We start from the raw sequence: 70737 nt of genomic DNA, 5'->3' as shown, positions 1-70737 counted from the left end.
TAGCCTCTCTGTCTCTGCTTGGGCTCCTGGACCATGCTTTTCAGGATGGCAGTGCTGCTTCTAGGATGCCCCTAAAAATGCTGCTCCAAGCAACTTCTCCTGTGCCTGGGGCAACATGACCACATCCTCAGAAATTTCCTCGCACTGTCACATGCCACCAGATGACCTTGTCCATTCTTGCCTTCCTGTTGCTCAACACCCTCTCTGTTCTTGGCCTGTTCATGAGCAGGGCTTTGTGACATTCGAAACCATATTCTAGCTTAAATGATTGAGTTGCTCCTCCCTCCCCATTGCTGTGGGGCATTTTCTGGTGTGGTATCATTGTATGAATTGCCCCATGTAAACCCTTCCCGGGGAGCAGGGGCAAGGAAAGTCTATATGAGCTACCCGAAAATGCACCAGGTAATTAACACTGGGTTGCCAATATTTTTTCTGGTAGGACTCTTGTGCTTTTTATGATGCTTTCCCTATAATTTTTTGGCCAGAAAATGTTTAATCGGCTACATTTCTACCTTTGAGGCAGTGCTTAAAAGCACAGGACCTCTCTCAGAAAACAAATGCTGGCAGCCTAGTTCTCATTTTAATTTTTGCATACAATAGAAGTGATTTTCTAACTTTTTTTAAGGTTGAGAAACAAACAAATCTGAGTTTGTACCATTTTAGTTGCCATTAATATCCAGTTTGCATGTTCAGTATAAGCAGGGGGCCATGTAAGGCCTATGAGCCACACTTCTGATTACCTAGTTTTAAAGTAACATCTGGAATGAGGTTCTTCAGATCTCACATGTGCTGAGATCTGCTGAATGCTAGAGGTTACCAACAGTTCCTGGACCGCTTTTCACATGAGAGTCCCCACTTTGGCCAAAAGAGAGAGAGTGCTGAATCAGTAAGCTACTTACTTTCCTGCAGCCCCTGTGTTTAATGAACATACAAAGTGGTTCTTAACTTGGCAGAAAAATGCCTCTGAGTGCACGGGAGGTCAGAATGTAGCCTATTGCATTACATTTAATATTGCTCAGGGAACTAATGTAAGAAACCAACATTACCTCTCAGTGTTCTAAGGGCTAATGCACTGACTTGAACCAGCCAGCATCTATTTCTTCCTCTTTGCCTTGCATCACAACGGTCTTCCTTCCTGGGCCTGGGAGGAGGGCTTCTTGCAAAACATGGGCCTTTTTGATTGGCCTTCCTGCTGTTGACTGACACTGTGAACGTCTACTTTGACAGACTTAGGTTGCAGGTGAGCAAAAGTTTTTCAGAGAGCTGAAAGTGGGGGCAATGGGGGTGTCACTTCCCATGGTGTTCACACACAGCCATAGAACCCTGGCAGAACTTGGGAGCAGAGGCGGTAATCAGATGAGTATGCAAACCACAGGCAACATTAGCTCTCTCTTGCCACTTGCAATTCTCCTGCCTCAGACTGGGTTAGCAGTCACAATTTCTTCCTAAGACTCTCTAGGATTTGTAGTTCTGCAAGAAGGCTGAGAATTCTCAGCACCTTCCTGATGCAACTTGTTTCCAGGGTTCGTTTTAAGGGAACCATGTTAGTTAAACTTCTGCTTGAGTTAAGATGTGGCCTCTGGTGTATATTGGTGACAGCCCCACCTGTATCATTGGCTTCTGCCTATTCTGTAGTTGAAGTCAGCAGGAACCCCAAGTTCAGCCAGGTGGCGGATGTGAAGCAGAATGCTACACATCCATCCTTGGCCACTTCTGTGTACCATTGGCTCTCTCCATCATTGGAGATGGGTTTCTCCTTGTCTATGCCAATAGCTGTGAGCATGGTATGGATCAGGTAGAGGGACTTGCTTTATGCAGGGAGCTGCCTAGCCAACACCCTGTGCTTTGCAAGTCAGAGCCAAACAGGAAGCACAACAGTCTGCCACTACTCAGATGCTCCCTTAGAGCAAATTTATCCAATCCGTTGAATTGAGGTAAAGCTTTTCTTGGCCCGGATCTCTTCAGGTGGCACCTGTGGGGAGGGCTACATGTTTGAAAGGTGTCCTGTATAAAAAGGCAACGTTCCTGCAGGTAGAAAAAGAGCATGACAAGGAGAAGGGTTCTCCTTCTGTCCAATGTGCTCATTTTCTACAACCCGGAAGGTTTTTATACGAAGGGAAGCATTCAAATATATGACTTTCCCACGTGCAGCCAGGAAAAGGTTTACTCCCTGGTTATGCTGATGTGAATTGGGTTTGGAGACAGTCGATTGTTTTGAAGAGAGTTGAAGGAGGCTTAAGAGGCACTGCTCTTTTGTCCTATTGCTGCCTCTGCTCAAAAGGATTTGGCAAGGTTATTAAACGGTATAACAAGTTTATGGACAAAAGCTGTTTTAGCAAAGGCAAAAGTGGGATGGACGTACTCGCTGTGAGCACTGATCCCTCTTTCAGGCTTCAACTGTCTGAAAAGAGCCACGTTTATTGAACTTGCAAAAGAAAGGTGTTGCATCTCAGCTGTAAAAGAAAATCAAAATCCAGAGCTACATTTTGTTCAGATCTTCAGTGAATCTTTGTAGTGGATGTCCCATTTCAATTTATTATATTTCTATACTGCCCAACAGCCAAAGCCACCTCACAGGGTTGTTGTTGTGAGGATAAAATGGAGAGGAGGAGGATAATGTAAGCCGCCTTGGGTTCCTTGCAAGAGGAAGAAAGGCGGGGTATAAATGCAATAAATAAATAAATAAATAAATAAATAAATAAATGCTCTCTGGGTAGCTTACAGGGATTAAAGCCATAGAGATACAATATAGTAGAGCTTGGCCTCCAATTAGCTCTATTATTGGTTAATTTGCAGTCTGGGAGCACCTCGTGAACTTTCCTCTGCTCGTGTCGCCTCCTGTGGCAGACCCAAGGGGAAGTATTTGTGATTTCAACAATTCAGCTTTCCAACTTAGCCTGGCTAGGCTTGGCTGTTCTTATGCCACCTGTGTAAATATGTATCTGATCAATATAATAATAATGTTTAAAACCTTGGAGATAAAGCGTTTGTTTGTGATATGTTATTGAAATGTGATAAATTGGTTGTAAGAGTGCAGTGACTTGGGGAAATTCATTGCTTTGCATCAGGAAGTGGCCACTTTGTGACACCCGAGTTCACTCTGGAAACATCTTCCAAACTGCAGTGGTGTTGTGAAGCTCTAGGCAGCTGACCATGGGGAGAGATGTTGAAAATCCTAGCCTGTTTAGGCTTCAGCAGTGGGGCAGATCCGATAGGAGGCCTAATCGAGGTGGAGTCCATCACTGACCAAGTGTTACAGATTTGGCCTTTGTTAAGTGTTTTCAAACAATAGTTCCAGTATTTAGGAAGCCTCTGGCTGCCAGTTTTTCTAGGTGGATTCAATTTTGGTTTTGTACTAACAAGAATCCCCTTCATGGATCGCTGCCTTGTTGTGGCGAAGGGGCTTGCGTAACTCAGTGAAGCCATAAGCTGTGCCGTGCGGGGCCACCCAAGACGGACAGGTCATGGCGGAGAGTTCTGAAAAAATGTGGTCCACTGGAGAAGGAAATGGCAACCCACTCCAATATGCTTGCCAAGAAAACCCCATGGAATGTATCACAAGGCTAAAAGATATGACGCCGGAAGATGAGCCCCTCAGGTTGGAAGGTGTCCAATATACTACTGGGGAAGAGCAGAGGGTATTTCCAAGTAGTGCCAGAAAGAGTGAAGCGGCTGGGCCAAAGCCGAAAGGACACTCAGCTGTGGATGTGTCTGGGGGTGAAAAGAAAATCCGATGCTGTAAAGAATAATACTGTTTAGGAACCTGGAATGTAAGATCTATGAATCAAGGTAAGCTGGAGGTGGTCAAACATGAGATGGCAAGACTGAACATTGACATCTTGGGAATTGGCGAACTAAAATGGACAAGCATGGGCGAATTTAATTCAGGTGACCATCATATCTACCACTGTGGGCAAGAATCCCTTAGAAGAAATGGAGTAGCACTCATAGTCAATAAAAGGGTGGGAAAAGCAGTACTGGGGTACAATCCCAAAAACGATAGAATGATCTCAGTACGAATCCAAGGCAAACCATTCAACATCACAGTAATTCAAGTCTATCCCCCAACCACTGAGGCCGAAGAAGCTGAGGTTGATCGGTTCTATGAAGACCTACAACACCTTGTAGAACTAACACCCAAAAAAGATGTCCTCTTCATCATAGGGGATTGGAATGGTAAAGTAGGAAGTCAAGAAATCAGCGGGATAACAGGCAAGCATGGCCTTGGTGTACAAAATGAAGCAGGACAAAGGCTAATAGAGTTTTGCCAAGAGAACACGTTGATCATAGCAAACACTCTTTTCCAACAGCACAAGAGGCGACTCTACACATGGACATCACCACATGGTCAATATCGAAATCAGATTGATTATGTCCTTTGCAGCCAAAGATGGAGAAGCTCTATACAGTCAGTCAAAACAAGACCGGGAGCTGACTGTGGCTCAGATCATGAGCTTCTTGTTGCAAAATTTCGGCTGAAATTGAAGAACGTAGGGAAAACCACTAAACCATTCAGGTATGACCTAAATCATATCCCTTATGAATATACAGTGGAGGTGAGGAATAGATTTAAGGGATTAGACCTGATAGTCAGAGTGCCTGAGGAACTATGGACGGAGGTCCGTAACATTGTTCAGGAGGCAGCAAGTAAATCCATCCCAAAGAAAAAGAAATGCAAGAAAGCAAAGTGGCTGTCTGATGAGGCTTTACAAGTAGCTGAGGAAAGAAGGGAAGCGAAAAGCAAAGGAGAAAGGGGAAGATATACCCAACTGAATGCAGAGTTCCAGAGAATAGCAAGGAGAGTGCTATGGTCCATAGCACGCCAGGCCTTCCTGTCCTTTGCTGTCTCCCGGAGTGTGCTCAAGTTCATACGCATTGCATCGGTGATGCTATCTAGCTATCTCATCCTCTGCTGTCCCCTTCTCCTTTTGCCTTCCATCTTTCCCAGCATCAGGGTCTTTTCCAGTGAGTTTTCCCTTCACATTAGGTGGCCAAAATATTTGAGCTTCATCTTCAGTATCTGTCCTTCCAATGAGCAGTCAGGGTTGATTTCCTTTTACTTCTGACAAGACAGTAATGGGTTTGTTGTGGGAAAGAGAGCGAAACCAGCCCCCATTTTAACGTGCAGGATCTCTATATGGAAGCTGTGAATGAGTTACGTCCTAAGGCAATGGACCAAAGCCTCGAGATCGCGCTTAATCGCATTTAAGGAAGTGGGCTTAAAAGTGCGTCATTTCAATTGAGGGGGAATCTCTGTAAGTTCCGATGTAGGCATTCAAAGGCAAGCCTCATTCAGCACAATGGGAGGCACTTCTGAGGAGACGCTAATGGGTTTGTTGTGGGAAAGAGAGTAGTAAAGACAAAGACAGAATCCAGCCCCCATTATAACCTGCAGGATAGCTATAACGAAGCTGCGAAGTACTTTGTTCCTAAGGCAATTCATCTGAGCCTTGCTTGATCACTTAAATGCATTTAAGGAATTGGGCTTTAATGTGTGCCATTTCAACTGAGGGGGAATCTCAGCCTCATCCACCTCAATGGGAGTTACTTCTGAGGAGACACTTAATGGGTTTGTTGTGGGAAAGAGAGCGAAACCAGCCCCCATTTTAATGCACAATATATCTATATGGAAGCTGTGAAGGAGTTACGTCCTAAGGCAATGGACCGAAGCCTCGAGATCATGCTTAATCGCATTTAAGGAATTGGGCTGTGATATGTGCCGTGTCAATTGAGGGGCTTCTCTGTTATTTCTGTGGTCATTGAGAGGGCAAGCCTCTTTCAGCACAATGGGAGAAAACACCCCTTGACTGGGGTCATGGGCTGTGTTCTAGTGCTTATTTTCAGTGATATTTTAAAAGTTGGTCCCTCTGCATCCTGCTCCAAAACAGCGATGAAACTTCTGGAAAACAGGGAGGGAAAGGGTTCAGTCACTGGGGTCAGAGGGACACACCCAGAAAGGCTGGTCTACACGCCCCATGGGCAGGACTACGATACTGGACCCAGTGTGACTGTGGAAACAGGTCAGTAATGGAGCCATGGTAAGCTGGAAAAGTCAGACTATAAGCAGTCTCAGAAGAAGCAGTTTTTCAGCGATAAAATGCAGGGCTGGTGCCGAATGGCCACGATGTCATGTAAACACAGAGACCTGTCGGGTTCTCCACTCAATGAGGAATGAGGCTGGAGGTTGAGGTTGAGTTAAACACTCCTTTATCCATGCACAAAGGTTGATCGCCAACAGGTGGGAACAACAACCTTCTTCTAACAAACTTACACTTATATACCTTAGATATGAGATGGCCTAAAGGTCCATATAATCATACTGTAGCCTAATGGCCAATCACAATACAGCATACTATTAGCATATATCATTACTCAAGATTTTTCCTTATCATATGACAACTTCTCAATTAGTACAGACTTTGTAACATTCACAAAAACCATTGGTTAGCAAGCAGCAACTTCTAACTGCAGGAACAGCAATTTCTAACGGGAAAAACGGGAAACATTGCTCAACTTTCTGAACAGCCTTACTAAGCTCCTTTCTCGAAAAGAGCTCAAGACCTGGAGACTTTGACCCTCAATTTAGGTGAAAGTGAACCAGGCCAAAATGCCTTTAGGATAATCAAATCCTGCTAATATATGGAATAAGCAAAATTCCCCTCAGACCTTACCGCACAGCCAAGTTGAAGTAAATTGCTGGTGGAAACGCAGCCCAGGTGTGAAGAGAGCCCTGGATTGCACTGCTAGATACTGGTTTTATTTTAAGAAATAACCTACATTCAGGGAATATATCGCTATTGGACTCCCCTCCATTTTATTTTATTGTTTAGAGACTTTATTTTTACCTTTTTTGCTTCCTCCCCCTTTCCCCTTCCCTGTTAAATAAATCCTAGATCTAATTATGAAATATAAGCTGTGTTCTGGTTTTTTTGCGACCCCCTTTCAGGGGATGGGGCCTGGTGGGCTGGAGGCATGGCAGGCTAGTTTGGGGTCAGCGTCTTTGTCCCTCATCCACTGCTGAATGTATGAACGCAGGTCCCATGGTTCTCACCACCCCGCAGAGTTGCTGGTAGGGAAAGTGGGGTTACATTCAGAATCATCACTGGGACCTGGGTTCATAGATATAGTGGTGGATGAAGGAGATAGATTTGGCCCCCAAAGTAGCATGCCGTGGCTCCAGCCCACTAGAATTCCTGTTCCCTGAAAGGAGGTGGGAAAAAACCAGTACGAAATAGGATTTAATTAACAAGGAAATGTGGGGAGGAAGCCAAACAAACATCCAAATGTATAAATGACTGAAAGTAGAATTCCCCAGCCTGGTGCCCTCCAGATCTGTTGGACTGCAACCCACATAATTCCCAGCCAATGGCCATGCAGTCCAACACCACTCCAGCTCTGTCATTCTACATGGGTGGTATTGGCGGCTTGCACTGCCCCATCTCAGCAGCAGCACACTCCCCCATCCCCCCCCAGCAGCAATGTGCATTGGCTCACGCTCCCCACCAACACCACCCCAGCGGTGGCAGCTCACGCTCCTCTATCCCCCAGCAGCGGCACAAGCATGTCCTCTCTTGCGCCAGTGTGGAACCTCATAGAATAGTAGGGTTGGAAGGGGCCTATAAGACCATCGAGTCCAACCCCCTTGGGTTAACAAGCTTGCTAATCAGAATATCATGGAGGACTTCACCAAATGCCTTGCTGAAGTCAATATCTTATGTCCACAGCATTTCCATGCTCTACTAAGGAAGTTATTCAATCACAAAATGAAATAAGATTAGCTTGGCTGTGTAGCTTACATACATAGCTCTGTTTCCTTACACTTCACTGCAGCTCTCCGCCTCCCAGGATCTCTGCCTAATGGTAGGGCCAGCCATGAGGAGAAGAGAGGCTATAATAGGTGATATAAGATGGGCATAGGTCCAGAGTGATTGGTCCCCCTCCATATATATCATGTCGCAAGCAATGTTCCCATAAAATGAGGCTGATTCTGTCAGGTATCAGGTACCTGATTCCATTGGGTAAAAAAAGTCCACGCTCTGGGTACAGAGACAGACAGTTTCCCATGGAAAGAGACTCCTCCTCCCTGCCTTTAATAACATTATAGTTCTTGGAATATTATCATCTCTTCTGTATAGTGCATTAAATAGACATGACATCATAGCAGGAGTAGTGGCTAAAAGCTTTCTCATTTTCTTTTTGTTCTTTCTTTGGGTTCTTTCTTTCTCCTCCTAGATTTAGTTTTCTTTCAGAGAGCTAGATGTACACAAATGAATAACGAAGAGAGTTATTCCAAGTTCTTCTCCGTGGTCTCTGTGCATCACACATATGGGCTCTGTGCCTGCACTGAGTCTCATTTGGATAGCTTCTATAGCTGAGGAACGTTTTGGCGGGAACTCTTCCCCCACCGTCCACTGCGCATGTCCCAGCGGGTTCCTGCCCGTTCCCTCAGTTCCTTGAGACCGCCATAGTGAATAGTCCTTTCAGAGCTTCCTCTCTGTTAGAAAACAAATTGCTGAGGTTCTTTCTTTCTGTGTTATATTTCTTGTTCTTTGTCCTTGTTTTTCTTTGTCATCTCCCTCGTCATCGTTGTCCACCAAAAAAAAAATTCCTTCGTCATCTTTGTCATTCATCCATCTCTCAACCATCTTTATGAGTTTATCTAGTGGCTCTTTCTTGTTACAGAGGGCCAGTTCAAGGTTTTTCCCTCTTCACCCACCCTACTACTCGACAGTTCCTGTGGGGGCTAAATAACTTGGCCCCTCCAGTTTGAACTTTGGTTCCTCAATGGAGGGTTTTGGTGGTCTTACATGCTGTCCTCTCAAAGCCCTTTGAACCCTTGGCCACGACAGACCTTCACCTACTCTCGTGGAAAGTTGCCTTTTTCGCCATCACATCCTCTAGATGTGTCAGTGAACTCTGTGCCTTGCGGGTGGACCACCCATACATGATTTTTCATAAGAACAAAGTTGACCTTAGGCCGGTTATTGACTTTCTACCAAAAGTAGTCTCTGACTTCTTCTGATCTGGAAAGGAAATTGCATGCTCTCGATGTCAGGAAGGCATTGGCTTTCTACAAATCCAGGACAGCATTGTTTCGTACCACACAACACCTTTTTGTTTGCTATGGCGGTCCCAAGAGGGGCTCTCCTGTCTTCTCCCAAAGACTGGCTTCCTGGATTGTGCAGTCCATTGGCTTGGCCTATGATTTGTTGGGACTGGAATACCCTCATCACCTCAGAGCGCATTCCACTCGAGCAGTAGCCACGTCTACAGCTTTCACCAGAGGCTTACCACTGTTGGACTTACGCAAGGCAGCGACATGGTCGAAACCGCCGACGTTTGTGAAGCACTACAAACTCAACGTTCAAGCATGTTTGTACTGTGCTTTTGGGTGAGCCCTGCTTTCATCAGTCTTGGCTTAAGACACCTACCCCCCTCCGGTAAGTGAGCTTGTTAATCGCCCATATGTGTGATGCACAGAGACCATGAAGAAGAAATGCAGGTTGCTTACCTGTAACTGTTGTACTTCCAGTGGTCATCTGCATTCAGACAACCCTCCCACCATCCCCGCTTCGGTGTCAGTGTCGCATTTGATGTTGGTACCGAGGCGTGATAGTTTCCTTCGGGTCCGAGGCCACATTAGGCGGTCTCAAGGAACTGAGGGAACAGGCAGGAACCCGCTGGGACATGTGCAGTAGACGTAAGGAAGGGGAAGGGTTCCTGCCAAAACGTTCCTCAGGTATAGAAGCTTCCCGAATTAGGCTCAGCGCAGGTGCAGAGCCCATATGTGTGAATGCACAGATGACCACTCGAAGGACTACAGTTACAGGTAAGCAACCTGCATTTATTGAGGCACTTTATAATTTGGATGTAGTATTTGCTCAGATGCTTTGGGAAAGAATTGAAAAAGAATGGCCCAAGTATTATGGGATGGAACTCTTCCTTCCTCCTTGACCATCTACTTTTAGTTTAATTTGTCACAACTTTTAAGTCTCCACTTTATTTTGTCAATAAACACTGCAGGGGGAACAGGGACTGGTCCCATACAGTGTTTGCCACTCCCAAATTGGTGCCTTCAGGAGGCTCTAAATGAAAAATGTGAAGTCAGAGGGAAATGGTGGCATCACGTATCCTGTGTTGAGGGAAAATCTGTGTGCAGGTTACTAGATCCCTGCTGGCTGCTGCTCAAGGAATAATAAACCATAAATTCATGTGGATGACACTAATTGCACTGTTTCCCCCATATGGATACCTTCATGAGAACTGCTCCAAAAATACTATGCAGAGGCAAATAGTGCTGTTGTCAAAAGGCTAAATGTTTATGGCAAAATATTCATCTCCGAGTTGGATTTTACAGCCCTGGCACTTCATGATGAACAATGATGTTCATCATGATGAACATGATGTTCTGATACATAAGAACATAAGAGCCCTGCTGAATCAGACCAAGGGTCCATCTAGTCCAGCATTTTGTTCACACAGTGGCCAACCAGCTGTTGACCGGGAACCCATAAGCAGGGCATGAGCGCAACAGCACCCTCTCGCCCATGTTCCCCAGCAACTGGTGTGCATAGGGTCACTGCCTCTGGTTCTGGAGGTAACACATCGCCAGCAGGACTAGTAGCCATTGATCGCCTTCTCCTCCATGAATTTGTCCAACCCCCTTTTAAAGCCATCCAAATGGATGGCCATCACTACATCCTGTGGTAGCGAATTCCATAGTTTAACTATGTGCTGCGTGAAGAAGTACTTCCTTTTATCTGTCCTGAATCTCCGAACAATCAGATTCATAGGATGACCCTGGGTTCTAGTAATTGAGAGAGGGAGAAAAATGTCTCCCTATCCACATTCTCCACACCACACATAATTTTGTACACCACAATCGTGTCTCCCCTTACCCTCTTTTTTTCCAAGCTAAACAATCCTAGCTGTTGCAACCTTCTCTTATAGGGGAGATGTTCCATCCCCTTGATCATTTTTGCTGCCCCTTTCTGCACTTTTTCCAGGTCTACAATATATTTTTTTTAGGTGTGGTGACCAGAACTGGACACAGTATTCCAAGTGTGGCCGCACCATCGATTTGTATAGGGGCAGTGTGATATTGGCAGTTTTATTCTCAATTCCTTTTCTAATTATGCCTAACATGGAGTTTGCCTTTTTTACAGTGGCCACACACTGGGTTGACATCTTCATTGAGCTGTCCATCACAACCCCAAGATCTTTTTCCTGGTTGGTCAGTGCTAGCTCAGATCCCATCAGGCTATACTTGAAGTTGGGATTGTTTGCCCCAACGTGCATCACTTTACACTTGCTTACACTGAACCACATTTGCTATTTAGATGCCCATTCTCCCAGTTTGGAGAGATTCTTTTGGAGCTCTTCACCATCCCTTTCTGTTTTAACCACCCTAAATTATTTGGTGTCATCTGCAAACTTGGCCACTTCACTGATGGCCTTTAATGGCTGGTGGTTGTTCCAACTCATTGGAATATGTGCCACTTCTCACCTGCTTAGGTGAAGTCTGAAAGCAACCATCTTGATTTGGCCAGAGAGAAGAAAGAAAACAGGCTGCGTTTGGAGGTGACTGGTGAAGAAGGATGCTAAATACTTTCTGGCTGACAGAAGCAGCTGACTGGGATATTGGGATGCTGGACTGACACTGCTTTAAGATGGGTGTCGTCTGTAAGCATGCTTACTTCCCCTTGGTCAACCTCTACACAGCCATGCCCAGTGATAAACCAGCAGCTAATTCATTGCCTATGTAAATGCATGTATATTTTGGTTCCCTGTGACCTCATTCTATACTGAAACTAAAGGTGTCATCAAAAAGACTCGGGTAGTTCTTGACGTTGTTGACATGTCCGGGAGGTGGGGATGCTTCAGGATTGAACCAAATTTCCCCCAAGGCTCTGTACTGCCCAGTTCAGAGGTTCTCTGCTGGGTTAGTTGGCTGGATGGTGTCATGGCAGTCAGGCAGACATTTGCATGTTTCTGTCATTACAGGGAGCAACTCCCTTGAACCTAATTAGGGAGAGGAAGCAGGTACACGCTATGGCTCCTTCCCTTTGCGGCCATTCAAAGCCTTACTGATGCCTTCTCATGCTGCTTCTTCCAGAACCAAAATGGATCCTTGAGCCAAGGTGTCAGGATAATACCAATTAAATATATCACACACAATATACGTGTCCAGAGAGCCAGCACATCTGCAGCTCCCGACCCACCCCTTATTCCTTCTGGGCCCGGGGATAAGCAAGTAGCCATATAAATATAATCCTTTAAGAAATGACAGGATGAAGAATACTGCCATCGTGGACCATGCAGGGAGCCTTTGTGAAGTGTTGGTTAGCAACAGGGGAGGAGGAGGCCTGGCCTGCCCCGCTGTGGCCCTGAGAGGACTGAGTTTTTGCATGGACACTTACGGATGATTGCAGCGATCTCATTAATGGGTGATCCCATAACTGATCTCAGCCAGTTTTTGCATGAACATTTATGGATGATCTCTCTAATATAATATTCCATTTGTCTGTATTTGCAAAGGCATCATGATATTCATGCTTCAATCAACATTTTGCTTGAATGCAAAACACCCACGTACCCAGCCTCCTTACAGGACTGCTGGACTCTAAGCTATAACGTGAGACCAGCAAGAATCATGTTTTTTCAGTTTTAAACAACAAAAGAGTTTGGAATTTAATTCTTTTTATTTTTACAGAACATTGACATGCAACAGCTACGGCATTCTAGGAATCGTTAACAATTTCACCATAAATTAAGCCCTCTAATGACATTATTTTAGTTCTCTCGTTTTTTAAATTATGTTATATGCAAACCCCATTCCTAAACAATCGGGTTTAGGAATATTTCCCAAGGCCCTTTCAGGAATCTGTTATCAATCTGACAAGCTTAACAGCACTTGCTATGCACTGCTGCTTTAAACAGGCACTGCAAAGTACAGCCCACCAGGCAAATTACATGTAGAATGGATTCTATGCAGTTTGGAACATACTTACTTCAGCTTCTGCTCATAAAATGTCTAGATTGTACATGAGACCCCTGACAACTTGTGTCAATGGTGTATGTAAAACAGCTTTTCCCAGTAGTAAAAATTACGTCATGCTTTGTTGTGAGCTGCTTTGAACATAATGAATAAAGAAAAGTGGTATGCAAATAAAATGACTATGACTAGAATGCTGTCTCACTGGAAAAGACCCTGATGCTGGGAAAGACTGAAGGCAAAAGGAGAAGGGGACGGCAGAGGACGAGATGGCCGGACAGCATCGCCGATGCCATGCACATGGGCTTGAGCGCGCTCCGGGAGAGAGCGGAGGACAGGAAGACCTGGCGTGCTGTGGTCCACGGGGTCACGAAGAGTCGGACACGACTTAATGACTGAACAACAAAGAATGCTGTAAACAGTAGGGCTGTGCACCGCCTTGGTCCGAAGCCTGACTGCTTTGGAGGTGCCTCCATGTGAAATGAGGTGGAGCAGAATAGCAACGAGACACCCCAGAGTGAAGCAGCTTATTTATTTATTTGTTGGTTTGTTTATTATTTGCATTTATATACAGCCATATTTGCTAAAAAGCCATCAAGGCGGTGCACAGCAATTTAAAACAAGAAAACCTTAAAAATAGAAGAATGTTAAAACAGTAAAACATTTTAAAAAACCTCTACATAACTGAAAAGACTAAATTTTAAAAATGCATCTTCACACCATTTCCCAAAGCCAAGAGGCTGGGGACTAATCGTAGTTCTTGAGGAACTGTATTCCATAGTTTGAGAGCAACACATGAACAAGCCCTGTGTGCCTGGGAAATGGACCTCCGTGGGTAATGGTGGCCTCAAAAGGGCTTCTTATGCAGATCATAATACCAGCAAGACAAGTGGTCTCTTAGATGTTTGTTTGTTTATTTAGGGCTATAAAGGTTAAAACCAATACCTTGTATTGAGCCCTGAAAGCAATTGACAGCTAGTGCTTGTCTTTCAACCCAACTCGGTGATTTGTTCTGAGCAACCCAGACAGCCTGCCGCCAAAAGTATCAACTCAATAAAGTTCAGCGAGGGGATGAGGAGGGAGGGAGGAGGAGGAGGAGGGAGGGAGCTTTGGTAAATGGAAACTCTAGTTGCCAAATCAGGGCCGAATGTAACCCAGCAATCTCCAGTCAGAGACAGTGGTGGAGGAGGGGGGAAGACTGACTAACTGGAGAAAAACAGCTACATTTCAGAGACAGATCATTCTAGTGGTGTTACTTAGGGATGTGAGAACCCACCCCCGTTCCGGTTCTCTGAATGCCCCAGCCCCTGCTCCACTCGCTGGTCCCTCCGCCTCCGCTGCGGTCGCCATGTTTTTAAAAAACATGGCAATTGGAAGTCTATATGCACATAGACTTATATGCAAAAAGCGCCATGAATCTTGAGTATATGGGCGATTCACAGCACTTGTGCAAAAAGCACTGTTAATCGCCCAGGCAGGAGGAGGAAGAGGCGAGGCACACGTCCCCACCGCTCACTAGCTGTCTCCTCCTCGTGAGCAGGAGAAGGCTAGCGTGGGGGCGGGGGCATGCGACGTACCTCTTCATCCTCCTACCTGGTTGGCTGTCAAAGAAAGTAAAACAAAGATCCATGAAATCAAAAAGGGATCCTCTTGATTTCATATGATTTTTACAGCGCAAATCCCCCAAGCCACCATCATATCACAGAGCATATCTGCCTCCATGGGCTGAACCAGAAAAATCACGGATGCGCCACTCGTGGATGCAGCCATGGTGCAGAAACAGGGATCTAAGGCAGGGATCCCCAGGGATCCTCATGATTTTCACAAGAAACATATCCCAAAACACCATCATATCACAGAACACATCTGCCTCCGTGGACTGAACCAGAAAAACCACGGATCTGCCACTTGCGGGTGCAGCCACGGCACAAAAACAGGGATCTGAGGCAGGGATCTTCTTGATTTCATATGATTTTTCACACCATTTGAGGTGAAGTAGAAGATCTGGGATCTGCTGGGAAGCAGCAGATCTGGGATTTTTAATGTGCATACTAGGACAAAGATGAGTTCTGTGCTTTGATTGGGGGGGGTTGGGCAGGGGGGACCCAGTGTAAAAATTCAGAGGATCCATATTGAATTGGGCATCGCTTTATAACAAGATGATGCTATGAAGCCCCAAAATCTATGTTTTTTGTCACTCACTCCATGGGCATAGATGTGCTCTGTGAAATGACGGTGTTTGGGGGTATCTTTCTTGTAAAATCATGAGGAACCCTAAGAATCCCTGCCTCAAATCCAATTCTTTCCACTGTGGCTGCACTCACGATTGGCAGATTTGTGATTTTTCTGGTTCAATCCATGGAGGCTGATGTGCTCTGTGATATGATGGGGGGTTGGGGGATTTGCTCTGCAAAAATCATATGAAATCAGGAGGATCCCTGCCAAGGAGCCACATTTTTGAGCTATGGCTGTGCCCACGAGTGGCAAATCTGTGATTTTTCTGGTTCAGTCCATGGAGGCAGATGTGCTTTGTGATTGGATGGTGGTTTTGTGGGTCTCCATTTTAAAAATCATATGAAATCATGAGGTTCCCTTTTTGATTTTATGGATCCTCGTTTTACCCAGTCCCCTTTGTGTTTGCTGCTGTCTTTCCTAGCAGAAGCATATGTGTGTCTGCTCGGAAGTAACTCCCATTGTGCTCAGTGAGGCTTGCTCCTGAAATGCAGGTGCATCTGAACTTTCAGGGGAAAGGAGAAAGGGGAAGAGAGAGGGGGAAAGCCTCTCTTATTGGTTGAGCACACCTGCCAGTCAGATGACGTTCACTCCAACCCCCACCCCCACCAGGAAGTATGTTCTGTGAAGTGATTTTTACTGCTCCGGAGTACCTGCTCATGGAGCCCTGCGTGGACCACATCGCAGCAAAGCTGATTCCTTTAAAAAAATACGGTACTCTTCCGTTAGCTTCGGCTTCCATTGTCATGGAAACATGGCCATAGACCACCGAGCAGGCAGGAGGCGGAGGTGGCGTGGCGCTGAGAGGTATAGCTCTTTGCTTTGAGAGTTTTTGTGGAAAACCTCAAATTTCAGCTGCACCTAGCACAAAATGTACTGGGCCAAACTGCCTGAAATTTGGCAGGTGGGATCTCCTCCATGTCAGCAGAGAGGCCACCAAGTTTCATGTATTGATCTAGAAAACTGAAAAAGTCATGGCCATTTGTGTTTTCCCATGCAAGGCACAGGGGAAACGCCCAAACCAAGTGGTCCGGATATCCGAATCTCACTTTGGATCTGGAACCAAGTCGAAGCAGAGGGGGTGTGAATCAGTCCGAGCTGAAGCGGGGCTGCTTAGGAGAGTCCATAGTGGCATTCGAAGTGAAGTGCAAGGTCTGTGCACAGCCCTAGTAAACAGGGGCCTTTGCAAGGTAATTCGTTGCTCCTTTTTCATAGATCACTATAGTTTCATAGTGCATGAGATGGTGCAGTCACCGCCAGAATTCTCAACACAATCCTCTACATGTCTACTCAGAAGTAAGTGTCAGTGAGTTCAATGGGGCTTACTCCCAGGTAAGAAAGATTTACAGACAGCCAATTTAGTGCAGAGCAAGAGCACTTCAGGGTCGTTTGCAACAGATGATGCTGTTGCCAATCTGCAGCCACCCCACAGCTTCTTTCTGGAAAAGGCACATTTTCGGAAAGGCCTTTTAGTATGTCTTTTTTCCTTAAATGCAGCTCCCACATGGTTCCCTGCAGTGTGCCTCATCCCCCCACCTTAAATCCTGGGCATGTCTCTGTGATCTGGCTGTGACCTGGCCAAGGCGTGGGGCCATCCCTTCCCCCCTTCCTTCTTTTTCCCCATTCACAGTAGGGAGCTTTTGGACACAGGTTTTCTTTCCCACTTAGCACTACTTTGCACTGTTTCAACCTTTCACGATATCACAGTAGTGCTGTTTTCCCACTGACAATGTGTAGTCTAGCACAGTAGCCGCTTTACCCAGTCACAGTATCCCGCTTGTTTTTCCCATTGCTAATAGCGCAGTAGCGCTGTTTCAACCATTCAGAATAGCGCAGTAGCTGCTTTACCCATTAACAGTATGTAGCTTGTTTTTCCGATTCACAATAGTGCAGCAGCTGCTTCACCCATTCAGAGTATGTAATCTGTTTTTCCCAATCACAATAGTGCAGTATCTTTTAATCTTTCACAATATCCCAATGGTGGATGAGAGGGGAGAGGTGTGGGGTAAAGTACAGGGGCTTAATCCAGTGCCTCCAGTAAACTTCCCTGAGCAGGGGAATGTGGACATGGTTGGGGAAGACGCCTCTCTCATTTGCTGAGCAGCACCTAAAGGGCTGATGACGTTCAGTTCTACTATGCCCACCCAAGCCCAAAGTATGGGGGTTTCAAGTGCTGTCTGACCTGTGAAAGCGGGTTTTTTTGTAGTGTATACTCCGCTTTTCTTGTTTCATGTGCCCCTGACAGACCAAAGTGATTTCATGAAAATCTGGATATAACCACTTCTCATTCTGTTTCCATGTAGATTGGACCTGTGGATTTTGGAACTTTCCTTATGGACCAACACGGCTTACTTTGTTTTATGTGTAACTTGGAAGGAGCAAAATTTTGCAATTTTCCACTACAGCATTTGGATGGTCCCCATGAGGGGACTTCAGCTGTGCAATTTCACCCTACTCCAACAAACCGTCAAGGAGCTCCCACCTCCTTTTTTCTGTTCTGACCATCTGCACTACAGTACAGCCTTCCCTTCTGGCAATGACAGCTTCCCCTGATCTTGCTGTCGTGCTACCACACTACAGTGAAGTCATGCAATGGCAGACCTCCCTGATCGCTACTGTGAAAATGTGCAAATGCTAATTTGCGCATTTCTGACTAGGAGAAAGAAAAAGTAGAGGAAAAGTTCCCTGATTGCTACCGTGCCAATCTGTGAATGTGCAAAAGTGGAAAGGAGGAAAAAAAGAGGCAACTGCAAAATAAGGGAAAATAGGTGAATAGGGGGGAAAACTGCTCACTCTTCCATGAACAAGCAAAATTGTGCAGTTATCCAGTACAGCATGTGGAGGCTCCCCATGAGGGACTGTGGAATTTCGCCCCAATCCAGCAAACTGTCAGGGAGTTACAACTCCCACCCCCCTTTTTACTTTTATACGTACTTTCCATGAACAAAGAAGATTGCACAGTTATCCACTACAGCTTTTGGAAGCTCCACATGGGCGCACCCCACCAGTTCTGTTTTGCCCCATTCCAGCAAACTGCCAAGGAGTTATAGCCCTCACCCGTTTCCCTTTTCTGGCCACTTCTCCATGAAAAAGCAAAGACGGCCAGTAGAGTACAGGCTTCCCCAGTACAATGACAGCCTTCTCTGAACGCGCTATCGTGGGGCTGTGCTACAGCTAAGTCACACAATGACAGACCTCCCTGATCACTACAGTGAAAAATGGAAAAAGAAGAGGCAACTGCGGAACAGGGGAACATAGGTGCGTGGTACAGCACAGCCTCCTCTGATCGCCTGATCCCGCTACTGCGAAGTGTTGCATTTATAGCCCTCCGTGATGAGACAGACACTGCTCACTTTTCCATGAAAACTGCAACAGAAGGGAAGCTGGGATACTATCTGGCAGAGCGGGAGGACTGGAGAAGGAGCAGGGAAGAGGGTGGGGAAAATAAGCTACTCCCAGTAGCTTATTTGGCCGATTGTATGGGGCATAACAGTAACTTATTTTCTAAATAAGAATGGTGAGTAGCTTATTAAGCCACCATGGCTTAAAGGGACATATGAACGCAGCCTATGTACACAAATATGTTTCCAGGAGACATGGAAAGCTCGACATACATTCTGCCTCTTGAACAACGTGTGAGAGGGTGTTCTAGAGGTGGGTGGCCCTACTTATGTGGGCCTTATGTGCTGTTACTCGGTGACACTCTGTGGACCAACACAGCTTACACTCTTTAGATCAAAACAGTTGCTATATATGAGATATTTACCCTTTTCATCATCATCCCCTGCTGGTTCCCAGGGAATCGCAATAATGTTTAAAAAGGCAGTTTTAAATATTCATTTATATTTTAAAAGCTCCCAAGACAGCAGACTGCACGCAGCGTGCTGTCCGACTTCACACAGTCGAAATAAATTCAATTAAGATCACAACAGGAGCAACAGCAAATCAAATAACAACATCACACCGTCAAAAACAAGGACAGGTACAAAAAGCAGCCAAATATAGCAGCAGAACCAGATACAGTACATAGAGACCAACAATTCCATTTGAACTTGGGGGGAATAATACAGTCCTGCTATACAGGGGTGTTGTGTCATTTTAGACTCAAGAAAGCTATCCTCTTGTGGGGGGAGAGGGGAAGGAAGAGAGTGTTTGTGGAGGGTCTGTGAGACATTGCCTAGCAACAGGGGAGTAGGAGACCAAACCTTAAAGCTGTAACCCTATGCCCACTTAGGGAGTAGGCCCCATTGAACTCAATGGGGCTTACTTCTGAATAGCTACTTCCCCGAGTGGTGGGAAATTCCTAGGGGCGCAGCAGTTGACCTGGGTTTGGTTTCCTTTAAAAGGAGGCCACTGGAGGCTTAGTGGCATTTTGTAATATTTGAGTTTATTTACCAATATACAGCTTGAGCATTGGCTGAGGCAAACAGCTTAAACAAGCCTTCCCCAAGCTGGTACCCTCAAAATGTTTTGGATTACAACTCCTAGCATTCCTGACCATTGGCCGTGCAGGCTGGGGCTGATGGGAGTTGTAGTAAAAATGTAACCTAAAAGCCATTGTATGTGTCTTAAGCAGCACATAGTACTGTAAGAGCTGCGCATGCCTGGAATGAGTGAGCAGTAACCCTAAGATAAGGTTGCCAAGCAAACTGCTAGCAACCAATCAAAGTGACACGCCGGCTGAGGAATGCAAACTGAGGTGACAAAACTGCAGCGCGGGGGTCGCCCAGGGTCGACTCTGCTTTGAGCGTGAGCTCCTTTGTCGAACTGTTTGCAAACAATAAAATCGAGTTGGACCCAGCCTGCAGTTGACTCTCCTCTTTGGGGCAAATTGGACTAGCCTCCGGGGGGCGAAACTAGCATTTTGTGCAACAAACTGGCGAGCAGCCAGGAGTCCCTTGGACCACCCTGGGGTCAAACGACAGAACCGGCAAAGGTGCCTGTGGGGCGCGCCGGACCGCCTTTGAGGTCTGCCACGGCACCAGAGAACGGGGGTCGGGACACCCAGGAGGTTAAAGGCGTGGACTCCATTGATTGAGTCAACCAGGCTGAACGGGTCTGAAGAGACGGCACTAGGGTGCTGGGCAGAGTAAGTACTTGATTTCCCTTCTGTCTTTCTGTTTGAGTTGCCTTCGGAGCGTCTGAGGTTTGTCAGACTCTGTGTGAACGTCTGAGGTTTGTCAGTCTCCGTGTCAGCGTCGGAGGTTTGTCAGGCTCCGTGTATGGTTTCAAATAGAGGTAGGCACAATGGGGGCGGGTAGCTCCCGTTCAGAAAGCTCTGCCACTCCCTTGGGATGCATGCTAAAGAACTTTAGCAAAGTCAAGCGTCTGAGGTTTGTCAGACTCCGTGTACTAAGATGTCGAAAGGCAAGCTGGTTACACTCTGTCAATTGGAATGGACAGCATTTGGAATTAGTGGGCCAGACATAGGATCCTTTGGTGTAAATCTTGTAAATGCTGTATATAAAAATGTGGTGAATAATGGGCAATGGGATCAATTCGCCTATATTGATGGTTGGTTGAATTGGTGCGGAAAGAATCCCCCTTAGTTACAGAAGTGTAAATGTGTAAATGTGTTACTGGCAAAGGACCACAGGGGCAGGAGACCCCGGGTGGTGTCTGAATCAAGCAGTAAGAGATAAATTTGCCTCAGGGAAAGTGAGGTTATCAGCATTTGGATGAGTGCAGACCAAAATCCACTGAAGGCGAGAAAAGGTTGAATATAAAGTTCAATATTGTAAAGTCATGATGGTATGCTCCGAGGTGAAGCCCAAAGCCCCTGTTCTCCCTGATTCAAGCCCCACGGAAGGAGCTTGAAGACTGGGAGACCCTGCCCAAGGTGCCCTGAGCTCCCCCCGGTCTGATTCGGCCTGTTAGGTTGGGAGGAGAGGTTGTTGGGGGGAGGGAGGGGGCCCTCCAGAGACAGTTTGTCTGCCACCGTATCCAAGTTTGTTAGAAGAAACAAAAGCAGTTGAAAAAGTTGCAACTTCTGAAGAAAGAGATTTGTTTGACGACTTAAAGACTGTGGCAAAATCCAAGAAACAAAGACAGAGCAAGTTCTTAAAATATCAGGGTCTGTGTAAGCTTATCTCTGTCAGCCTGCTCAGAGCAGAGCCAAGGGGGACTTGCCTAACCCCCCTTCGCCGCGGCTGGTTTAGCCTTAGCAAGCAGAGAGGCTGGAAGGTGTCTGTGAGGACCTGACAAAAGAGTGAGATTTGCAAAAAAAAACAAGAAAAGCATCACAGCTGGAAAGCTGAGCAGCACTGCTCTGTTCTTATCTGTGGAGGAATCTAGAAGAGGTGTAAGGTTACACCTTCCCCATTCGAACTGATGAAGAGACACAGAGCTTTTGTTAAAACGCATCCCTTCTTTATGGCCCAAAGCCTTCTTTGTTAGAGGCACTCTGCACATGGACTGGAACTTTGGCCAGTTAAAGACTTGCCGTAAAAAGTACTGTGAGGCTTGTCATAGCCTTAAACTCCCGTTGTTGTAGATTGTGTGTTTGTTTGTGATCAGCTCAGTGTACAGTTTGATTTGTGATTTCAACACTCAGATAAAAAGCTGCATTTGACTGAAAGAACTGGGTATATTTAGCCTTGAAAAGAGAAGACTGAGAGGAGATCTGATAGCACTCTTCAAGTACTTAAAAGGTTGTCCCAGAGAGGAAGGCCAGGATCTCTTCTCAGTAATCCCAGAGTGCAGGACACGGAATAATGGGCTCAAGTGACAGGAAGCTGGATTCCGGCTGAACATCAGGAGAAACGTCCTAACTGTTAGAGCAATACGACAATGGAACCAATTACCTGGGGAGGTGGTGGGCTCTCTCCCACCCTGGAGGCATTCAAGACGAGGCTAGACAGCCATCTGTCAGGGATGCTCTGATTTGGATTCCTGCAGTAAGCAAGGGGTTGGACTCGATGGCCTTGTAAGCCCCTTCCAACCCTACTATTCTATGATTCTATGATTTCCAAGGCTTTGATTTCATTTACCCTAATGAAGCATACAGACACAAATTTCTAGAGATTCATAGACTACAAAGGAAACAGCCTTCAAAAAGTTCAAAGAGAAACTACGAAAGTTAGTTTCCCTTTAAAAAGGGGGTAGCAAATTCTCTTAACTTAAGAGGTGAGAGAGAGAGAGTCCCCCACTCTCCCGTGATACTTCTAAGCCCAGCTGTGTTTCTGAAGCCTAAGAAAGTTCCTGCCCCATGTGTTCCAGCTCTTTCTCAAAATCTGAACTGTTCTGACGTTCCATTTGCTCAGAGGCAAACCTGACACTCTGCCAAAACTCATGCAGTGTGGAGTTGCCGATGCAAAAATGGTGGCTTGGAACTCTTTCCACATATGAGAACGCCCTTCCCTTAATTTTGATGGGCCCTGACCATGCAGTCAGAGGAGCAGTATAATGGTTTGATCTGCTCCACCATGCCCTACTATACAAAACAAATGTTTTCCAGTCATGGTGTTAGATTTTAATGATATGAAAAAGGTATAAAAGAAGGCAGAAGAAAGTAGCAGACAAAAAGGCTTAAAAAAAAGAAAGAAAGCTTATTCCAAATTTGTGTCGTTGAAATTAGTAAGATCTAAGCAAGCAAGTCTCTGTCGAAGCAATGGCAAACAGCCTAACTTGCAGAGAAAACAAAGAGTTAAAACTGGTGCATGGCACAGAGAATTTAAAACATGATTTGCAGAACAGGCAAGCCAAAAGATAAGTGTGCCTGTTACAAGAGGGAGGCTATAGTAGCCATAAAAAGGGGTGAAGCCCCCGTATGAAGCTTTAACAAAAATATTACCCACTAGAAGTGGACAATTAAAATAAAAAAAGGCTTTTCTTAAATTGAAGCAAGCCTTAATATCACCGCCTGCTTTAGCCTTATCAGACCCCAGATCATAAAGTTTTTAGAGCTATGGTGCACATGAGAGCACATAAAAAAGTGCCATTCCTGGAAAAAGGAAAAGGCAATGCTGGCAGCCACCATGGGCGGAGATATAAACAGCAGCTTGAGAGCACAGAAGCGACCAGAGGGGGCGGGGGCAGAAAAGGAAAGGGCCGACCGAGGCTCAATAAATGTGCGTATTGCCGAGAGAAGAGACATTAAAAGAAAGATTGTCCAGAGCTGAAAGAAAAAAGAAAAGAGACTCACCCTGAAGGCTGCCAAATGCTGGCAGGGTCCTCCAGTGGGGGGGAGTCTAGCTGAAGGGCCACCACCCTACGAACAAATGCTCGGGAGAATCCCAAGGTAAAAGTAAGGGTTGGTGGCGAGGACTATAAAGCCCTAGTAGATACTGGAGCCACATTTTCTATGATCCCTGTGTAAGCCCCTCCTCACAAAGACTGGAAATAACATACTGGAACATGCCTTTGTAGTTTCATCTGCATACCTGGTTGCCCTCATGGAGCGGGACTTGTTAACAAAACTGCAAGCTAAAATCTTCTTCAGTGATAATCAGATTGTAGTACAGCTGCCAGCAATGCAGGGCTCAAATTATCAAATGGCCTTTCAAGCAATCAAGATTGTGTCAGAGGCCAAAGAGACTGAGATTTTAGAGAATGTTGATCCATGTGTGTGGGCAGACAGAACCCCTGCCCAAGCAAATGCATGACACCAGTTAAAATCTTCTTTAAAAAGGGAGAGCCCTGTGTGCGTGAGGCAGTATCCTCTGAAAAAAGCCACCTGTGCAGGCTTGAAGCCGCTCATTGAAAAGTTCAAAAATTATGGTTAGCTAATAAAGGGATCGTCCCCCTTTAACACCCCAATTTTAGGTGCGCCCGAGGCAAATAGCACCTCCTTCAGGTTAGACCAAGACCTGAGAACAGTGGCTGATTGCCCTTTGTGCCTCAAAAATGATTCAAAGATGTTTGAGCCCCCAGCTCAAATGAGAAGTCGCCCATGTGCTTACTATCCTTTTCAGAGATTTCAAATTGACTTTTCAGAGTTGCCCCAGACTCATGGCTATCGGTACCTGCTAGTAATGATAAAAGCAATTGACTGCACTGCTCAGACAGTAGCCAAGATCCTGTTAAAAAGTAATCCCTAAGCTCTTGTTACCTAAAGAGAGTGAATCAAATCAGGGGCCCCATTTTGTTGGACAAGTGACGCAAGTAGTGGCCCAGGCATAACAAACTAACTAGAAGCTACACCCCCCTTAGAAACCTCAATCTACAAGTCAAGTTGAGAAGATGAACCGCACCTTAAAGACAATGCTCATTAAAATTTGTTAAAAGATTAAGTTGAAAGGCCACAGGCCTTGCCAATCACCTTGACTCGAGTATGGTGCGCCCCCAAGGGAAGTATTAAATTGACACCTTTTAAACGTTCCATAAGTGCCCACCTCGAATATTACCTATGGCTAATAGCTTAAATGTGAATTTAAAAGTAAAAGTTTTAAGATTCAAGGTTATGTTACTGCTTTGCAGTCTGTTTTGTTTTCACAGGTTTGCGACACCGCACCAATCCTGGCCTTTAGATGCTCCAGTGCATAATCTCAATCCCAGCGATTGGGTGCTAATCCAGTCCTAGAAAGATGAACCACCTACCAAGAAGCAGAAGGGTCTGTTTCAGATCCTACTTACCACTCCCATTGCTATGAAAGTCGCCAAAGAAAAGAAGTGGATCCATCACACTGAATAAAGGCATCACCTGCACCAGAGAGGGTCACACCGGAAGCTGACCCACCTGAAGGTCACCGTTGGAATAATGAACCCCTGAAAGGACTCAAGTAGCTCTACAGAAAGAGGGTGCTCTCGTCTCAAGGGTTCCTGATGAACGGAACAATACTGAGTTCCAAAAGTTCAAAAAATAAAGTGTTTTTGTTGTCAGCATTCTAGTAGCTAGAACAAAGGCGTCCCAGGCCTCACTTGCTGTTTAGAGAAAACCGTCAATGCCACAGCAATAATAGTTTGCGCCTTTAAGTGCGTAGTCCACCGCTGGACCAAAGAGAGTATAAATTTGAGAAAAGCCTTTTGAGGGGGGAATTGTAATAAAAATGTAACCTAAAAGCCATTGTATGTGTCTTAAGCAGCACATAGTACTGTAAGAGCTGCGCATGCCTGGAATGAGCAGACAGTAACCCTAAGATAAGGTTGCTAAGCAAACCGCTGGCAACCAATCAAAAGTAACACGCTGGCTGAGGAATGCAAGCTAAGTGATAAAACTGTAGCGCGGAGGTTGCCCAGGGTCGACTCTGCTTTGAGCGTGAGCTCCTCTGTCGAACTGTTTGCAAACAATAAAATCGAGTTGGACCCAGCCTGAAGTTGACTCTCCTCTTTGGGGCAAATTGGACTAGCCTCCAGGGGGCGACACTAGCATTTTGTGCAACACGCTTCCGGACAGGGCTTCCGTGGGGCCAAGGCCCTGCCGCCTTCACGGGCACCTCGCGCAGGGCCCAGACCCGGCCGTTCTCCGCGCGGATCCCGAGGAGCAGGAGCCGCCGGCGACAAGGCCGCAGGTGCCCCGAGGTCTTGCCCGAGGCCCCCGAGAGCCTGGAGCCGCCGCTGGCCACAGTTCTTCTCTCCCCAAGGCGCCTTCCAGATTTCTGACTGCGACTCCCATCTTCCCCACCTAGCAGGACCGTGGCCGCTGGTCCTGTGGCCGGGGCGATGGGAGTTGTAGTCCAACACCACCGGAGCGCACCTTGGGGAACGCTTCTCAGCGGCCCCCAGCAGGCTACCCTGAAGCACGCCCGTTTTTTCATAGGGCCCGAGTAAGAAAGACAGTCGCCCCCGTTTAATTTCATTTATCTATTTACGGCACGTGTAAAGCACCCCCGGGCCGCGCACAAGCCATTAAAAACACGCAGGGCGAACATCCACACGAGACGCCCCGTGTCTTGTTTCTGAGGTGAGGTGGGGTGGGGGCGATGCTGTCGCCCGGCCCACAGACCGCTGCTCTGAACCCCCGCTCCCTCCGAGGGCTTCGAGGGGCGGCTCGGCCTCCTTCTGCCCCGGGGACCCCCGCCCAGCCCCCCAAGACAGGAGTCCGAGGCCAACCCGGAAGCGCGCTCTCCCCAAGGAGGTGCGTCACTCTGCTTTTCTTACCTCTGCGCCTCATCCTCGCAGACCGCAGAGCTGGGAGTGGCGCGGGGCGCGCCCGGAAGTGACGCTGCTTGGAACGCTTGGCGCGGGAATCGAAGCCGCGGAAGGTGGTTGGAAGCGGGCGGCGGCGGCGGCGGCGGCGGCGGCGGCGGCGGCGGGAGGCCGAACGGGGGGGGGGGAGACGAGGGGGGGCCTCTTGCTCGCTGATTGGGTAAGGCTGTGCAGAAGGGGAGGGGAATAAGAAAGGGGGCGAGGCGGCCCCTCGCTCGGCGGGGCTAGGGAGTGGCGGGCAGAAGGTGAGTGGGTCGCACGGTCCTGAATCCGTCTGTCTGTGGGGTGGGGAGAGGAAGGGGGTAAGCGAGGAGCCTGCAGCCTTTCCCCACCTGGCGTCCTCTAGATCCTCTGGACTACCACTCCCATCCTCCCCGGCTATTGGCCGTGCTGGCTGTGGCTGGTGGGAGCTGTAGTGCAAAGCATCTCGGTTGGGAAAGGCCGCCTGTAAGGGTTGCCTCTTGGACAGGCTTTCAGAGGAGGGCGGCGAAGATGACCACGGGACTGGAAGCAAAGCCCCGTGAGGAGAGGCCGAAAGAACTGGGCGTGTTTAGCCTTGAGAAGAGAAGGCTGAGGGGAGATAGGATTTAATAGGGATCAATGCCAAGTTCTGCACCCAGGAAAAAGAAGCCAAATGCGCAGTTACAAGATGGGGGATACGTGGCTCAACCACACTACAAGCGAGAAGGATCTTGGAATTGTTGTCGATCGCAAGCTGAATATGAGGCAACAATGTGATGTGGCTGCAAAAAAGGCCAGTGCTATTTTGGGCTGCATTCATAGAAGCATAGCTTCCAAATCCCGGGAAGTACTAGTTCCCCTCTACTCAGTACTGGTTAGGCCTCATCTGGAGTACTGTGTCCAGTTCCGGGCACCGCACTTTAAGAAGGATGCAGACAAACTGGAGAGGGTTCAGAGGAGGGCAGCAAAGATGATCAGGGGACTGGAAACAAAGCCCTGTGAGGAGAGACTGAAAGAACGGGGCATGTTTTGCCTCAAGAAGACAGAGGGGAGATAGGATAGCACTCTTCAAGTACTTGAAAGGTTGTCCCAGAGAGGAAGGCCAGGATTTCTTCTCCATCATCCCAGAGTGCAGGACACGGAATCATGGGCTCAAGTGATGGGCAGCCAGATTCTGGCTGAACATCAGGAGAAACGTCCTGACTGTTAAAGCAATAGTACAATGGAACCAATTCCCTAGGGAGGCAGTGGGCTCTCCCACACTGGAGGCATTTAACATGAGGCTGGATAGCCATCTGTCAGGAATGGGCTGACTTGGATTCCTGCACTGAGCAGGGGGTTGGACTCGATGGTCTTGTAGGCCCCTCCCAACCCTACTATTCTATGATCCATGATTCCGTGGTTCTGTGAATGAAAACTGGCCTTCTGAGGATTGGGAATTCGGCACCCAATCCCCCCCCTTGCAGTCTCGGGGAGTAGAAGCATGGGTTACACCCCCCCCCCCCAACTTCATTGTCTAATTTGCTCCTTGTATGTGTTCTTCATGTTTCCCTTTGTATGTTCGCAGTTCTCTCAGACATGGTGGCTAAGTAACTGGTCAAAACTGGGCTGGTCAGTTTTACTGTGGAGGCAGAAAATCAATGGCAGTGCCTTTAGTTTTCTTCTCACTTTCTCTTTCCAGCATTTGACCCTGAAGCTTTGACCGCCGGGAGCCCAGTGGTCATGGGGTCCACCGAAGGAGAGGAGAGTGTCATCCTGATTACCAGTGACAAAGCTGAGAACGCTTTGGAGAGTTCCATTTTGTTGGTTGAGTGTTCAGGTAACTGCTGTGGCTCCCCCACCCCGACCCCAAATATAATGCTGCACGCAGAGTTCTTGGGATCTTCCTTGATAACTTTGCACTTTCAAAATACGTATGTGTATTGGGTATTGCTCCCAAGTAAAGTGCATGAGGTGAAACAAAACAAAATGGAAGTGTGGAGTAGTGGTTAGAGTTTTGGATGGGGATTCAGGAGATCACGGTTTAGTCTCCAGTTGGCCATGAAGCTCAGTGGTTGACTTTGGGTGAGTCGCTAACCCACCTCACATGGTTGTTGTGAGGACCTTTATTTTCATGCATATCTAATCGCTAGCATATTTTGTATGTAGTACAGATGCATAAGAGTCGTTAACAGAAAGGCACTTTTACTTATATGTTTTTTACATATTGGGCTTACTTCTATAATTTCCAATGCATTCCTCAGCCTGTTTTGGATTGGGCCTATTTTCTGCCAAACTGAAAGAGGCTTTTTAATTTAGTCCTGACTCCCAGCCTTTTTAAAGGCTGAGCAAATCGTGTCTTTTAAATTGCAACTTTAGTCTTCTTACAGTGAAATGATCCCCTGTGTTTGCCTTTCCAGAAGAGTTTTCCTTGGAAGAGAAGAAAACGGATGAAATTGTGGATGATGAATGCGAGCTGATAGTTACTTTCTGCAAGCAAGCAAAAGTGATGCCCCATGCAAGATATGACTGCACTGCCCACCCATTTGAGTATGTATCTTGTCTCGGAGGAGAACAAAAGGGAATTCCCCAGCTTTCCATTGTGAGAAATAATGTGGTGTCATAGAGAAACCATATTGGCTGAGGCCGGTGGTCTCTCCCCTAGTGGCCTGTTCCACCGCACTGTTAATAGTCTAGTAAACTGAACGTTCTCTGTTCCCTGTTGTTCATTCTGTCTATGCGTATCTATAGAGTTGGAAGGAACCTTAAAGCTCATCTAACCTAATCCTCTGCTCAGTGCAGGATGCATCCCTGACAGATGGCCATCTACCCTCTGCTTAAATACCTTCAGTGAGCTGGCTCTGTGGTGGTCGTTTTCACTTCCCTGCTCTTGTGAGACTATTTTGACATTGAGTTGTCTGCCAAGGAACCCCTGCATGTTGCCAAGGATTCTGGGGTACAATCTAGAGCACACACCATGTGCATCACAAAGCCTCTTGGGATTAACTGTCACTTAGCTCGAGCTGAGTGCGCCTTAATAAGACTTCCTGTGGATGTGGAAAGCAGAGGGAAGACCAGTAATGGTGGATCAAGCAAGCAGCATGTCCACTGTTACTAATCATTGAGGAACCCAAATAAGCTGCTGAGAAACTCCGGAATTTGTAGAAACACAGTTCAAAAGATTTTGAACAAAGGCATTAGATATGCCTTAAGGATAAAGATAGAGAGCTCAGGACATCTATCTCATCACTATAAATATTCCTGAATTCCTCTAAGGAACATGGAGTTGGAAGGGGATTTGGACATCTTCTAGTCCAATCATCTGCTCCATGCAGACATCTTGCAGCAACAACATCCCTGACAGATGGCTGTCCAGCCTCTGCTTAAGTACCTCCAGAGAGCAAAGGCATATTTGCAATGATAATCTAGAAGGGATGTGTGTATCATCACTTGTGTAACACGTTAAGTGTTCAAAGTGCTTCACATGCATTTTCTAGCTGTAATTCTTCGAACAACCTTATAACGTAAGTCAGCATTATTATCCCACATGTTAGAGATAGAATGCCTTGCTTATTGTTGTCTTTATTGCTGTTTTTATTGTATTCTTACTGTTTTTGTTCTTAATATCATACTGGTTTTATGTGTTTTATTGCTGTACGCTGCCATAGAAGGGCTTCTGTCATGAAAGGCAGCCAAGAAATATTTTAAATAAATAAGAGTGCAATCCTATGCATGTTAAGACTTATTTCTGTCTAACAACTCTCAGTATTCCCCAGCCAGCATGGCAGGCTGGGGGATACTGGGAATTGTAGGGCTGATTTCTGTCTTAACATGCAAGGGATTGCACCCTAAATAAATTAAGGCCACCTACTGAGTTCAGCACAGAGGTGAGATTCAAACCAGGGGCTTCCTATTTCATAGCTCAGTCTATGCACCCAGGTATGAGAGAGATGCACCCAGTGCACAAGACATAAAGCACTTCATATAAAGTTGCTTTACATGGGGGCAGTCTGTCTAGCCCTGCAGTGTCCACTCTTGACTGGCAGTGGCTTTCCAGAACAGTGAAGTATTTCACAGTCCTTCCATTTTATATCTTTTAAGTGGCAATGCCTGGGATTGACCCTGGCTCTTCCTCCACTCCACCTTTCCTGGCTTTTAATTGAATGTGTTTCAAATGCTGTTTTTCAATTGAATGTTTTTAGTCATTTATTATGGTCATTCTTCCCATTTTCTTTTTATCACATCCGTAATGCATATCATGCCATGTGGCCCATGGCTACTGCCATATTGCGACCTCCTACCTGCCATAACACACCGAATTTCTGTACTCTATCTTGTCCCCAGATAGTGACTTTTCCTGTCAGAAGCCAGGGGATCTGGGAACTGTAGCTGTGGTTAGTGCTTTTACTACCCCTCTTGCCATACTGTGGTTCCCAGGATCCTTGCAGGGAGAAGCAAGATAACATAGTTGAAGTTTATAGTGAGGACATGGCTGAAGTGGAAGAACAGGGAAATTGCTGATGGCTCATGCTTAACAATTTAGGGCTACGTCTTACTTCTAGGCGTGCAGAATGCGAGACATCGTGTCCCCTTGGGAGAAACGCGGAGACGTGTGGCCAGTGCTACTGCTACATTTGCGACGAGCTTGCTGCAGAGGTATGGAGGGATTCTGGGATGTGGACAGCAATGGGCGATTCCTGCTTTTTCAGTGTCCTTTGTCTCCCTCCAGTGGTTGGGTTACACAAACGTAGTCCTCTGTTTCAGAGTTGGGAGTCATTGGGCACTGCTACAGCTATTGGGCTAAGGGCTGTGTTTGTTTTTTGTAATAGGTTTTGCTCCAGTTTTGGGCTCTGAATTATTGAATCAACCTGAGCCTTTGGAACAGAGCGGGATGGGATAAAAATCTTAATAAACTGCAGGCTGTAAAATACGTTTTGGGAAAGTTGAACCTCTCTTTTCTGTCCCAGTGTAAAGATTGGGTGACCTCTTCATTTTGCCACTGTAACGCACACAACAAAAGCAAGTACTGGAAGGATCAGTGGAATTTTGCCCGCACTGGTGGTCTTGCCATGTTCAACTTGAAACTCTCAGAAATAGATGTGGACATTCAACATGGGGGTGAGTGGCTCACAATGGAAGTGCATCAGTGCTGCCAGGCATTCATTGAGTTAAAAGCAAAGGCAATTTGTTGCATTTATACCCTGTCTTTCTGTCAGGTTGCTCAGGGAAGTGTAGATCAGATTCCTGGGTATCCTCCCATCCAGGCAATGATTAGGCTAGACCCAGAGGCCCATAACTACAGCACTTGCAGAAGGAGGTGGAGGCCAAGAGGGGAAGGCAGCTATGCCTCCTGAAGTTAAAAAGAGAGCCTTAATTAAGAAGCAAATGTTTACTTAATTGCTTAATATACAAAATGTCTTACTTTTTAAGAAGATCTGAAGGTGCATAAACAGTTTTTCCCTTTCCTAAACTAAAGTCAATCCAAGGGATAGAGGAGGAGCAGGATCTGGAAAAAACATATTTTCAGTTTTGGGACCACTTCTTTAAGTCAGGGGAGTGATAACTCCCCCATAGCCTATACCATTAGAGAGCAGGGCTTCCCAGATTTTGAATGGCTGAGAACTGTCTTTTCCCTGAATTAAAATTGGAGCACCACTTGATTCGTAGACCTGAAAAGATTTACTTTCAGTGTATGTAAGAACTACCTGCCCATAGAGGAACACACCTACTTTGACTCTGCATTAGTCCCTGTTGTGGGTAGGTATCCTCTATAATTGTGCAGTGTCTCTGTATCAGGACAACTGAATGATCCAACCTACTTGATTCAGCAGCTGCTTAGAGGCAAGGCCAGAGCAGCAGACCAGTCAGATAAGCACAGGACAGCTTCGTCTGTGTGTGCATACTTCTAGCACCCAGGAGCTTTTGATTATTTTATTAGCTTTTCATGGTCCATGATTTGGAAATTGCTGCATTAGCATTTTGAGATTGCTGTGGATGGGGCGGTTAGCAGCAGCCCCACATCTGTGATCGTGGAGCTCCAGCATTGTTGGAACAGCACAGGATAGAGTCACAGGGAAGCAGCACATTTTTAAGTGGAATAAATGTGAAGTATTTATTTTTGCCTTTTCCCTATTTTCTGCCATAGGAGTCCTCCTGCAGAAATTCTTGCATGATATTTCTGTGGAATATAATAAATACCTGTCCGGTGAGAGAATTCCTTCAGATTGCTACAGATGTTTTTGTCATCAGAATTTGGGTCCTGGGCAGTGTGATGCATGTGGCCTCCGCCAGGTGTGTGTCATATACAGGTAATGCCCTGGGCGACTTCCTAGGAAACCCTGTCAATGCATTTGAACATAATAAGCCTCAGAATCTGCTGTGAACATTGCAGCTGCCATCCTGTGGATGGACAGGAGAACAAGTTCCATTGGACATCGTGCATAGAACTTCCTCCTTTCCCTCCCCTAACCAAGCTCTAATAATCACTCCCCATGGTAAGTGTGCAGACCATCTCACGCACTGTTGCGTGCAGTTTGAGGGCTGGGTTCATAATACAACACTGGCATCAGAAGAGCAGTGGGAGTGGACCTCTCTGACCCCCCCCCCCCCAAAAAAAAACAGATGCAGAGGAAAACATACGGACAGCACATCAGCTTTGGTGGGGAAGAAGAAGACTCCACATTTGTTTGTTGGTTTAAAGTATTTTTATCCTGCTCCTCAACCCAAAAAAGTCTCCTGTAGACAGTCCTGCCTGCAGGCTTACAATCTAAAAAAGGCACAACACTCAAGGAAAAAGGGATGGGGCGGGAAGAGGGAAAAAAATTAAGTAGACTTTCAGCAGGGCTGGTGGAATGGGTGGGGACAGGCAGTCCAACTGGAACAGGTCCTGATGTTCCCTTCTCCTGCTTCTGTCTCCCTCACTCCTTCTGGGAGTGGTTCTGGATCTTCTTCCTGCCTAGAAGTTTGTGCACAGCTCTTCTCCATGCACAGTGCACATGAGAGCACACCCCAAAAGCGTCCTGCCTGATAGTTGGTGAAGCTCTGTTCTGTGTTGATTTTACATGGTGTGGGATCCCAAGTGGCATTCAGAGGTGGGATTCACTCTGCCCCCCACTCGGTGGCGGAGAGATCCATGAATACCTAATAGGCGGGTAACCCCACACTTAAACTGCAGGCTAATTCAATTTGGGGAGGTGTTTCTATCTTAAAAATAAAAACCTGTCAGGATGCATTTCTGCGTAGGTAGCCAAGAATCTTGATGATATGTAGCAAGAAAAGCATGTGTTCGTCTTCTGCATCAAAGCCACCTTGATCATATCAAATGCAGTTGGAAATGGGGAGGGGATAGATTTCTGCACCAAAATTTGAGTTGGGGAGTTTGGTGTGGAAGCCGGCTGTTCTTGCAGCCTGGGATGAAGTACAGCTGAGTCAAGAGGCCCTAATTATTCAGGGTCTCTTTCTACCATTCTTTTAACTCTCTTTGACCTCAGGGACAAATTGAAACTTTAACCTTTCCCCTCCCCACGTTTCCTTGACTATTTCCCACCCCAGCATCCCTTGCCAGAAAAGACAGGTTCAGTATGAGTCTCTTTAACCTTAAAACAAAAACACAAGAACAGATTTCCCTCCTTGACTAATGGCAAGTCTGGGGGCCAGTGAGCAATTTATATAGGTAAAACAATGTGGGGGAAAGGACAACCCCCTTCTTAGCACCATGGCCCCAATGCTAATCCCTCCTGCAAATATCTGCCTTAAAGAAATGTTTTATTTGGCCCTCTGGGTATTGATCTCTTGGATTTCTTCTCTAATCATTGCAGTTAATTTAGCAAGAGCTGCCTGTAGAAGTATGTTGATTCATCAACTTTTGGTTTCCACTGGCAATATTTTTCTAATCTCACTGTGCTGAATGTTGCAAAAGCTGCTCCATGACTCTGAAACTTTTTGATTTTCTAGGTATACACCTGTTTTTGATCTTGTAATGGCCTTTCTAAATCAGGCTGAAAAAGAAAAGCCCAAAACAGGGGCCATCATGCTTTTGGGAGCAGCCAGCGAGATTATGCTCCACAAGGACCTTTCTTCGTGAGTATCCCAACTGATTAGCTTGGCCTAGTAACCTTTGCTGGTGTTCTCAAAGTTTCTGCGTGACCTTTATCCTAAAATATGCCTAGGATTGTCAGCCGAAGAGGCAGAAATGTTAGCAAAAGAGGAAGAAAATGGCTCTACTCTTGAGGTTCAGGACATGTGATGATCTTACCTTTGGGCATCTTTACAGCATGGCAGAAGGCTAGGCTATTATAATTATTGCTTTTCTATACCGCCTCATAGCTGAAGCTCTTTGGACGGTTCGATAAAGGTTAAAAACATCAAAAATACAATATGCAAAATTTAAGAACATAAACACACAAACAGACTGCATACACGAAGACAACATATATCTAAAAACAACTTTGAGCAATCAGCCAGACCATAAAACAAGTCCCAGATAAATTAAAACTCATCACATGCTGCCAAATGCCTGGGAAAAAGAGAAGTCTTGACCTAGCACCGAAACGATAACAATGTTGGCACCAGGCAGGCCTCATCAGGGAGATCATTCCACAATTGGGGGTCCACCACTGAGAAGGCCCTCCCTTGTTGCTGTCTTCCGAGTCTCCCTTGGAAGAGGCACCTGGAGGAGCGCCTTAGATGTTGAGCGTAGTGTATGGGTAGGTTTGAGCTGAGAGAGGCTCCGTCAGGTATTGCGGTCCTGAGCCATGTTAAACTTTATAGGTTAAAATCAGTACCTTGAATTGGGTTCTTTAGCTGAATCTCGCCTGTGAAGTAATCTTTCCTAGTTCCTTGCAGTTCAGTTGGATTTTAAATACTGTGTAAGGGAGCAATCCTATGGCCGCTAGACAGCGGCTAGATGGCCATAGGATATGTTGTTTTCCAGGAACCAGAGCCCATGCTCTGAGGCCGGTTCCCGGAGAACTGACCTTCCCCCACTTCCGCGTTGCCTCCGAGGCAGTGCGGAACAGCCCTGTCCTCTGCGCTTGCAAGGGGAGTGTGGAGCGGCCGAAAGGGGGCGTGTCTGTGGGCGTTCTGGGGCAGGGAGGGCTGGAACTGCCTGTCCGACACATCCCCAGCAGCAGCCGCCGCCTCCCCCGCTCCGCCCTCCTGCGGCTAGACGGGAAAAAGCGGCCGAAAAAGCAGGGCAGGAGAATTGTGGTGGGAACAATCCCCTCCGTGCTTCTCCTGCCCTGCTTTGGATAGGCGGTCGCCTCCCAAGTTCAGAGGAGGCCACCTGTCTGGATAGGATTGCTCCCTAAGTGATTTAAATAACGTGTAATTTTAAATAATGTGTTCACTTGTAAGTGAAATGCACTTGTATGTAATCTTTCTCTGGATGAATTCATACAAACCAAAATGGGCAGAACGGGATGCTTCTGTATGGTTCATTCTGGAGCGAGGCCCTTCTGTACCCTTCATTTACCCTTACTGTACAGGAGTTGATTTCTCTGGAGGATCCAAGTTTGCGGAAACTGAGTAAGGACACCCCAGAGTTCTCCTCAGAAAATGGAGACAGAGGCATTTTGAGAACAGTTGGGGCCAGCTCTACTCTTGCAAAAAACAAAGGACTAAAGCAAAATATCCACTAATAAAAAATGCTGGAAAGCTGAGTAATGGAATTTTTCTTTTTCGTTCAGCTCCTCGCAAACCTTTGATCCCTCTGCATCAGTGAACCAGGCTGTACCTTGTCTGATGGCCAGGTAAGGCATTGTTTAATCTGCCCTGCAGCACATCCTATACACCTTATCCATTTATGTATTTTGTATTGTATTTATTTAACCATTTAAATTTATATCCCAAGCAATGTGGCTCTTGATGAATAAGATAAAATACAAAATAAAACAATCCTATAAAATACATAACAATAAATAGAAGAGCAGGTAAAAAAAAAAACCCAGTTCAATAAAACAGCAGCCTGTTACTAAACAGCAGCAGCTAAAGGCCTCTCTCAAAGATTTAAAAGCTCAGGAGGTTTGTATGGGAGAAAGTGGTCCTTCAGGTAACCTGGTCCCAAGCTGTCTAGAGCTGCATTGGTCATAACCAGCACTTTGAATTCTGCCCAGAAACAAACCGGATGTCAGTGAAGCTGTTGTCACACCATCAACAGTATGGCTGCAGCTTTCTGAACCAGTGGAAGTTTCCAAACACTCTTCATCAGGCGGCCCTGCATAGAAGGTATTACAGTAGTCCAAACGGGATGTAACTAAGGCATGTATCATCTTTCTGCTTTTGCATAGGACAACCTTTTCCAGTGGCCCAAAAAGTTTGCCTACCCCTGATCTAGGGCAGCTAACCTGTGTCTTGACAGCATGACAGGGCATGTTTTCCCTCCCGTTCTTCATGGCAGCAAACATGGTGGAGCAGAAGCAGAGAAATGCGCTTTGTGACATTAGGACATGGGCAAGCTGTCGACCATCAGCCTCCCCCAATCTGGTGCCTCCCAGATGAGTTGGACTGCAACTCCTATCATTCCCAGCCTGCATGGCCAGATTGGGGAAGGCTGCTGTAGATGTTACACTGTGTGTGTGCGTGCGCGCATGCGCTCACAGGGAGAATGAAGCATGCAGTTTCTGGTTTGGTGACAGCTGCCTGTTTCATGTTGTGTCTGAGATCATCACAAACTTCAGAACCCTGAAAAAAGGCCTTACCAAGCCTGTCCTTGGCTCTGCTTTCGTCTCTGATCTATTTTTTTTTAAAATGACAATTCTCTTCTCCCCGCCCTCCCCTCCGCCCCCTGGAGCCTCAGAAATGAGGACATCCAAGTATGCTTTGCCTCATGTGACTTTCTAATTTCAGTTTTTCCATTCACCTTTAACACCAAACAGAAGGGTAGCAAGTTGTTAATGAAACCAAAAATATCAGTCCTTTTTGAGGAAAGCTGTTCTCTTTTCTTCCTGCCTTTAAATTAAGCATGGCTTTCACCTATCCTCATTTTAAGTGACTCTGCCTTGCAACTTTAATTTTTGTGAACCGCCCAGAGAGCTTTAGCTATGGGGCGGTATAGAAATATAATAAATGAATAAAATGAAATTGTGTATGGTAAGGTGCCTTGCAAAAACTTAATTCCTGACATTTGTGTGACTTTAAACGAATGGTTGAAAATGTAAGATCTTTATCCTATTGGTCTGTCTAGGTGCAGATAACAAGGGAAGCAAATCTTGGTGGGCAGGGGCACTGTCAGAGTGGGAAAAGGGCTCCACATATGGTAGAGGCTGCTTTCTCTTGCAGAAAAATAGTGCGGGACACAGCCCTTTTCTCCCCTCAACTGAAACACCCCTTAGTGCATGTATGTGTGAGCTGCCGACTAGGCTGCTGAATCCCAGGTACTGGCCATGAGCTGGTTTTGCATCTGGGGTTAGGGACTTATTGGAGTGGAGGACGTGAGCAGCTTGCTGCCCAACCAGTCCCTCTATCCAAAGCTTCCTACTATGTGGGCAAGGAAGGCTCACAGCTTGCAAGTCCATGGAGCTCTTCCAAGGCCAGCAGCCTCACAGCAGCTGATGCTGGGTCTTCCTGTCCTGCTGGCTCTGGAGCTGGCAGCAAAGAGGACTTGCTGGCCGGCAGGGTGCCGCTGTATGTATTTATTTATTGGATTTTAAACCAGCCTTTCAGGGTGCTCAGCCCTCACTGTCTGGGGAAGGGCCATTGTACTGGAGGTTGGGCCCGAAGGGCAGTCTGGGGATTCTGCTCGCGTACCGTCCACCCTGCTGCACGACTGGCTCCCTGGCCGAGGTGCTTGAGGTGGTCTCTGATGTGCGTGTACAGTCCCCTAACTTACTGGTGTTGGGGGACTTCAACGTACATTCGGAGGCCATCCTCACAGGAGCACCTCGGGACTTCATGGAGACCATGGCCTCCTGGGAGCTGCACCATATTCTAACTGGGCCCACCCATGTAGCCGGTCATGCACTAGACCTTGTGTTTGTTTCTGGAGAAGCGGGGAGTGATCTGGAAGTCGAGGGTATATCCACCACCCCCTTGTCATGGTCAGATCACTATCTGGTGATGTTGGACTTCTCGGTTCCACAACCCCTCCGCAGGGGTGGAGGACCCATTAAAATGGTCCGCCCCAGGCGTCTTATGGATCCAAATGGATTCCTGAACGCGCTTGGGGATTCTCTGGGGCATGCCAACGGCCACTCGGTCGAGACCCTGGTGGGTGGCTGGAATGCCGCAATCACTGGGGCATTAGATCGGGTGGCTCCGAAACGCCCTCTCCCCCTGAACAGGGCTCGGACTGCACCATGGTTCAATCCGCGGTTACGAGCTCTGAAACAGGAGGTGAGACGGCTAGAGCGCCGGTGGCGGAAGTCTCGCTCCAAAGACGATCAGACACGGGCTAGAGCTATATCTTCAGCCTATCACGTGGCGGTGAAGGCAGCAAAAAAGGAATATTATGCTGCCTCCATCGCGTCCACAGAGTGCTGTCCCAGGAGGCTGTTCCAAGTGGTCCGGAGCCTGGTCGGTCCTGTGGCTCCGGAACCACTGGAGCATTCTAAGGCCTCCTGTAAGGCTTTGGCAAGGCACTTTGCAGATAAAATTGATCAGATTAGGTGTGTTACTCTGCACACTGTGGATACAGTTAGTGAGCAAGAGGCGGCCTGTGGCAAACCGGTTTTGTGGGATCGGTTCTAGCTTCTTCCTCCTGATGAAGTGGACAAGGTGCTTTCATCTCTAAGGCCAACCACCTGCTTACTTGATCCTTGCCCATCTTGGCTCATTATGAGCTGCAGAGAGAGACTGGGTGAGGGGATCAAGGCGGTGGTGAACGCCTCCCTTGAGGAGGGAGTGATGCCATCAGCCCTCAAGGAGGCAGTGATAAGACCGCTCTTAAAGAAGCCCTCCTTGGATCCTCAAGTTCTGAACAACTTTCGCCCAGTCTCAAATCTGCCATTTTTGGGCAAGGTGATTGAGCGGGTGGTGGCGGTGCAGTTGAAGGCACACTTGGAAGAAACTGATTATCTAGACCCATTTCAGTTGGGCTTCAGGCCTGGGCATGGGACAGAAACGGCCTTGGTCGCCTTGGTGGATGATATGAGGAGGGCTCTGGATAGGGGTGAATGCTCCTTCCTTGTTCTCCTCGACCTCTCAGCGGCTTTTGATACCGTTGACCACGGTATCCTCCTGGACCGCCTGGAGGGGTTGGGCATTGGAAACACTGTATTGCGGTGGTTCCAGTCCTTCCTCTCTGGCAGGTACCAGAGGGTAGCACTGGGAGAGGAGGTTTTGGACCCGTGGCCACTTACTTGTGGGGTGCCACAGGGTTCCATCCTCTCCCCGATGCTATTTAACATCTATGTGAAGCCACTGGGGGCTATCATCAGGAGGTGGGGTGCAGTGTCATCAATATGCGGATGACACTCAGCTCTACCTCTCATTCAAATCTTCACCAAGGTTGGCCATAGAATCCCTGTCCAAATGTCTGGAGACGGTGAGTGGCTGGATGGGGAGGAATAAGCTGAAGCTCAACCCTGACAAGACCGAGGTACTTTTGGTGGGAGACAAGAGGAGGCTGGGGGATGTTGACCTGGTGTTGAATGGGGTACAGCTACCCTTGAAAGACCAGGTCCGCAGCCTGGGGGTCATTTTGGACTCCCAGCTGTCCATGGAGGCTCAGGTGTCAGCTGTGAGCCGGACAGCGCTGTATCAACTCCATCTGATACGGCGGCTGCGCCCCTTCCTTCCCGACCATCTGCTCCCATCGGTAGTACATGCCCTGGTCTCCTCTCGTTTAGACAACTGTAATGCGCTCTACGTGGGGTTACCCTTGAAGACGGTTCGGAAACTGCAGCTGGTACAGAACGCGGCGGCTCACCTGATTAAAGGCAGCCGCCGGCGAGATCACATCACTCCAGTGCTGAAGGAGTTGCACTGGTTACCAGTTGTTTTCCGGGCCAAATTCAAGGTGTTGGTTTTGACCTTTAAAACCCTATATGGTTCCAGCCCAGCCTATCTTAAGGAGCGCCTCCAGCAACACCAGACAGGCCGCTTAACAAGATCAGCCTTGGATGGCCTTCTCTCTGTCCCATCAGCCAGGACAGCTAGACTGGTGGGGACGAGGGAGAGGGCCTTTTCTGTGGTGGCCCCCACTCTGTGGAACTCCCTCCCTAGGGAACTCCGTCATGCCCCCTCTTTAATGAGCTTCCGTCGTGCATTAAAAACGTGGTTGTTCAGGCAGGCATTTGGGGTGGGTTAGGGTATTTTTTTAAAAAAAAATTTATGGTAAAATTTTATTGTTTTAAATTGTTTATGGTGGGTTGTACATCGCCCAGAGTGGCTGGGTGACCAGTCAGATGGGCGATTAATAAATTTAATAAATAAATAAAAATTATGCAGAGCACCTGCTCTGTCTGCAGACAGTTCCTGGTCCAATCTCCAGGTAGAATAGGGAAAGACTCCCATCTGAATCTCTGGAGAGCAGCTGCCAGGTGGTGTCAACAGTACTGAGCTAGCTGGACCAATGGCCTGATGCAGTATAAGTTTTTGCTTGCCAACTCCATAGGTTTTCCCTACCCACCAGCTCTCACCTTCCTCCACCTCCAAAATTCTGTAAAGGAACAATCCTATGCATGTTTAGACAGAAAAGAAGGCCTACAACTTCCAAGATGCCCCAGCCAGCATGGCTGGCTGGGGCATGCTGGGAGTTGTAGGCCTTTTTCTGGCTGGGGCATGCATAGGATTGCACCCTAAAGCAACTTCTGCCTCTGAGTAAAGCAGCCACTGGCAGACTTGGTCAACGATGGGGATGTGGCGCCAGTTGCTGGTCCCCTCTGGTAGGGTGAGGCAAAGGCAAGCCAGGGCTTTGAGTCTCTCCTGCTCCCACCAGCTCTCTGGGTGGCTGCTTCAGGGGAGTCTTCTTCCTCCTTTGGGAAGGTTGAGGGGGATCCCAGCTCATAAACCTCCTCATTAGGAATGGTGGCTTGCCGTTGTGGATTAAGCAAGGAATCTGATGCAGGCTAATTGGCTTTCTTTTAAAGGCTCTTCTTTTGTTCAAATCAGTCATCATGGTTTTCCTTTATATTTCAGGATTACAAGACAACTACAGAGGCTGCTGGTACTGCATGACTTTCCGAAACCATTGCATAACAAATTAATTGTCTTTTACCAGTCTATTCCTTTCCCAGTTTGCTGCTTCACCTTCTCAAATAGGTACGTTTGTTAAGCTGTGTGTCTGGATCACATTTTCTCTGGTTCATTTCTTTACTAGAGAAATGCCCATAATTGGAGAGAGGGTGTGTGCTTGGAGGGAGGATGTATATTTTAGGGACCCAAGGGGCGGCGTTGTTTTCTGTGTGCAGAGCTATCTTTCCATCCACCTTCTCCTGCCATGGGATTGTTTTTAGTGAAGCTCGGCCCATCCAGAGAATTTGTTCTCACTGCAATAGTATTCTCCAGTCTTCCCCCGACCCCCAGAACTAATGGCAACTATTTATTTAATGAGAAAAACTAAAGGGGTGAATTTGGGACCATCATTGGGGAGGATTTATATTTCCTAGATGCTGCCAGTGTCCCTTCCAGCCATGGATAATCACTGCCTCTTCTACCTGCAAAGACCCACCTCTTCCTCCAAGTTCTGTTTCTTGTTCACTTTTTGCTCCTGGTCATTAGTTGCATTCATCGACTGTCCAGAGGTCACTCAGTTTGCTTTTTTAAAGAATGCTTTTTCCCATTCTCAAATTGCTGAGAAGGGGGCATTCGAAGAGAAGGATAGTGAGGGAGAGCCACGATATACTGATTAGTTACAGGCCATTTAAATAATGGGTCCAGAACATTTTTTTAGATGGTGTGCCTGGTCTGGAATCTAGATGTTGTTCTCAGCCAGCAGGACAGCAAATAGGAAAAGCCTATGTTCTCCTGTAACCCAGAAGTCAGGGCTGGAAATGTAAGGCCCTCTTGCAGAAAGGAGTTCTGTGCTAGCTCCCGCCCTGCCTTCTGGTAGAAGAGCAGAGTCTCTTTGTGGCTCATAGGCCTTTGATCCAGGATTCAAAGTTTACTCAGCCATAGCTTGCTCTTTATGGGGGACGAATCAACTTGTTCCCCCTTTTCTCCACTCAATAGCTAGCGTGGTGTAGCGGTTTGAGTGCTGGACTGGGAGCTGGGAGATCTGGGTTCTAGAGTCATGGAAGCTCACTGGGTGACTTCGGGCCAGTCACGGACTCTCAGCCCAACCTACCTCACAGGGTTGTTGTTGTGAGGATAAAATGGAGAGGAGGAGGATTATGTATGCCGCTTTGGGTTACTTAGAGGATAAAAGGTGGGATATAAATGCAATAAATAAATAGGAATGGTTTATAGCAAAGAAGGCAAGGAAGACAGCAGTGAAAGTGCTGGCCCCACATACACCACATAATTCTTGTTTGCCAGTCTTGGCACTGCCAGTGTGACCTCTGAGACATCCCCCCCCCCCCCGCCCATGCCACCTAGCCTGGGGCTCAGGGAGTGAGGGAGACAAGACCCCTGGCCACAGCGTTGCGCCATCTTCATTTCAATTCTACCTCCTTTCCCTTCCAGCCTGAATTTCATGCCTTGGTATCATGGCTTGCTGACCTCGGTCTTAAAAGGACAAAATGTCACTGGTCAAAGAACACAGAAAAGGAAGAGGGAGTGTCTTCGTGAAATAGTTCCTGTGATAGAGGCACGCATTGAGAGAATGGAAAACCATCAACAGTAAGTCTATAACATAAGACCCTATATGGAGCTATGAACACATAAGCATGAAACAACTGCCCTGCTGGACCGAATAAAGGGTAGGTCTGGTCCAGTGTTTGAGCTTCAACTGCAGTTGGTCAGGTGCCCCTGAGCCAAGTTCACAGGTAGACTGTGATGGAGACAGCCCTCTCCTGTTGTCTGCCCCATTATGTGGTACTCCCAGGTGTACTTCTGTTCCTCTCCAGTGGCTATAGATCCGTACCAAAAGTATTCACCATTTTTCACAAACATATCCAATGTTTTATAGCAAGTAATCTAAGATGATGGCTATATGTTGTAGCAATAAATATGCAGGGAAATTGGAGAGTATTAGAATGTTTCCTATCAATTTTATTATTTACTTCTTTACCTATGAGGCTGGGAACATCCCCCCTCCCCCAATGAAAGCTGAGAATTTCAGAAGAGACCCTGTGAAGAACCTGAATATCTTGGGGTCACTTTTAGCCCCTGGATTGCACACTGTATGCCTTGGGCTAGTAGGGGGTTCTGTATCAAATCTTCATATGGCATAATCTCATGTCGGGTCCAGGTTCTCTGAAAGACTGTATTTTCCCCTATGAGCCTGCTTGTGCCCTGAGATCTTCAGGGGAGGCCCTTCTCATGGTCCCGCCACCATCACAGGCTCGCCTGGTGGGAATGTGGGAGAGGGCCTTTTTGGTGGCTGCCCCAAGGCTCTGAAACTCCCTTCCCAGGGAGGCGAAAGTGGCACCCTTCTTGGTATGTTTCCACAGGCAGGCAAAAACTTTTTTGTTTCAGCAGGCCTTTGGGGATAGCTAGTCTGGACCTGTGAGAATATGACGGATGGATACTATATTTCTTGTTGTCTTTCAATGTTTGGATATTTTATACAATTTTAATATTGATGATTTATTTATATTTTTAACTTTTGTATGTTGTTCAGTCGTTAAGTCGTGACCGACTCTTCGTGACCCCATGGACCGTAGCATGCCAGGACTTCCTGTCCTCCGCTCTCTCCCGGAGTGTGCTCAAGTTCATATTCACTGCATCGGTGATGCTATCCAGCCATCTCGTCCTCTGCCGTCCCCTTCTCCTTTTGCCTTCAATCTTTCCCAGCATCAGGGTCTTTTCCAGGGAGTTTTCTCTTCGCATTAGGTGGCCAAAATATTTGAGCTTCAGCTTCAGTATCTGTCCTTCCAAGGAGCACTCAGGGTTGATTTCCTTTAGGATGGACTGATTTGACCTCCTTGCAGTCCAGGGGACACGTAAGAGTCTTTTCCAGCACCACAGTTCGAAAACATCAATTCTTCGGCGCTCAGCCTTCCTTATGGTCCAGCTCTCACAGCCATACATTACTACTGGGAAAACCATAGCTTTGATTATGTGGACCTTTGTCGGCAAGGTGATGTCTCTGCTTCTTACTATGCTGTCTAGGTTTGCCATCGCTTTCCTCCCAAGGAGCAAGCGTCTTTTAATTTCATGGCTACAGTCACCATCTGCGGTGATCCTGGAGCCCAAGAAAATAAAATCTGTCACTGCTTCCATTTCTTCCCCTTCCATATGTCAGGAAGTGATGGGGCCGGATGCCATGCTCGTAGTATTTTAATGTTGAGTTTCAAACCAGTTTTTGCACTCTCCTCTTTCACCCTCAACAAGAGGCTTTTTAGATCCTCTTCACTTTCTGCTATTAGAGTGGTATCGTCTGCACAGAGTGGTATCGCCTTACACAGGTAGGTGTACACATTAGAGTGGTATCGCCTTACACAGGTAAGGTGGTCTGGTACTCCCATCTCTTTAAGAATTCGCCACAGTTTGTTGTGATCCACACAATCAAAGGCTTCAGCGTAGTCAATGAAGCAGAAATAGAAGTTTTTCTGGAATTCTCTTGCTTCTCCATGATCCAGCGCATGTTGGTGATTTGATCTCTAGTTCCTCTGCCTCTTCTAAACCCAGCTTGTACTTCCGGTACTTCTTGGTTCACATACTGCTGAAGCCTAGCTTCATAATCTTGCATAATCTTGCTGGCATGTGAAATGAGCGCAATTGTACGGTAGTTTGAACACTCTTTGGCATTGCCCTTTTTTGGAATTGGAATGTAAACTGATCTTTTCCAGTTTTGTGGCCACTGCTGAGTGTTCCAAATTTGTTGGCATATTGAGTGCAGCACTTTAACAGCATCATCTTTTAGGATCTTAAATAGCTCATCTGGAATTCTGTCATCTCCGCTAGCTTTGTTGTTAGTAATGCTTCCTAAGGCCCACTTGACGTCACTCTCTAGGATGTCCGGCTCAAGTTCAGTGAGCGCACTATCATGGCTATCAGGGACATTCAGATCTTTCCTGTATAGTTCTTCTGTGTATTCTTGCCACCTCTTCTTAATCTCATCTGCTTCTGTTAGGTCCCTGCCTTCTTTGTCCTTTATCATGGATCACTGCCTTTTTGTGGCAAAGGGGCTTGCGTAACTCAGTGATGTGGTCCACTGTGAGAAGGAAATGGCAACTCCAGTATTCTTGCCAAGAAAACCCCATGGAACGTATCACAAGGCTAAAAGATATGACGCCGGAAGATGAGCCCCTCAGGTCGGAAGGTGTCCAATATACTACTGGGGAAGAGCAGAGGGTATTTCCAAGTAGTGCCAGAAAGAGTGAAGCGGCTGGGCCAAAGCCGAAAGGACACTCAGCTGTGGATGGGTCTGGTGGTGAAAAAAAACTCCGATGCTGTAAAGAACAATATTGTTTAGGAACCTGGAATGTCGGATCAATGAATCAAGGTAAGCTGGAGGTGGTCAAAGATGAGATGGCAAGATTGAACATCGACATCTTGGGAATCAGTGAATTAAAATGGACAAGCATGGGCGAATTTAATTCAGGTGACCATTATATCTACCACTGTGGGCAAGAATCCCTTAGAAGAAATGGAGTAGCACTCATAGTCAACAAAAGGGTGGGAAAAGCAGTACTGGGGTACAATCTCAAAAACGATAGAATGATCTCAGTACGAATCCAAGGCAAACCATTCAACATCACAGTAATTCAAGTCTATGCTCCAACCACTGAGGCTGAAGAAGCTGAGGTTGATTGGTTCTATGAAGACCTACAACACCTTCTAGACCTAACACCAAAAAAAGATGTCCTTTTCATCATAGGGGATCGGAATGCTAAAGTAGGAAGTCAAGAAATCACCAGGATAACAGGCAAGCATGGCCTTGGTGTACAAAATGAAGCAGGACAAAGGCTAATAGAGTTTTGCCAAGAGAACACGCTGATCATAGCAAATATGCTTTTCCAACAGCACAAGAGGCGACTCTACACATGGACATCACAAGATGGTCAATATCGAAATCAGATTGATTATGTCCTTTGCAGCCAAAGATGGAGAAGCTCTATACAGTCAGTAAAAAACAAGACCGGGAGCTGACTGTGGCTCAAATCATGAGCTGCTTCTTGCAAAATTTCGGCTTAAATTGAAGAACGTAGGGAAAACCATTAAACCATTCAGGTATGACCTAAATCATATCCCTGATGAATATACAGTGGAGGTGAAGAATAGATTTCAGGGATTAGACCTGATAGACAGAGTGCCTGAGGAACTATGGACGGAGGTCCGTAACATTGTTCAGGAGGCAGCAACTCAATCCATCCCAAAGAAAAAGAAATGCAAGAAAGCCAAGTGGCTGTCTGATGAGACTTTACAAGTAGCTGAGGAAAGAAGGGAAGCGAAAAGCAAAGGAGAAAGGGGAAGATATATCCAACTGAATGCAGAGTTCCAGAGAATAGCAAGGAGAGACAAGAAGGCCTTCTTAAATGAACAGTGCAAAGAAATCAAGGAAAACAATAGAATGGGAAAGACTAGAGATCTCTTCAAGAAAATTGGAGATCTCAAGGGAACATTTTGTGCAACTTTTGTATATTTCTATGTAAATATTTTAACTGTACAAGTTTTTAGTGTTGTAAAGCCGCCTTGAATCCCAGTATTGGGGGAAAAGGTGGGATATAAATAAGTATTGTAATAATAATGTCTGAAAGAGTACTGGATCTTTGGCACTCTGGACCCATAGGTAATTGCCTATGCCTGCCTTAATGCCTTGTTTCCCTCCTCAGATACAGGGAGCTGATCCGTTATTTGAAAGTGGTGAAATGCAGGGATTCCCAATGGTAAGTGATTTGAAATTGCTCACAGCTGTCAGTGGAGGGGATTTTAATCTACTCTGGTCTACTGGTGGAGATTTATTTAAAGCTTGCATGTCTAAAATCTTTAAACCAGGAGAATAATGGAAAGATCCTTTTGGTGATCCCCAGCAGCAACAACATGCTTTCTGAGATGATGATTTTGCTTTCCTTAAGAGTAATACTTGGACTTGGCTTTGGCTTGGACTTGAACTTCACTGGGCTATTCAAGAATGAAGTTCTCTTGCTGAGAAGCAGCCATTTTTGTGTGCTGTCTCCTTTCGCACATGGCGGATGATGTTCATGCATAAGAAAGGAGATGACCTTCTCTAAGATTTGCAAGAGTTGAACCTGTCTAGGGCCTTTTACACAAATGTATCTGGAATGCTGAAAAACACAAGTGAAGGATGATTCAGATAATGTTTTAGCACTAGCTGAGTTCTGACGATCCTCCAATCTGTGGCTTGGAGGATTGGATCAAGCTGTCAGCTCCATCCCCATCCCATGGCAAACTATGGTTAGCACTAAATTGGAAACTGAAACCAAAGCCACGAGGAGGAGTGCAGAAGCCTATGTCTGGCTCATTTCCAATCTTCCAGGCCACAACACAAGTTTTACCTTGCGTCCATCTGAGCTTTACATAGGAATGTGATAAAACTCCTGTCCTTGCCATTTCATGGACTTTTGGCCCCACTCCTTATTAGCTCACTAAAGACTACGGTGGCAACTGGTCACCAAAGGGGAGAAAGATTGACTCCTTGACCAAGAGGGATGCTTGACTCTTGGGCAGGGGTGTTCAGTACTAATTGGAAGGTCACAGAAGAACTTGGAAGCTTTCAATTGCCAGTGGATAGGCGACAGAACATTGTCTTGATTGAATTAGGAAGCAGAGGAGATTGAGCTGTGGCAAGCCCATGCGTTCCCAAGGCAGCTTTACAGGGCTGGGGTACTCTCTTTTCCCTTTCAACAGAATGTGTTGACTTGGCCTACAAAACAAATCCTGTCCTAATTTGTTAGCTTTTGTCAGCTAACATTTCCAGAGAAGATGGAGACCTTTGAGCAATGGTGATCAATGTCAGGACAAAATGGAGATGAAATGGAGCTCTTTGGCAACGTTTCCCCCTCTCTTCTCTGTACTGATACATACTGAGGAAGTGGGCTGTAGTCTGCTACAATAAAATTGCTTCTCTTTATGATGCTATAGGACTCCGTGTTGCTGTTTGCTACAACAAATTAACATGGCTATTGCTCTAGGAATCATTGTACTTCCTTTGCTTAATCCAGGATGCAGAAGCAGAGGGACAACATACCTTTCTACATGTGCAAAAATGGAGACTTCAAGGGTGCTGCACAGGCACTCTTTTCTGTCTTCTCCAATTCCTGCTGTGCAGCCTGCCGCCTGTCCCCAAATCAGTTTGAAGTCTACCTAAAGATGTTCCGAACAGGACAGGCTCCTTTGGGGAAGGGCCTGGAGGTCTCTGCACAGTGGTCTTCTGTGGGCAAGTATACACTCTTGTTTCTCCTGGCTGACTATTGAGCATCTTATTTAGCACCAACTGTGTGCCAGTTGCTGTTCAGCTATTTAGCTCTTCCTTCCTCTTCTCTAGGAGCACCTGTGAAGCTGCCTGTCCTGCTCAAACAGACATTCAGGGTTCTCTACAGCAACATGTCATTGTATGAGAATGTGAGTACCTGTCTTCTTACTTTTGATGGTGATTAACATCCCCCCCCCCCATTACATGATTGGCCCAAATTGAGGATGTCAAACAGCTGTGTCTCCTTCTCTGGTCTTGTTGCCACCTGGTGGCCCAGAACACTTGTGGCACTCTCCACACTACTCACTGAAGTGGGGACGTTTTAAAAAACTTGGCCCGGAGCATGTAGGCACCTCCTGCATATTCTCTGCAGTCTTGAATGTAAGTAGCTCTTAAAAAAAAAAAAAAGAGGTCTGCAGGTGGAGGGCTTTCAGTTCTAATGCTTGACTGCTAAGGGGAACCGGAGCCAGGTGTAATGGCCCCAGGCCTGTAACCAAGTCACCAGTAGTTTTAGAGGGGCCTAGAGATCCATGGTGCTTTCTGCTTTGGTTCATTATAAGTGCAATTTCCTTGCTAGTGGGCCTCTTGGCTGGTAAGATGAGTCAAAGGTTGCTGCTTCAGGACATTGCATGCTAACGAGCTCTGAACCGTTTATCTTATCAGAGCCTAGGATGTGCATGAGAAGTGAGGCTCTGTTTATGCTAATCTACAGGTGTCTGTGCTGGGAAAGGTCTGATTGCTTTCCTCCTCACCAAGCACTGTTACTCTATGCTCGGAAAGTTGCAGATGAATGCTAATTAACTCTTGCCTCTGTCACGCTACCTCACTGCTGACATGTATGATATAAAACCCATCTTACCCCATGGCTCTGGGTTCAGAGAAGCTGTCTGATCCAACCCTTGGGTACGCCTGTGTGCTGTAAGTACTCAATAAAGTCTCCTTGTAAGCAAACCTGGATCTGGCTTATCACTTCCGTGGTACCTCCAAACCTTAGCAGCCCATGACCGGGGCATACACTAGGATCTGCTAGGGAAAGAAGCAGAGACGCAGGAAGGGTACGTGTGTGCCTAGGGCTCAGCCAGCCAGCCCTTGTCCAGGCAGCTTCTGTCCTGAGCTCTCACCCATTCCTGGTTGTCCTCCCCACCCACCTCAACCAGAACCTGGTTGGTAGTCAGGCTCTGGGAGGCTCCATTCTTCCTAGCTGGTAGAGTTTACTGCATAAGGAATGGGATTCTAGATAATCTGACCTAGATGATCCCATGTGCCAGGGCAAGAATGTACCTCTTCTGTGTGTTTTCTTCTTCCAAGGGTGGCAGGGTATGAGGTGTGAGACAAGGACACGACACGGGCTCATGAGCCCCCAAGTGAAGGACCAGGACCAGCTGCGTGACTGAGTCACTTTTCTCACTCCACCCCATCCCACCTTATTGGTTTGCCCAGGCAAAACCGAGCAGCTCCAGAGACCTGTGTCCATTTTCTGTGGAGGCAGACAAAGGCTGGCTCTAAAAGGGGAAATGGGAGGTGCCTCCTAGTCCCATCCCTGGCCACATTTTCTAAGAGAAGAGCCTCCCTCCCTGTGGACGCAGTGGGGAGCGCTTGGTGTTCTGGACCACTGCATGGCAAACATGTACAAGAAGAATTCACAGTTCTGCAAACTCTCCAATCTTTCAGCCTGACCTACGTCACAGGGTGATTTGTGTGGCAGGGCCTGGAGAGACAGGGTGACTCATAAAAACACACACACTGTAATGAATGCCATTGGACAATCCTGTGCCCTTTTGTCTTGAGAGAGTGATAATTTTGGATAACCTGTGGGAAACTTACTTGATTCCTGTAACTATCAGCCACACTGTGTTTCAGCCCAAATGCTGGAGCTCTGTGATCACGATTTTTAGCAGCTACCCAGTCTTGGGAGAGGACGGCCACATGACAGCCATCACTTTGAAAGAACCATCCCAGGAATTCCAACAGGTAACTGAACAACACTTGAGTGGAGAATATTGCACTTAGACATGACGGATATTGCACTTAGACATGTGGGCACATGTCCTGCTGAGAGTTTTCTCGGCTATTCTAACTAGGAAGTGTTGCCTTCCAGAGCCCTTTGGGCCTTTCTTCACTCTCACTAGTTGTTGGCACTGTTGTTTGTTGTTTGCTTACCATTTTTATTAGATAATTTTCCAAAAGAGATCAAGCCAGGATTCAATTACACACAGCCATGTAGGTTGTTCTTACGTTGCAATTCCATAGGAGCACAGACAAAGGAGAATATGAAATTAGGCACAGAATTCAGTTTCTTGAGACCGTAAGCTTCCCACCCCTTTTAAAACATGTTAAAATCTCATCCTCAAGATTGCAAAGATATGCTGGAAAGTACCTGGGCAATGTATACTGGAATTTCAAGCCAGAGAGGTATCTGAAGATTTCCAGTGGTTCTCTGACCTGTATAGGTCCCCAGGGCTCCCTGTGGCTTGCACAGCCAAAATAATGAGAGGACATGCAGTTCTGCTCACCTTGCATAATTTATACACGTCTTAGAATTTGGATTAAGAGTGGAGAATTTCATTTTTTAAAATAAAGCGCAGAGCACGCGTAACTCTGGCAAGTTATTTTTTAAGCTTAAAAAAATAGTTAACCTATGATCTGTTGTTGGGTTGTCTCTGGGTTCTTTAACCCCTAAAGGATCCAGATTGTCTGGGTTCAGGCGTCGTGCTAACTAACAGGGCGATTGTAGGTTGTTAATTGAAAGCGGAAGGGAGCGCGTGCTGGAGGCAGCCGCTTGCTCCCACTTGTGCCCAGCAATTCGTGAATTAATTAACTTGTGGCTATGTGTTACCCAGAACCAGGTAAATATAGGAATTGCTTCTGGGCATTCTGAGGAAGGCTATGCATAAGGAAAGTCCAATTATGAAAAGGCCCTGCTCCACTCAAAAGTTTTTAGCTTCACAAATAGGAAGTATGTAGAGCAGAACCTCATCTTGAGATCTGATGGGCCAAGGAGGCTCGTGTGAGCAAAGGTTCTGATTAAAGTAGGAGGTGCCATTAACTGGCATGGTGTAAAGGGTGGGCTGCATTCCTGGGAAAGGCATGGGAACTCGGCAGGGTTTTGCGTAAGCTGGTTGAAGAAACAGGGCTCCTCATTGCTGGCTCTTTTGATTCCTCTGTTTCAAATAAGTTGGTTCTTGTCTCCATGTCTTAAAGGTAGAATTCTACCTACCTATTTCATAAAATTTTCAATGGTAATTTAAACTAGGGGTGTAGAATCTCTTTCAGCCTGAGGGCCGAATTCCATTTCAGAGAAGCTCTTGCGGGCTGCGTTCCTGTAGTGAGTGGGGCCAAAGCAGGTGGGGCCCCAAACCCCCAAATACCAGCATGTTGTAGTTTAAAGTTCTTCCAGCCAGTAGCCAAGCCTTAGGAGAGGCATTTCAGCCTTTTAGATTTAGGGAAGAACTGTACAAAAGCTCGGAAATTGCCAAACAATTTGTTGTTGGGGGAAAGGGCTGGATTTGGCCCCCAGAGCATTTGTAACATGGGACTACCTTGGAGTGTGGATGGTTATTAGGAAGGGTTTCACTGTCGGTTTTAAAGGGGAAGTGTACGTGATACTATGCAATTTTTTTTGTAATGATCTCAGGTGTATCCAGCTGCCCAAACTCCAAAAGTGGCATGCTGATGTCCAGACACTGCTGTATATATTTTTTCTAGGCTCTTTGTGCAACTGGCTGCAAACATACTTTGGCTTTGAACAATATATTTGATTGGCTGCTTTAAGCAGGGTCCTCTTAAGTGGAGTGTACTGTGTGTGTGGGTGTGTGTATGGCATGAGCTGCTACTGTGTACAGTATCACTAAGAGACTGAGCTATGAATGAGGAAGTCCCTTGTTCACATCTTACCTCTGCCATGAATGTGCAAGGTGGCTTTAGCATCCCAGCCCTCAGACTCGTGACCCACCTCCCCGCAACATACTTGACAGGGTTGTTTTAAGGATCACATATAATGTAAGAAGTGTTTCAACACTCTAAAAAGTGCTGTATAAATACTTATTGCATGTTAAGAAGTATACATGGGTACAAGTTGTTCCCCCCCAAAACATTGCAGAGATGGAAAAGGTGCAGAAAACCAAATTATCAATGAGCTAGAGCAAACCCCCTCTGAGGAAAGGTCACAGTGTTTGGGGCTATTCAGTTTTTTTTAAAAGGTGAGTAAGGGGGGCATGTTAGAGGTGTATAGAACTATTTATGGTTTGGAGAAAATGGATAGGGAGATTTTTTTTTTTCTCCCCCTCTCAATATACCATAATCCAGGGTCATGCAATGAAGCTGAACTGCGGGACTCTCAGGACAGACAGAAGGAAGGACTTCCTCACACAGTGCATGGTTCAGCGATGGAACTTGCTACCACAAGTTGTGCTGTACCACAAGGAAAGCAACTTAGATGGCTTTAAAAGGGGATCAGGCCAGTTTTGATAGCACACAGCCATCTTCAGTATCAGGCAGCACGCTTCTCTGTCCCAGTTGGTGAGGTTCAGTGGTGGGAAAAGGCTCCTGCCTTCTGCTTCTCGGAGGCCACTGTGGGAAACGGTGCTAGACTAGACAGGCCTTTGGTCTGATCCAGCAGGGCTGCTCTCACGTTCTTACAAAGGCCAAGGGCCACTCCGCTGGATATGGAGTCTCCAGATGCCCGTTTGCTTATTTTACTGTGACTTCATTTGCAGATGGTCTGGAGAGAGTCTTGCTACATTGTGGAAGAACTTGCCACCAAAGTTCGCACTAATGTTTTCCTTTCAGATGTGTTTTGCATGGATGTAAGTACATGCCTGCTATTATGCCAGCTTCCTTGGGATACCCAGGTTCTGGGCTTGGTTTTGTCAGAGGGCAGGGGCCCGGTATGCCTGCGTTTAGTGGCAAACGTTAACAGTTCTGGAAGGGGAAGCCTTTACAGATCCTAAGTAAGTAATGAGAGAGAATTGGTGGCTTTAGCAGCTAGAACCCAATCCTGGAAACGTAAATGGTGAGGCATCAAGGCTGTCTTACTGCTCGCTCTCCTGTCCTATAAAACACTGGGCCTTTTATTTAGCCTTTTCCAAAGGGGTAACTGTGTTAGTCTGATGCAGCAAAAACAACCATGATTCTTGTGGCCCCTTAAAGATGAACACATTTATTATGGCCTGCTACCGTAACCTGTCGGCTTGCTTTCCTGTATTCCTTCAAATACCCTCAGTGCCCATTATTTCTTCATTGCTGTAGAGCAGGCAGCAAAGGGGTAGCTCTTCCAGCTCAGAAGACTGGAAGAGCCGGCTAACTCAGCACTGCTTCCAGAGAAGAACCCCTTCCAGGAATGTTATTTCTCTTCTGCTTCATTCGCACACACCACTTTCCCCCCTGCATCTATGGCAGTGGGAATGGGAGTGGCGTGGGGGCTTCCGTGCGTCTCCCTGCATCACAGGGAGGCTTGGGCTGCTTCTAGATGAGCCTTGCACTTTGCAACAGCTGCACTTTGTTCACTTACATTTTTCTAGGCACCCAAACAGCGCAGCCATCCAATTGTGGGCCTCTTGTGTTTTCTCCACGATTCTTTCATCTTTTCCCACAATGCAGAAAGTCTGACAGAAGAGCAGCACTGCCTGTGCATGTGTAGTTGCTCGTAGCGTCACTCATCTGTCTTGTAAACAGAGGTATGGTTTTGCAGCGACTTTTGGGACAGCGCCCCTTTACTTCCTACTTGAGCACTATCACATTCCACCATTATATTTCCTCCAGTGCCATTTCTTTGTGTGTGTTTACAAACAGTCACACCACGATCTTTTTTCTCTGCTCCATGTTAGAGTGACTCCAGCACTGTTCTCTGAAGGGATTGTGCTTGGCTTAGCTTGGTTCCAGCACACCTCACAAACCGGGGGGGGGGGGGGAGTTGATTGCACTGGACACCCTTTGCTCGTCCTCCTCGACAGATACTGCTTCACAGCAGGAAGATCTTTAAGGCAGTCTTCCAATATATATTTTTTGTGCTTGTTACCGTTTGGTGGAGAAGGGATGTGAAACTGTTGAAGGGTATTTTCATGCTTGCCTCAAGCGCCCATCCCCTCCTCTCTCTGTCCTCCTATGGCACCTTTCCCTTTCCTGGTTGCCTGCATCTAGTGGAGTGGAGAAAGTGAGCCATATCCAGCGCACAGTGAGAGGGGAGGACAGGAAGTAGACCAGCCTCAGCTGCTCTTTCCTTGCCTGAGTCGGTGGGTGGGGTCCCCCAAGAGGATCCAAACGGCCAGGATGAGGCTCTGCCTTTTTGGTTTTAGCCTAACGCAAACCCCAGTACTGCCTTAGGGGCTTCTCATGCCCAGCTCTTCCACCCACCCCCATCCTGTTGGCTCAGTGTTAAACTTTTATTTCTATTTAGAACAAATTAACAATTGGTTTAAAGTGCCTATGTAAAAAAATTCTCAACTAAAACTTTTTTTTTAATGGGAAATGGAAAGTAGTTAAGGGCGGAGGGGAGGCAGTTGCTTTAACAGTGTTGGGAGGAGATGGGGAGGAGAAAACAATTTCAGTAAATAATTGCTTATTGCACCTGCTTTTTAAAAAGGCACAGAAGTGTGATTTCTGTCATTTGTTTTATTGCTAATCCCCAAATCATACAAGACTTCTTGGATTGGGGGAAAGGAGGATTGGGGGAGAGTACAGGGAGCGTGATGATTCTCACCAGCAGCTGCCTCTGTGCCTGACAACAGAAGATTGCCTGAGCCTACTTCACACCTTCCAGATCTGTTCAATTTCAGGAGGGCACACAGACAACACCTAAAGGGTGATTTTTACAAGTGTTTGTGGTTCCAGATCTCTGCAGAAAGAAGAGGTATAATCCCAAGAGAAAGGGCAGGGGAGGAGGGACCAGCTTTGGCAACAAATTAATTACAGCGGCTGCTTGGGGAAAGGTCACACCCACTGTGTAGATCAGGGGTGGGCAATGCATGGCCCCCCATGGCCTTGAATGCGGCTCCCAGCCCCCGCTGCCCTCCCATTGCAGTGGTGGTCAGATTGGCGGTTTGCCACTGAAATTCATCAGCGAGCCGCAATGTACATTCATAAGGGCTAAATTTAGCTTGCTTTGAAGTTAAATTTGGCCCTTTTGAGTCTCCATAGTGGGATATATTTTTTTGCCAATGTTTTTGCCACTGTGAGCAGTGTGGCGGCAGGAGTGTGGCTCCTGGGTGAGTCCAGGGACTGGAAATTGGTCTCCTGACGTTGCCCATCCCTGTTATAGATGGAACTCAGCAAGATCTAAGTGAGAGAAGTGCTTCAACTACATGGTGTAGATCAGCCTTCCCCCACCTGGTGCTCTCCAGATGTTTTGGACTATAACTCCCAGCATTCCTGACCACTGGCCATGCTGGCTGGGGCTGATGGGAGTTGATGTCTGAAACCTCTGGAGGGCACCAGGTTGGAGAAGACTGGTGTAGATGCTCAGATGCAATTCCAGATACAGCAGAAAGCACCCTTGGGCTTCCTTGGTCCCTTCTCTGTTTTGTATAGCACCTAGCGTACTGGGTGCACGATGACAGGCTTGTTCGTAACTTTTGTGGATAACTCGGAGAAAGCTGTATTCTGACACAGGCTGTTACCTGATTTTAAAAAATCTTGATCCTCCTGTACCATTTGTTTTGACAATATCGATCTGCATTCATGTCCCTTTAAAGTCCTAGCTGGAAATAAAAGATATGAATGACTTAAAACCCATTCCAGTTAAACAGTAAAAAAAAATAGATTTTATTGCTATCCCATTCCAAATAATGTTGTTGTTGTTCAGTCGTTCAGTCGTGTCCGACTCTTCGTGACCCCATGGACCATAGCATGCCAGGCCTTCCTGTCCTGCGCTCTCTCCTGTCCTGCGCATAGCTATGCCATAAGCTATGCACGGCATAGCTTATGGCTTCACTGAGTTACGCAAGCCCCTTCGCCACAACAAGGCAGTGATCCATTAAGGGGCCAAATAATGTAGTCTACCACAAAATCTATTGAAGTTCATTGGAGCCCACAGTGTTAATTTAAAGACGTGACTGGTGAAAAGATCCAACCCGCCAAATTAGGCAATCCTCATTGGATTATTAGGAATCCCTGGAGGAGAAAACAGGAGAAGCAAAACAGAAACCAAAAAGTGCCCAGGTGAAATTCTGAGCTCATAGTAAATAATGGAAGGGGTCCAATGTACCCAAATAGCCTATTAGGGTCTTCTCCCCTCTCCCTGTAGGAATATTACAAATAACAAATCAATGTTGCAAATTTGCACTGTGAGAATGTTAACTTCTGTGTCAAAAAAAAAAAGCCAGCTTGGAGCAGAATCAACCCCCAAAACTTTACCTTAGATAAAATATACTCCTTGACCCCTGCAGTGCTTTGTAATGGGCTTTTATTTTGTACAAGAACAGGACGTAAATCTACTCCTGTTCTCTTAAAGCGATATAATCCCCCCACCCCACATACTTAGTATTTATAATCTGGTTGAAATGTGAAGTTATTTTCCCTATCCTATTTTGAGATGTTGCTGGGGAATAGAATGGCCCCCAATTAGCATAGTTTCACTTTCTCATTCGTTTCAGTAGGGCTGAATTGGATCCCTGATAGCCTAGAAAGACAGGTAGATAGATATAACAGTGAAAAGGGGTGAGGAGAGATGAAACACCCCAAGACAACTGACCCCATAATTGTTGAGGAACTCATGGAGTATGAAGTGGTTCAGGTTTGCTAAAAGACATTCTGCAAGTATTTCAAACAGCTGCTGGGGTCCACAGCTATCCCACTGGCTTAGGAGGCTTAAGTCAATTAATCATATGGGGTAGTATCCAAGGTTAGTCATAGGTAGAGTAGACCCCATTGAAATGTCATTCATTTCAATGGGTCTACTCTGTGTAGGACTAACATTGGATGCCACCCATGATTTTTGATTAATTCAATAAAGCTGCATGAATTTGCAAGTGAATTAAAATAGTTTAGAAGTTTAGTGTTTAGGGAGGGGTTGGTAGAACACGTACCCCAAACCGGCATCTCCAGTTAGCTGTACCATGAAAAATCTCCCTCTGTCTGAGGCCTTGGACACCTGCTCTCCATCAAAGGAGATAAAAAACTGGGCTAGGGCTGCCATCCTAAACACACTTACTGGGGAGTAGGTTCCCATTGAACAAAGTGGGATGGCCCCCCTGAGTAATCATGTGTAGGATTTACACTGTAGATGGACCAAGGGTCCGACTTGGTGGAAGGCACTTCTTTTGTTTTTGGATGATAAGTGCAGTACATCACAACAGACATGATCTGAGAGAAAGCATGGCCCTCCTGTGGAGGAGAGAAGGGGGGGGTGCTTCTAAAGTGGCACTTGCAATCTTTATACAAATACTGACACCTTTTTTAAATGCCCAGTTAATCAGCTTGCATCTTTTTGGTCCATCAAAAAGCTTTTAATCTAACCAGTTAATCAACTAAGCATTGTAGCCCTCATTTATTTATTTTATTTATTATTAAATTTATTAATCGCCCATCTGGCTGGTCACCCAGCCACTCTGGGCGATGTACAACATACAATAAAAACAGTTTAAAACAATAAAATTCTACAATAAAAACATTTTCTAAAATACCCTAACCCACCCCAAATGCCTGCCTGAACAACAACGTTTTTAATGCATGACGGAAGCTCATTAAAGAGGGGGCATGACGGAGTTCCCTAGGGAGGGAGTTCCACAGAGTGGGGGCCACCACAGAAAAGGTCCTCTCCCTCGTCCCCACCAGTCTAGCTGTCCTGGCTGATGGGACAGAGAGAAGGCCATCCAAGGCTGATCTTGTTAAGCGGCCTGTCTGGTGCTGCTGGAGGCGCTCCTTAAGATAGGCTGGGCCGGAACCATATAGGGTTTTAAAGGTCAAAACCAGCACCTTGAATTTGGCCCGGAAAACAACTGGTAACCAGTGCAACTCCTTCAGCACTGGAGTGATGTGATCTCGCCGGCGGCTGCCTTTAATCAGGCGAGCCGCCGCGTTCTGTACCAGCTGCAGTTTCCGAACCGTCTTCAAGGATAACCCCACGTAGAGCGCATTACAGTAGTCTAAACGAGAGGAGACCAGGGCATGTACTACCGATGGGAGCAGATGGTCGGGAAGGAAGGGGCGCAGCCGCCGTATCAGATGGAGTTGATACAGTGCTGTCGGGCTCACAGCTGACACCTGAGCCTCCATGGACAGCTGGGAGTCCAAAATGACCCCCAGGCTGCAGACCTGGTCTTTCAAGGGTAGCCATACCCCATTCAACACCAGGTCAACATCCCCCAGCCTCCTCTTGTCTCCCACCAAAAGTACCTCGGTCTTGTCAGGGTTCAGCTTCAGCCTATTCCTCCCCATCCAGCCACTCACCGTCTCCAGACATTTGGACAGGGATTCTACGGCCAACCTTGGTGAAGATTTAAACGAGAGGTAGAGCTGCGTGTCATCCGCATATTGATGACACTGCACCCCACCTCCTGATGATAGCCCCCAGTGTCTTCACATAGATGTTAAATAGCATCGGGGAGAGGATGGAACCCTGTGGCACCCCACAAGTAAGTGGCCACGGGTCTGAAACTTCCTCTCCCAGTGCTACCCTCTGGTACCTGCTGGAGAGGAAGGACCGGAACCACCGCAATACGGTGTCCCCTATGCCCAACCCCTCCAGGCGGTCCAGGAGGATACCGTGGTCAACGGTATCAAAAGCCGCTGAGAGGTCGAGGAGAACAAGGAAGGAGCATTCACCCCTATCCAGAGCCCTCCTCCTATCATCCACCAAGGCGACCAAGGCCGTTTCTGTCCCATGTCCAGGCCTGAAGCCCGACTGAAATGGGTCTAGATAATCAGTTTCTTCCAAGTGTGCCTTCAACTGCACACTTCAACTCATTCTGACTGGTTTTCTTACTCTTCTCTTTCTCTCTGCCTTTCTTCCAGTTCCACTTGGAGGCAGGTCTGATTTTTGTGGTCCAGGCGATACAGCAAATGGTTTTGAAGGAATACAATTCATTGAGTTCATTCCTAGATATCATTTTGGCTTTTGGGGTAAGTTATGGCAATGGATCTTCCAAGATTCCAAGACAGATAATGCATTATTCCTAATATAAGAGAGTGCGGGGTATGTGTACTCTCATTTGCATTTTGAACACCCTTTAAGCTCCAGAAAACTTGCTTTCTTTTTTTAATAAAATCTCAGACTCTTAGGGGAGCTGAATTGTGTGTGCCCAGTGTCCCATTGTGTCTTTGTATGTGCCTACACAGGATAATGCTATGAAGTATTGTATTTCACCAATGTTATATCAGTAACTCAGTTAGGTTAATAACATGCCTAGGGTGGAAAGGTTGTATCTTACTCTTAAGACCACCTGGTAAATCTCTAGGATTGGGCTAAGTTCTGAACTGGGGAATTACCAGCTTGCACCCTTAGCGCTTCTGAACTTTGCTAGCTCTTAGTAACGTCACTAGGTCTTAAGGACTAGCCACGTTGGCTTTTTCTTTGCTGTCTCTGGGCATTGCACATACATTTCTGTGTGTGCACAGAGCTTCCTTTAGAACATACCAGAGCAGAGCTTTTTTGATGGGAAACCCACTCCCACTGTGCACCCTCAAAGGGCAAGGTTCCTGCCTTTCCAGTCAGTTCCTCGTCAAGCGCTGCAGCATCAGTTGTAATGTTCTCTCCCTTACGTGTTTCTCATTCTCTTTTCTTCCTTCCTATAGAGTAACTTCTGGGCTCTGAAGCTACTGCTAAAGTCTCTAGCTTATCAAGAAAAGGCTCTGTGCAGCATTGTTGGCTTGATTATCACTGACCTCCATTATCGGAAAGCAGAAATGTTGGAATTGTAGGTTGAAATTTATAACGCTCCTGAGTTTTGTTGTTCACAGGATCTATCCCGAAAGCTTGAGCTGCACCTAAGACTGGGGCAGGCAACCAGGATTGGGTGAGGGGCCATATGACCCACCCACCCAGGCCTCTGTGGGCCGAATGATGCACAAGGGGTGTGGCCATGCCCCTGATGTCATTTGGTCCCTGGCTGGCCCGCTGAGTGGATGTTTCATCCACGAGGAACTGGCTTTGCTGCTCACGGGGCTTAACATAGCACCTTAACATAGAATCATAGGGTTGGAAGGGGACTGCAAGACCATTGGGTCCAACCCCCTGCTCAGTGCAGGAAGCCTGATTCCCAGGTGGTCTCCCATCCAAGTACTAACCAGGGCTGGCCCTGCTTAGCTTCCAAGATCAGGTGAGATGGGGCACATCCAGCCCTTTGCCCAATCTCTGTCACCCATCGGAGAAGCCCTGAGCACGGTGGAGCTGCTGTGCCTGCCCCACACCTTCTGCCATTGGGGAGAGAACATGGGGTAGGCAAAGTTGCTCAGCTGGGGCTCACTTGTCCTTTGGCCTCCCCACATGGGCAAGCCAAAGGATGAGCAAAGCTTACTCCACTGCTGCTTGCCGGAGCGCCTGCAAGGGACAAAGGAGTAAGCTGCCAAGCTTCACTTGTTCTTTGACCTCCCTCCTCCTGAGCTCCACAAATCCCCTTCTTCCCCCCCCAAATCCTGTTGCTATCTTCAATCCATGATTGGAGGCAACAAGGGAATTCCCCAGCGTGCCACTTGCCCGCCGTTGGGAGGAGCAGCAGCATGTGGGGGGATCCCATTATTCTCTAACCTCAAATCAGAGATGGCTGGGGGATTCCTCTCCCCATCGCCTCCCAAGGGCCCCAGTAGCCTCCCTTGCCCTAAGGCACCTACAGATGGGAGAAAGTGCCATGTTTCCTCTTGTCCATGCTTGCCTTTAGTCGTAGGCCACAAGCTTTTGAGGCTTAAGGCAGATGTCCTCAGGGAGGACCCAGTGCTGCTTCCTGATGCTCCTCGGTTATTCTTTAGCTGGGCCAGCAGCCTGAGTGCTAAAAGCTTCAGGGAAAGCAGAGGGTGTGGTCCTTCCCTTTTTACTGAGCGACTGTCAGTGCCTCGTGTGCGATTCTTACTGATTTGTTGTTGATCTCTGCTGGTGTAAAGCAGACTTGTCAGCAAGCTCACACCACCTCCAGCTGACTAGGCAGGACAGTGTTTGTTCGTCAGAAAAGAGCTGGTTTTTATCACTTGAAGCAACTGATGCTCCACAAATGAGCAACGTAGTTCGTGTGCCCAGGTGCCATGCTTATGACCTACTGCATGGCTGCTGTATATCATTTTGGGGCCTATAATACAGCTTGCAACATTACTTAAGATAAACCCGCAAGTATCTCTGACTGGGCAGAAGCTTACCAGGATCATGTGAGACATTTTCAGACAAGGACCAAACTTGATAGTAGCAAGTGTCGCTGGCTCTTCTTCCCGCTCTTTTAATGTTGCTCAGGTGGCAACGCTGCGGCCCTCAGCATGTGGGTGACCTGCTGTGCCTCTTCCTGACATCTAGGGATAGAAATGTACGATCGGTCGGCATCTCCATCATCAGTGTTATCATGGAAAACTTGCATGAGTGAGTGTTGCATTTTGTGGCTGTGACAGCTGTGCTTTCCATCTTTAATCGCAGATAAAGGTTTATAAGGTTTTCCAAAGGTAGTTGTGTTCCAGTCAAGGGGCGCAAAATGAAGTAGGGAGACAGCTAAAGTTGAATCAATAGAAGTCGGCTACATTCAAGCTGATTAGTCAAATCGAAAGTGTGCGGTGGTGGGTCACTTTGAACTTAGGCTTGGTTGGTCATTTCACTAAAGAGAAGGTTAATTGCTGGAGTTAACTGGGGAGCGGGGGAAGCAATCAAATTGCACTTAAACTTGATGAAAGTTGATGAAGAGCATGTAAAACTTGACTTTTTAGATAACTTTCAAATGAGTAATTATTAACCGAGGATTGAAGATAGGTCCTTAGTTCCTTCCAGAGAAGTTGCTTGCGAGACTTCACTGTTCAGGCTGCCCCCTAACAAGAAGGCGTAAGTGGGAAGGTGGACATGCCCAAATCTGCTGTAGTATCAGTCTGGAGTAACAGGATTAACTTCCTGGATGTCCACTGGGCATCCAAAAGATTGTGCCAGGCTATAGCTTGGATGTGTAGTGGGTCAATTGGGCAGGGCTTCAGGGAGCCTGGTGGGGTTGGAGTTGCTCGGATGGTACAAGAGTCTTTAGCCCTCCCCCCCAGCCTCCCAGCAATCGTGATGCAGCTGGGATTGCGGTTTCACTACCACTAATGGTGGCAAGGAAACTGCATTCCTGATAGGGGTTGCTGTGGGGTCGGAGAGGCTTTAAGTGTCTTTGGGGAATGCAAGGGGAAGGCTGAACATGTCAGGAAGATTTGTCTCTGGAGGAGGAGGAGGACCTGGTGTTAACCCCCTTCCCTTCTTTCAGGTGTCAGTGGGCGAAGCAGGTCGGCGCGTTCCTTCAAAACTCAGTAAGTGTGTTCTCTTTCAGTGGTGGAGATTATCCAGGAGTGGGTTACACCTCCCACTTGTTTCAGAGGCAGCACAATGCGAATGTTAATCCTGCTTCAAACAGCCATCTTTTTAAAGGATGTGGATACTGTTTTGCAAGGGATGTGGTGTCATTGGGTAGAGTGGGAATTGGCGAACAGTTGAGAGGGAAAATAGGAGGACCTTAACTTGGGATGATGAACTGTATTCAGGGGGAGGGGTGGAGAGAATGATAAAACTCATTCTCTGGTTGGTTGGAGGAGGCATCCAGAACAATGGATCCTCTCCTCTCACACTCGGGAAGGCAGGGAGCGTGTGATCTTGAAGGAATACTGGGTCCTCTGGCTCCATATCCAGTTTCTTTTCTTGCCTTCACTCAGCACAGTCTTTGCTCGCTGATCTTCAGCCTTTGGGTCAAAAATGTCAACTGCTTACTTCTTTTTTACTCTCCTTTTATCTTTGTTCCCTTTTCTTTTTCTCTTCCTGTTGTCCTTGCTTTTTTTTTTTTTAACGATCCCCTCTTTCTTTTTGCTCTCCTCCTTCCTTCTCCTTTCTCTGTCTAATGCCACAAGTAGGGCAAAGCTTTTTCGTCCACGTCAAAGCCTGTGAGACAAAAGCGGCTTTAAACACGAGAGTTCCCCACTGTGCAGCCTACCATCACCCAGCACTCGCATGTTGCGAAGAAGCCCACAGAGTCACTGTCCATGCTGGTGCCTTCAGAGCAGCCAAGCGCGTCTCCCGTGAGCCAGAAAGCCGCTCTCTGCAGCAGCCGTTGGCTGGCGCCCTGGAAGCTAGACCCACACAGCAACTCCCCTGAGTGTGCCAGGGAGTCCGCCAGCAACCAGCAAGTGATCCGTGCTGTGCTTCTAGCCCCAGAGCAACTGCTGGCATGTGTGGACACAGGTGGCTCGATGCGGCTTACAGAGGGCAGCCATTTTGGGAGTTTCAGATGCAGCTATGGAAACAGGCAGCTTGGTTTTGCATGCCAAAAAGACACACCATTTCTTTCAGCGGGAAGCAGCCATTCTGTTAACACCTCGCCGTGGCCTGTGAATGCCCCCCTGTCTTTGGTTCCAAGTGCTGAGGTGCAGCCATCAGTCCACCGCTCTGGTCAGATGGCTTCTTTTCAGCCGAAGGCCCTTCCAGCATCGGATCAGGACCCTTCAAACTGTGGATATGTTTCTGCCAGTGCCATCCACTAATTCAGAGGGCGGTTGGTGGAGGAAATTACTGACCAGCTTCAGGATCGTGACCAGTCCTCAGTCCCTTGCAGGGGACGGCGAAAGAGATGTAGAGTGGCCCAGTCTTCGAATTCCTCCGTTTCTCCCCCTCTGGAGTCACCGCGAAGAAAAGACAAGAAAGGAAAGGCTTGTAAGCAGGTGTCAAAGCACAAGTCCTTGACTCTGGCTGCGGCTTTTAACTCTTGCTCCTCAGAGGGCTGTGACGTTCCTCCTCCTCAGCCTAGGCCCATGGTGGCTGGCAGATCTCCTTTAGGGGATGGGGACAGTGATGAAGTAAACTTTCCCCCTCAGTCTTTACAGGAATTATCGGACAAGGAAGGGAAGGAATGGTTGGACTCAGACCAAGTGGCAGCTTCCACTAAGGACAGATTGTTTAACGCTGAGGCCTTTCCTCCCCTACTTTCTAGAGCATTAGCTGTCCTGGGGTTAAAGGAGGAAGCACAACGTAGTGCTCCCCAGCAACCTGAGATGCCGTCAACAGCAGAATCCAGAAGTGTGTCACTCTTCCCTGAGCCAAAGGCACCTAACAGAGCAGTGCCTTCCCCCAAGGCATTTAATAAGTTAGTTAAAGCTTAACGGGCTGCTCTGCTACAGGCTAGAGAGGGCGTAAACGTGGCACAAAAGCTGTGTTCTTTATCTCAAGAGGCCATGGGCCGCCTTACGATCCCTGTAGCGGACATGCTGGTAGGAGCTGTCCTAGCAGGTGCTCAGGTTCCCAAGGATGGAGATGTTCCTCTAAGGGATCCAGGGGGGATATCTCGGGTTTCGTGCTTTAAAAAGAGCATGAGGCCTCTGCCCTGGCCATCAGCGCCAGCTCCACATCCTCAGCCTTTGCTCGGGTCGCTCCCTTTTGCATCGAGGACCTGCTTAATAACCAAGGTTTAGATGTCAGAACTGCCTGCACTGCAGATGCTGCCCAGAATGCCCTTACCTTTTCTGCAGGAGTGGTAGCTGCCACTGTGCTGCCAGACTATTTATCTGGCTTCAGCATTGGAATGCAGAGTTAGGCTGTTGATGGTTCCCATCAAGGGAGCAACTTTGTTTGGTGAGGAGGCCTTAGAAAATACTTTGGAAACCAAAGAGAAACAACGTGCCATCCACCCAAAAGGAGGATGACAGACGGGCACCAAGGAAGAATTAGCGTCCCAGCAGAGGTTTCTCTAGGCCGAGGGACTATAGGTCCTTCAAACCAGCCTAGCTGAGATCCCACTTCTAATCCCCATTCAACTACCTTTTCCAAGCTCTCGAGCACTCACTCCTCCAAGGCTGGTCATCAGCATTTCTGACATGACAGCACTTCCAGTGGGCGGCAGGCTGTTGTACTTCCAGACAGCTTGGGAAGCTCAGCAATCCACGAACGGGTACTCGGTACTATTCAGGGGGCAGGGGGTCTACAAGGTGGAGTTCCAGCATGCACCCAAGGACAGGTTTCTACTGTCCCTGGTCTCAAAATCTCTGACAAATTTATTTTATTTTTATTTAAAATATTTCTTGGCCATTGTTCAGGACAGAAGCTCTCCCAAGGCGGCTGACAACGATAAAATACATAAAAACTATTAAAATATTAAAAGTGATAAAATATAAAAATAACAATAAAACCAACAACTATGTTAACAGCAGCAACAGCAACAATAGCAGTCATATCAGTAGAAGGCCAAGGTAAAATAATATGTTTTCAAGGCCTTCTTAAAAGTCTGCAATGAGGAGCATGGTGGACCTCCACTGGCAGCTTGTTCCAAAGGCGTGGGGCCACTGCAGAGAAGGCCCTCTCACATGTGTTCACCCACCTGACTGCTGTCGCGGGTGGGCAAATGGGAAGGGCCTCTCTTTCTGATCTTAAGGTTGATAGGGTGTGTAGGCAGTCCTTCAAGTAACTTGGTCCCAAACTGTTTAAGGCTTTAAAGGTCAAAACCAGCACTTTGAATTGAGCTTGAAAATGCACTGGTAATCAGTGCAGCTGGTGCAGTATAGGCATTATATGATCGAATCGCCACCACCAATACTTGGGCAGCCGCATTCTGCACAAGCTGGAGTTTCTGACCCATCTTCAAAGGCAGCCCCGTGTATAGCGCATTGCAGTGGTCCAGCCTGGACATGACTAGTGTGTGGATAACTGAGGCAAGGTCTGTCCTGTCCAGATAGGGCCGCAGTTGGCGTACCAGCCTAAGCTGGTAAAAAGCACTCCAGGACACTGCAGCCACCTGGGCTTCCCCAGTTAGCTCAGAGTCCAGGAGGACTCCCAAACTGCGCACTTTGTCTTTCAGCGGGAGTGCAACCCCATCTAAGACACAGGCAGTCAGGCATCTCCTGGATATCAACTTGATAGACCCAGTACACTCACAAGAGATCTTTTCCAGGCTTTATTCAATATTTCTTGTGGTCCAGAAGAAAGGAGGGGACTAGAGGGTCATCCTGGACTTGATGTATGTCATCATGTTTGTAATGTGCTGCAAGGTCAAGATGGAAACCCTCCAGATGATTGAAGAAGCCCTTCATCTGGGTGAATTTCTGGCTTTAATAGACCTGCAGGATCTGCATGTTCCTATAGCCCCTCATGTCATCCAACCTGCAGTGGCTTGGATCCCTTAACAGTTCTGCATCCCCATACCTAAACAGTTCTGTACCCCTGCCCTTTTGCTGTCTTGGGCAGAGCAGTCGATTCTCTCCATTTAAGCATAGCACTTTCAAGGCTCCTTCAACGCAATAGCAGACTTTCTGAGCAGATACCAGTGAGATCCAAGGGAGTGGAGCCTGTACCATGAGATCTTCTAGCAGATTCAGAACCATTTCAGGACCATGGTGGCAGACTTGATTGCCTCTCCCCTGAACAACAAGTTTCTGAACTTCTTTTCAAGTTTCTGGATAGCCAAAGTGGAAGGACAGGATGCCCTGAACTCCAGGTGGCCACCTGGTCTACTGTTTGCCTTCTCTGTGATTCCTTTGCTTTGTAGAGGACTGAGGAAGGGCAGAAGGGAAGCAGGATATGCAAGTCTAGTAGCTACATTGGCCAAGAAGACCTTGGTTTTTGGACATTCTACAGTTACCCCAATCAGAGCCTTGGTTCCTCCCTGAGAAGCTCTGTCTCCTATTTCAAGGTCCAGTGTGCCACCCAGACCTGGCCTGGTTGTGTCTAGCAGTATGGAGACTTAAGCAGGAAGCCCTCCTGAATCAGGGCTACTCAGTGGCTGTAGCGGACACCATATTGTCTTCCAGGAGGCCCTCAACAGTGCATATCTATGAGACTAACTTGGCAGGCATTCATCAAGTGGTGTCTGAGAAAAACAATCCATTACTCTACAGTTGTCATTATGAAACTGCTGGCTTTCTTACAGGATGGTTTGGACCTTGGGCTGAAACTGAACAGATTGCAGAGATGACCCTGGGCTCTTTCTTCAGTTTTGTCCTGCCCGGGCTCCTGGCCTTTGAAGTCATACCCATACCTATGTTTCCTGTAGTGTGAGACTCTCCTGGCTCCTCTGGTGGTCCACAGGTTCCTGTCATGGAGCCCTCACATCATGCCGAAGGTGCTCACCAAACCACCCTTCAAGCCCTTATGAACTCTGTCCCTCAGACTACTCTCACTGAAGGTGGCTTTTTTAGTTGTCATATAGAGTCTCTGAACTGGGGACTTCATCAAAAATACAGAGATGATCCTTTACAAATAAAGGTACAGTTATTTTATGTTTGGATTCCTAATTCACTCTAAAGATTAATTCCTTTTTTCATTGTTCTTAGGAGCTAGTGCTTCCCTCTTTCTGTCCAATCTGAAACATCCATCCAAGGGAGCAAGGCATTGCACGGATGTGTTCAAGGCGTGAGAATCTATGTTAATAGAACCAAATCTTCTGGTCAGGGTTGGGAAACTTTTAGTGGAGTCTCCTTCCTTTCTAGGAAGTGGGTTTGTAGTGTTTATTACTTGTGGCTGTCATGCTTTTTCTCAGAGGGATCTATCCTCCCACACACGCTCCTGATCACTTCCTGGCTTGTTGATTCTAAGTGCTCCCCCTCTAGCATTGTGGAGAAACTGGAGGTGGAGCTGAATGACCCAGTATTCCTTCAGGATCCCAAGTCACACGATCCCTGCCGTACTGGGCAGTGGGAATCGATGGCCCCTTGTTCTGGATGCCTCTGTCACACCAACCCAGAACGGACTTTCATGGTAAGTAGCTGGTGTCCCATGTTTCAGACTGGCTGTGGGACTAGAGGTCTTGTTTGTCACATGATGTGGCCCCCTTGTGAATGGTCAAGGTCTATAACAAAGTGGCTGTTGCTAGCAGAAGGGACTTGACAGTTACGGAGCGCATGATCTGAGACAGAGGAAGCTGCCTTACGCCAAGTCAGACCACTGGTCCATCTAGCCCAGTACGGTTGACGCTGACTGGCAGCAGCTCTCCAGGGTTTCGGGCAGGAGTCTTGCCCTACCTGCAGATGCTGCCGGGGATCAAATCTGGAGCCCTCTGCGTGCAAAGCCGGTGCTCAGCCACTGAGCCATGCCCAGAGGTGGCTCAAGGGCATTGGTGGTGGTGGTGAGGTGTGCCAAGGAATAAAATGAGTTGCAAGAATTCCCCTCAAGAGGCAGATTGACAGTTGGCCCTTTGCTGTCTTGGAATGTGCATGAGATGACAAAATCAAGTTTATATCAGACATAATTGTCTCACTGCTTCACTGTGTAGCTCTCTGCTAAGGAAGCTTCCCCAGCCTGGTGCCCTCCAGATGCTTTGGCCAACAACTGTCTGAGGTGGCCCTGCTGTCTGAGGCTGATAGGAACTGGAAGGAGTTGGAAGCATCTGGAAGGTTAGGTTAGGGAAGGCTGAGCTAGGGCAGTTTACGCAAACTGCATAGAGATCGTCCTTGCACAACTTTTGAATGCTATTTTGTTCTCTGCGTGTGAAACAGTGATTTTTTTTTCCTACACCTTGATTTAAAATTCAGTAGGGCCAGCTAAGACCTGTCTTATGGGTTTCTTTGAAATAAACATTGAGAGCAACTTGCAGATTTTAAGCTTCCTTCCATCGGGGAATTCTTTCCACAACAGCTTGCCAGCAAGGGGTGGCTCTGCATCGTCCACGGAGTCTGCGCACGTTGCAGAGAATTCTAGGAGTGTGTGCAAAATGAGCACACACCTGACTTGATTACTTATTTAAGAAGCACTGGATATTCCCCTGTGCCTTTGTGCTGTGGAGGAATATCAGTCATAACGGGCAGGCTGTATGTCGGAGAGCTTGCCCGCTATTGCTGATCTTATTGAGGACCTGAAGGACATACTTTAAAAATTACTCACCAGAATAATCCGCTGTCCTCTTTTCCTGCTTTCAAATTCTATTACCTTAATTAATGCCCCCTTCTCTTTTTATTTTTGCACAGATAAAACCATTTGGCTGGGCAGCTCATGAAGTTTCCAGCTTCATAGCCGTTTCACAGACTCTTCCTTAAATCTTTCAGTCTGTTGATCTCAAGGATTTGCCAGTGTGCCTCACCTCTGGCCGCTTCTGAGCAGCCTTATTGTGAATGACATGTTTCTACTCCTGATAAAGGCATTCTTAAGCTGCTGTCAAGCCACACTGTATCATGTAGCTCTGGATGGCCCTTCCAGGAAAGGTGCACTTGTGATTGGATTTCTCTGCAGAACTCTACAGGTTTCAGAAGGTTCTAAAGTATCCTCAGTGAAATCCTCCCAAATGTGTGTATTAATGCACACAATTTTACAGACCCTTCTGCTCTGTGCTATCCACATAGATTCCTCTATTTTTTGTAGTTACATTTCCCAGGATTGCAAAACCCACACAGTAGAAAATGAGTTCTATCAGTTTATCTTTCTGGTAGTTTTGAGTCCGTTGGGATTTCCTCTGATACTGTATTTTTCCCATTTCTGGGGAATTCTCTACTTGAAAGCAAAGACAATTTTGACCTAGTTATGAAAGCAGTGTTTTTTCAAACTGTGCACTGTTTTTTCAGAGTTCTACTTATATTTTAAAACCTGAAATACTTGTTTGTTTCCTATAAATGCATGCATTTTTGCACCTTTTTCGATACTGTGTAGAACCTTGAGAATATGTAAAATTGTTGTATCTTTATCAAGAAATGTGTATATACTGCTTTGTAGTGCTATGTGTAGTACTATGGATTGGCTGCTTTAAATTATAGTTATTAAATAAGACTGCACACTTTATGTTACCAGTTGATTTCTGCAAAAACCAGAGCCTAATGCTTTGGTTTCGGGTCTTGAGCTGGCTCTGGCCCATATACCTGGACCAGCTGGTGTAACTCACTCTTCCTTCTTTTCCAAACACTCACAAATATTCTTCAGGGATGGACTGGACAAAAGAATACACTTTCTATATCCTAACACACTGCCTCCAGAGGAATGAAGGATGCTTCCCTCGTAATTTTCTGAGAGGTGGTGCAGTGGCTA

At 46.9% G+C, this 70737-nt stretch overlaps 2 protein-coding genes across 20 annotated transcripts in view; both read left to right on the top strand.

Moving 5' to 3' along the window:
* MSRB1 (methionine sulfoxide reductase B1) overlaps nucleotides 1-3039 on the top strand; it is a 12649-nt gene extending 9610 nt beyond the window's left edge. For 2 of the 4 annotated variants that reach the window (XR_014785618.1, XR_014785617.1), the window contains one exon: nucleotides 1-3034. This exon is cut by the window's left edge and continues 176 nt beyond it. The gene's annotated coding sequence lies outside the window, so the exon portion shown is untranslated. The other 2 variants (XM_084819003.1, XM_084819002.1) reach the window with 2 other exon arrangements.
* A 23026-nt stretch (nucleotides 3040-26065) lies between these two features.
* On the top strand, nucleotides 26066-70494 carry LOC146336785 (uncharacterized). Of its 16 annotated transcripts, none has more exons than XM_084818985.1 (20): nucleotides 26320-26367; nucleotides 27954-28091; nucleotides 28672-28801; nucleotides 30814-30907; nucleotides 31219-31369; nucleotides 32397-32559; nucleotides 34205-34330; nucleotides 35938-36000; nucleotides 41327-41449; nucleotides 42812-42967; nucleotides 47068-47121; nucleotides 48418-48632; nucleotides 48741-48817; nucleotides 50529-50639; nucleotides 53384-53473; nucleotides 59616-59723; nucleotides 60396-60517; nucleotides 62038-62160; nucleotides 63023-63065; nucleotides 69690-70494. In XM_084818985.1, exons 2-20 carry the CDS (start codon nucleotides 27995-27997, stop codon nucleotides 69756-69758), a joined length of 2115 nt encoding a protein of 704 aa, XP_084675111.1. In that variant the 5' UTR covers nucleotides 26320-26367; nucleotides 27954-27994; the 3' UTR covers nucleotides 69759-70494. The 16 variants fall into 16 exon arrangements, with proteins under 16 accessions (XP_084675121.1, XP_084675119.1, XP_084675111.1 ...); XM_084818986.1 differs by having other exon boundaries at nucleotides 26339-26471; XM_084818990.1 differs by having other exon boundaries at nucleotides 26339-26471; nucleotides 62098-62160; nucleotides 69690-70493.
* Nucleotides 70495-70737: the final 243 nt, after the last annotated feature.

This window comes from Heloderma suspectum, chromosome 12 (assembly GCF_057233095.1).
Source record: "Heloderma suspectum isolate Gila_16-S chromosome 12, 16-S_ref, whole genome shotgun sequence".
NCBI classification, from domain to species: domain Eukaryota; kingdom Metazoa; phylum Chordata; class Lepidosauria; order Squamata; family Helodermatidae; genus Heloderma; species Heloderma suspectum.
The sequence above is the reverse complement of the archived record's forward strand: the minus strand, read 5'-3'. Positions and strand labels throughout refer to the sequence as shown.

Excerpts from the sequence above, each read along its gene's own strand:
- LOC146336785 (XM_084818995.1), top strand. The coding sequence starts at position 27,995 with ATGGGGTCCACCGAAGGAGAGGAGAGTGTCATCCTGATTACCAGTGAC. Across the intron at positions 50,640-53,383 it reads CATCCCAGGAATTCCAACAG|ATGGTCTGGAGAGAGTCTTG; the intron begins GTAACTGAACAA and ends CTTCATTTGCAG. Across the intron at positions 59,724-60,395 it reads ATATCATTTTGGCTTTTGGG|AGTAACTTCTGGGCTCTGAA; the intron begins GTAAGTTATGGC and ends TCCTTCCTATAG.